The following is a 72089-nucleotide window of genomic DNA, read 5'->3' as shown; positions in this document are numbered from 1 at the left end:
TCATTCTGTCAACCTTTCAGTGATCCCACAGGAATTGGACAGGACTGGAGAAACCCTTTTCTTCCAAACTTTTCTAAAATCTTTAGTTTTGTTTGCTGTGTGAATTATACTCATTATGGAGATTACACATCGTTGTTCATACAACACACCGCATACTGCATTAGTTTGCTGAGAATTTGTGGTATCAATAGACGTTTAGGCTAGGAACATTTACAACACTTAGAACCTGTTTATGTATGATCTATTTGGACCAGGATGGGATTAAGGAAATTTGAATTTAATCAGTAAAGGTGAATTGCATGGCAATTAAGATACTGACCAAGTATTTCAGGTTATGTTTTCTATATCTGTGGCTTTACTGTAAAAACATTAAAAATAGGTGCAGGTGTAAGACATTTGACCCTACAAAATCTGCTCTGCCATTCAATAGAATCACGGCTGATTTTCTATCCCTACCACTTTTTTCCCAATCACCATGTTCCTTGATTCTCTAAAGTATCCAAAAAAATCTATCAGTGTTGCCTTGATTATATGTTTCAATGAGATCATCTTTTAATCACTTAAACAATAGGGAATATAGATCCAGGCTATTCTTTCTTTCTTCATAGGATAACCTCTCATCACAGGAATCAGTCTGATGAACCTTCATTACACCCACAACAAAACATTCTGGAGTTTGCACGTTCTCCCCGTGTCTGTGTGGGTTTCCTCCGGGTGCTCCGGTTTCCTCCCACAGTCCAAAGATGTGCAGGTCCATTAAGTGTATAAGTCCTGCTAAGATTTGCTTTCCCAAAATGCAGCACCTCGCATTTATCTGAATTAAACTCCATCTGCCACTTCTCAGCCCATTGGCCCATTTGGTCCAGATCCTGTTGTAATCTGAGGTAACCTCCTTCGCTGTCCACTACACCTCCAATTTTGGTGTCATCTGCAAACTTACTAACTGTACCTCTTATGCTCACATCCAAATCATTTGTATAAATAACAAAAAGTTGAGGACCCAGCACCGATCCTTGTGACACTCCACTGGTCACAGGCCTCTAGTTTTAAAAACAACCCTCCATCACCACCCTCTGTCTTCTACCTTTGAGCCAGTTCTGTATCCAGATGGCTAGTTCTCCCTGTATTCCATGAGATCTAACCTTGCTAACCAGTCTCCCATGGGGAACCTTGTTGAACGCCTTATTGAAGTCCATAGAGTTCATGTCTACCACTCTGCCCTCATCAATCCTCTTTGTCGCTTCTTGAAAAACTCAATCAACTTTGTGAGACATGATTTCTCATGCACAAAGCCATCTGACTAGCCTTAATCAGTCCTTGCCTTTCCAAATACATGTACATCCTGTCCTTCAGGATTCCCTCCAACAACTTGCCCACCACTGACGTCAGGCTCACCAGTCTATAGTTCCCTACCTTGTCCTAAATAGTGGCACTATGTTAGCCAAGCTCCAGTCTTCTGGTACCTCACCTGTGACTATCGATGATACAAATATCTCAGCAAGGGCCCCAGCAATCACTTCCCTAGCTTACCCCAGAGTTCTAGGGTATGCCTGATCAGGTCCAGGGGATTTATCCACTTGTATGCAATTCAAGACATCCAGCACTTCCTCCTCGGTAATAAGAACATTTTTCAAGATGTCACCATCTATTTCCCTACATTCGGTATCTTCCAAGTCCTTTTCCACAGTCAACACTGATGCAAAATACTCGTTTAGTATCTCTCCCATCTGCAGATCCATACAAAGGCTGCCTTGCTGATCTTTGAGGGGCCCTATTCTCTCCCTTGTTATCTTTTTGTCCTTAATGTATTTTGAAAAGCCCTTTGGATTCTCCTTAATTCTATTTGTCAAAGCTATCTCATGTCCCCGTTTTGTCCTCCTGATTTCCCTCTTAAGTATACACCTACTGCCTTTATACTCTTCTCAGGACATATGCTTCCTTCTTTTTCTTAACCAAACCCTCAATTTCTTTAGTCATCCAGCATTCCCTATATCTACCAGCCCTTCCTTCCACCCTAACAGGAATATGCTTTCTTTGGACTCTCATTATCTCATTTCTGAAGGCTTCCCATTTTCCAGCCGTCCCTTTACCTGCGAACATCTGCCCCCAGTCAGCTTTTGGAAGTTCTTGCCTAGTACCATCAAAATTGGCCTTTCTCCTATTTGGAATTTCAACTTTTAGATCTGGTCTATCCTTTTCCATCACCACTTAAAAACTAGTAGAATTATGGTCGCTGGCCCCAAAGTGCTCACCCATTTACACCTCAGTCACCTGCCCTGCCTTATTTCCCAAGAGTAGGTCGAGTTTTGCACCTTCTCTAGTAGGTACATCCACATGTACATGCTTAACAAATTCCTCTCCATCTAAACCCTTAACACTATGGCAGTCCCAGTCGACATTTGGAAAGTTAAAATCCACTACTATAAACATCCTATATTTCTTACAAATTTGTTTCTCAATTTCCCTTTGACTATTAGAGGGTCTATAATACAATCCCAATAAGGTGATCATCCCTTTCTTACTTCTCAGTTCCACCCAAATAACCTCCCTGGATGTATTTCTGGGAATTTTCTCCCTCAGTACAGCTGTAATGCTATCACTTACAAAAACGTCACTCCCCCGCCTCTCTTGCCTCCCTTTTTTGTCCTTTCTGTAGCATTTGTATTCTGGAACATTAAGCTGTCAGTCCTGTCCATCCCTGAGCTGATTCTATAATTGCTATGATATTCCATTCCCATGTTCCTAACTATGCCCTGAGTTCATCTGCCTTCCCTTTTAAGCCTTTTGCATTGAAATAAATGCAGTTTAATTTATTAGTTCTACCTTGTTCCTGCCTGCCCTGACTGTTCGACTCACTTTTTTTTTCTCAATTGTACTAGTCTCAGATTGATCTCTTTCCTCACCATCTCCCTGGGTCCCCCCCATCCCCCCACCTTACTAGTTTAAATCCTCCTGAGCAGTTCTAGCAAATCTTCCTGCCAGTATATTAGTCCCCTTCCAATTCAGGTGCAATCCATCCTGAAATGGGAGAAGAGATTCCAATGATCCAAAAATGTGAATCCTTCTCCCATACACCAACTGCTCAGCCATGCATTCATCTGCTCTATCCTCAAATTCCTACCCTCACTAGCTCATAGCACGGGGAGTAATTGAGATATTACTACTCAACCGTTTCCCTTCCTTATGTTGTTGGTTCCAATGTGTATAATGACCTCCTGCTGGTCCCTCTCCCCCTCGAGAATATTCTGCGACTTCTCTGAGATATCCTTGATCCTGCCACCAAGGAAGCAACACACCATTCTGATTTTTCGCTATAAGTCACAGGAACTTCTATCAGTGCCTCGGACTACAGTGTCCCCTAACACACTCGATCTCTGGGAACTTGATGTACCCCTTATTGCATTAGAACCAGTCTCAATACCAGAAACTTGGCTGTTCGTGCTACATTCCCCTGAGAATCCATCACCGCCTACATTTTCCAAAACAGCATACTTGTCTGAAATTGGAATAGCCACAGAAGACTTCTGCACATGCTGCCTACCTTTCTTACCTTTTCAGGAGTTAGCTTATCTATATGATTGTATCTGCAACTTTTCTCCCTTTCTATAACTGCCATCCATCACACCACCTTGCTCTTGTAAATTCCTCATTGCTTCTAACTGTCGCTCCAACCAATCCATTTGATCTGATAGGATTCGCAACCAATGTAATTTACTAGATATAATCCCCAGTAACACATAAACTCTCCCTAAACTCCCACATATGACAAGAAGAGCGTATCGCTCCACTAAGGGCCATTTTTGCTTCTTCCAATCTGCAGACCCAGAAAATATCCCTGTCTTATTCCTCTGCAAAATACTGGTCCAGGCTAACTTAATACTTATGGCTTATATTTTTAAGTTTAATCAAGAGATATATCTCAATAAAAACATATAATCAAGAAAGAACCCACTCTACTCGCTACTGCAGACTTACGGCAAAGCCCCAAGGCCCACTTAAAACTATTCACTTATCTGTCTCTGTGCGGTCACCTCTCCCAAACAGGTTCCTCCAAGATCAGTTGTAAATTTCACTGTTTGTTAATTTTTCCAGACGCGCTCCGACGCCCAGTGATACATGAATTCAACAGCAAAGGCAGTAACTGCACAGGTTCACTGCTGTGTCAGTTAGCAGTGTGGGTTTCATTCTCTCTCTCTCTCCTGCACTGACCCGACCATGTGCTCCCTTTGTCTGTCCCTTTCCCCTTTAAAAGTATTTTGACTATTTTTCTCCAAAGTTCCAATAGTATTTAAAACAATAATTGCTGCTCCTGGAATATGGGGAAATCACCTCCAACACCTAAAATACCTCAAAAAAAGAGCAGCCTGTTGCAGCCAGAAATTTCTCCCATCCTCCATCTTGGATTACCCAGAATCTTCTTTAACCAAAGAGTTTTGAAAATGTGGAACATACTACCACAGGGAGTTGTTATAGATATGTTTAAAATGAAACTTTACACATTTGAGATTATTTGTAGCTCTAATGAGAAAAGATGTGGGGAGGTGCAAGTGGAAAATAAACACCAGCATGCACTGATTGGACCAAATAATCTGCTTCTGTGCCATTTATCGTGTAACCATGTACAATCTTTCATCCGTTTGTAAAGAACATTATAATTATATAGAATTCCTGCAGATACAGATCATTCAGCCTATCAAGTCTTCACTACCCTCCAAAGACCATGCCCTCCTATCCCCACATTTACCACCTAGCTTGAACATTCCTGAACACCACAGGGCAATTTAGCATGGCCTAACATACATATCTTTGGACTGTGAGAGGAAACCAGAGCAATCAGCAGAAATTCACACAGACACAGGGCAAGCACTTGCAAGCTTCCAACAGGCAGTTATCCAAGGTTAGGATTGAATCTAGGTCACCAGCACTGTGTGAAAGTAGTGCTGACCACTTTGCCACCATTACATTACACTCAATTACTCAGGTGTTTGTCCACTCAGCCAGACTTTTGCAAATTTTTTGAGTCTTCCTTATCAATTTTTTTCCAGGTGTTGGGTGGCTAGGATTTGGTGGTGGAGGGGGAGTTCAAGTGACCGGCCACAGGGTGGTGGAGCTGTTTGGTGCATGTGTCCCAGCAAATCCTGGGCATCCCTCCCTTCCAAATCCTGGACACCTGACGCCTGGAGGAAGAATGCCTCATCTTCCAACTTGGGAATCTCCAACCACATGGCATCAACATTGACTCCATCAGTTTCCTCATCACCCCTTCCCCCACCTCATTCCAGATCCAAACCTTCAACTCAGCACTGCCCTGTTAAACTGTCCTATCTATCCATCTTCCTACCCACGTATCCGGTCCATGTTCCGCTTTGACCCATCATCATCACCCCCCACCTGCATCTACCTCTCGCCTTCCCAGCTATGTTCCCCACATGGCCACCCCTTTTATTTATCTCTCAGCCCCCTTTCTTCCACCACCCCTGCCCCCACATTCCTGATGAAGGGCTTATGCCCAAAACAATTCTCCTGCTCCTCGGATATTGCCTGACCTACTGTGCTTTTCGAGTGCAACATTTTGCAACTCTGATCTCTAGAATCTGCAGTCCTCAATTTCTCTTGGATTTGTTACAGTCAATCTCCTCATCCAAATCATTGACATGGGTTGTAAGTTACTGATGACTAAGATCTGATCATTACAGCCTGTGACATGAAAATGATTTGTTTATTTCTACTCTCTATGTGCTGTGCATTGAACAATCCTCAATCCATGCAAATATATTATTCTTGAATTCCAAGCACTCTGATGTTGTATAATAATGCTTGTGCAGCATATTATTAAAGGTAGTATGAAAATCCTATTAAACTAGTTCTCCCTCATCTACCCTTTGGTTTCATTGACAAAAAACTTAGAATTGTCAACCATGTTAGAGTTCATGTAGACTAAAATAGGTGGAAAACTTAAAGAAAAAGTTGTAACATCATTTGCTGCCAGAATTTCTGTTAGACTCATTCATCTGCCATGTCAAAGCATCACTAGTTTGCACTAATGATCTGTGCATTCAATCTACACCCATCACTTATTAAAAGCAATTAAAGGATTGTTAATGAATTCTCATTATAGCAAATACTGTTTTCTGTTGGGAAAATAAATATTCTATCAAATACTGTGCTCAGAAGTTAGCTAGGAGCTATGCTTTTATCAAAATTGTTTCAAAAGAGAACTGATAATAGCAATTAATGGCATATTCAGAGGGTGAGTGGGAAGATCATGTTTGACCACTGTCAATCTGGTGAAGCATCTAAAACAATCTGAAGAGTACCACTTACCACATGCAATTATCCTTGAAACACACATATTGACCCACAGAATATAACATCTACAGTGTATGAATGCAAACACTAAAAATGGTGTCCGATTGATGAGTGGGAATGTTATCCTAATCAATATTTATCCATAATGAAGATCATTAAAAATACAGAATATTTGGTCATTATCAGCTTATGTTTTGGGGAGTTTTTCTGTGCAATTTATTTGCTGAATTTCTTATGTTTCAGCAGTGTCTCCATTTCCAAAGCAATTATCTGTAAAGCACTTCAGGACATTCAGAAATGGTAGAAAATACAACATGCATATTTATTTTAGTTTGATAGAGTCCTGTTAGCTCTTTATGAAATTTGACTCTCCAATAAACATTAAAAGACATACTTGCACAATATAACAATTAACCTTTTGCAGTATAATTGATACATGATTTAATTTGTAAAATTGGTAATTTAATGCAAACAATACCCGCAGTGGAAAAATGTGGTGATGATCAATGAAACAATATGAATGCAAATACCACATGTTCACTGTGGAAGACCTGACATTGGAAAATTGTGGCTGAAAAAGTGGTAATGTTACAGTAATGCTCTAGAGACATGAGCTAAAATCCTGTGACAGCAATTGGTGGAATTTAATTTCATGAATTGAATCATCCGGAATAAAATACTGACTTCAGTAACTTTTACCATGGACTGTCTGGATTATTGTAAAGTAACCATTTGTCTTTTAGAGAAGGAAATTAGTTGTCCTTACCTAGTCTCTATATGACTCCACAGCAATGTAATTAATTCTTAAGTACACTTGGGAGAGGCCTGAAAAGCCAATCAATTGTAGCAAATCAGTACAGCAGGCACATGTCCATCTTGGGAGGTGATGGACTGTAGTCAGGTTGTATGTCACTTCTGGCTGTTGCCGTAGCAGTCTGTACAAACATCTCAAGGCTATTGAAAAAGAATAAGACTAGACAAATGATCTCACATTGGTCTCGGCATTGGGAATGACAACGTCCCATACTGCCCAAGTTCTAGAAAAATAAACCACTAACAACTGGGGATTTGAGTCAAAATTGAGAGCTCTGTTCCACAGCCTGACATAACCATACACTCTGCATCATTTCTTACTTCAGCAAGGTGAATCACTCAAGACTATATTACAACAAATTAAGTAGCTTACTCAAGCTATCCTACTGGAAGTACCACTCTTATTTAGTGTTCTTTGTTCTTTGAACACTTTGACCAATTTATGTATTAAAAATAATTTACCCAAGCACTCTTGTTGGTGAGGAAGACAAACAAACACAGAATTTGGTTTGCGGTTCAACTCAATTTTATTAACAAAATATTCCTTAATAAAGACGATGTGACCATTTCCCAAATTCCCACAATATTTACTCTCTATTTCACTCTATCCACCAGAGAAGGGATATTATCCACAATGATTCCCGTGTTTGAGCTGAGCCATTAGAATCTCCTTCCTCTCCAATCGGTCAGATAAAGCTGGCTCTCTTTCATGAAGGTGGATTTTGCAGGTCAGGGTGGATCTTCTTCTGGGTCTTCTTGGGTTGCCACACAGTCTTCCACCACAAGTCTTTCAGCAAGTCTTCACTGAGGAGGTGGCTTCCAGGTGTATGTTTTTACCTCCCTCTTCCAGACCTTCCTGAATGTTCTGTAGGTTTTGGCCCATAGGGTCATGAGCGGGGTTCAAAGCATCCACTGGGATCATGCCAATACCCTTCACTATTGCTCTGCTGGAAGTGAAAAGTGCACATCATTAGGCAATAGCTAGAAGTCAAGGTGCCAGAAAGTTTGATCAATACTCTGTCAATGCACATTCCTCAGGCAACCCTCAGGCTGGTTCCTTCTGACCTTTGTGACCTCCTTTACTTTGGTTTCCACCATTCTCTGAAGCTGCTGGCTGCTTTTTAATTAAGTTTGGCCAGTTTTCAATTGGGTCCCATTTCACTGGCTGTGGGTCAAGTTAGAATGTCCAATTTTAGCTTGTGGCTGCTTGACCATATTAATGACCTTAATGTGCTGTTAAACCTGATCCTGAAACTTGTAAGACTTTCATACTCCTCAAGGAGAAAGTGAGGTCTGCAGATGCTGGAGATCAAAGTTGAAACTTTATTGCTGGAACAGCACAGCAGGTCAGGCAGCATCCAGGGAACAGGAGATTCGACGTTTCGGGCACAGGCCCTTCTTCAGGATTCCTGAAGAAAGGCCTGTGCCCAAAACGTCAAATCTCTTGTTCTCTGGATGCTGCCTGACCTGCTGTGCTGTTCCAGCAATAAAGTTTCAACTTTCATACTCCTCAACATTACTTTGATTCTTACAACTCAATGACTCTGAATAACATTTTAACCAATCTAAGTAAATTCAACTAATATAGGTTATTGGATTAAAGCTTCTTATATCGAGTACAATTTATTCAGACTGATATCTGACAAAGTTGGAAATGCTCAACAGGTCAAGCAAAATCTGTGGAACAAGATAATGTTTTGTTTTGATGATATCTCACCAGAAATAAAGGAAAGATAGAAATGCAATAGTTTTGAAGCCAGTAAGAAGGAAAGGAGACCAGGGGAACTAAGCACAAGCTCTATGATTAAGATGGCGGCCAAGAGAGATGGGAAGCATCGGGTCCTACATTCCCTGTGACACTGTTGAATGTTGTATTTGCTGAAATGCTTGTTTCCATAGAATTCTTATTTTAAAAGCATGATCCAAAAGGAATGTCTTTTTTTGAGAACTGAATGTCAGTTAAGACTAGAAGTCCATCCTCATGCACATTTCAATGAACAAAGAACAAAGAACAAAGAACAAAGAAAATGTACAGCCCAGGAACAGGACCTTCAGCCCTCCAAGCCTGAGCCGATCCAAATGTACAGTTTAAACCTGTCAGTCAATTCCTAAGCATCCGTATCCCTCTGCTCCCCACCTACTCATGCATCTGTCCAGGCGCATTTTAAATGAATCTACCGTGCCTGCCTCTACTACCTCTGCTGACAACGCGTTCCAAATGCCCACCACCCTCTGTATCCCCCTTAAACTTTCCACCTCTAACCTTGAAAGCGTGACCTCTCATTATTGAATCCTTCACCCTGGGAAAAAGCTTGTCTCTATCCATCTTGTCTATACCCTTCATGATCTTGTAAACCTCAATCAGATCCCCCCTCAATCTCCTTTTTACTAATAAAAATAAACCTAACCTACTCAACCTCTCTCCAGAGCTAGCACCTTTCATACCAGGCAACATCCTCGTAAACCTTCTCTGCACCCTCTCCAATGCGTCCACATCCTTTTGGTGATGTGGCAATCAGAATTGTACACAGTACACTAAATGCGGCTGAACCAATGTCTTGTACAATTTTAACATGACTTGCCAGCTCTTATACTCAATACCCCGTCCAATGAAGGCAAGCATACTATATGCCTTCTTGACCACTCTATCCACCTGTGCAGCAACCTTCAGGGTACAATGGACCTGCACTTCCAGATCTCTCTGCCTATCAACTTTTCCCAAGGCTCTTCTGTTTATTGTATAATTCGCTCTAGAATTAGTCTTGCCTAAATGCATCACCTCACATTTGTCTGGATTGAAAACCATCTGCTACTTTTCCGCCCAACTCTCCAGCCTATCTATATCCTCCTGTATTCTCTGACAGTCCCTTATGCTTTCTGCTACTCCACCAATCTTCGTGTCATCTGCAAACTTGCTGATCATACCAACAGTGCCCTCTTCCAGATCATTTATGTATATTACAAACAACAGTGGCCCCAGCACTGACCCCTGTGGAACACCACTGGTCACCTTTCTCCATTTTGAGAAACTCCCTTCAACTACTACTCTCTGTCTCCTGTTGCTCAACCAGTTCTTTATCCACCTCACTCAGACACTCTGCACACCATGTGACTTCACTTTCTACATTAGTTTACCATGGGGAACCTTATCAAACACCTTACTAAAGTCCATGTATATGACATCAACAGCTCTTCCTTCATCTATCAACTTGGTCACTTCCTCGAAGAACTCTGTTAAGTTGGTAACGCTCAATCTCCCCCGCACAAAACCATGTTGTCTATCACTGGTAAGCCCATTCTTTTCTAAATATAAATAGATTGTATCCCTCAGTACCTTCTCCAGCAACTTTCCCACCACTGATGTCAGGCTCACTGGTCTGTAGGTACCCAGAATATCCCTACTAACCTTCTTGTACGGGGGACAACATGAGCAACCCTCCAGTCCTCCGGCACCTCACCTGTATTTAAGGATGACACAAAGATATTTGTCAGGACCCCAGTTATTTCGTCTCTCGCCTCCCTCAGCAACCTGGGATAGATCCCATCCATGCTGGAGATTTGTCCACCTTAATAACCTCTAGCCTACCCAACATCTTCCGTACTTATGTCAACGTGATCCAGACTAATCAAACTTCTATCACTAGTCTCAACATTCATAATGTTCCTCTCCTCAGTGAACACTGATGCAAAGTAATCATTCAGAATCTCACCCATTTGCTCAGGTTCGACACACAGCCTTCCCTCATTATCCTTTAGTGGACCAATCCTTTCTCTAGTTGCCCGCTTGCTTTTTATATGAGAATAAAATGCTTTGGGATTCGGGTTAATTCTGCTTGCTAAAGCTATTTCATGACATCTTTTAGCCCATTTGATTCCTCGTTTAAGACTTGTCCTGCTCTTCCAATAGTCCTCCAGGGCCCGTTCTGTTCTTAGCTGCCTAGACCTTAAGTACGCTTCCCTTTTCCTCTTGGCTAGTCGTAGAATTGCTCCTGTCATCCACAGTTCACGAATCTTGCCCTTCCTATCCTTTGCCTTCAACAGGACATGTCTATCCTGCACTATCTTTAACCTATCTTTGAAAACCTCCCAAATCTCAAATGTGGACTTCTCTTCAAATAGCTGTGTCCAATGCACATTTCCGAGCTCCTGCCTCTTTTTGATATAATTGGCCTTGGCCCAGTTTAGTACTCTTCCCTTAGGACCACTCTCTTCTTTACCTATGAGTATTCTAAAACTCACTGTTCCCAAAGAAATCCCCCACCGCAACTTCTGCCACCTGTCCCGGCTCGTTCCCCAGTACCAGATCCAATATGGCCCCTTCCCTCGTCGGACCAGTGACATACTGCTCTAGAAAGCTCTCCTGGACGCTTCTTACAAATTCTACCTTATCCAGACCTCTGACGCTAGGTGTATCCCAGTCAATGTTGGGAAAATTAAAATCTCCCATCACCACTACACTATTGCCTGTACATCTTTCCATAATCTGTTCACCTATTTGTTCTTCTACCTCACACTCACTGTTGGGAGTCCTGAAATTCTGCCCCAACAATATAACTGCACCCTTCTTATTTCTCAGCTCCACCCATAATGCCTCATTATACAAGCCCTCCATAGTGTGCTCCTTTAGCACAGCTATGATATCGTACCAACAATGCAACTCCACCCCCTCTTTTACTTCCCTCCCTGTCCTGTCTGAAGTGTCTATATCCTGGAACATTTAGTTGCCAATCATCATGACCTTCCTTCAACCAAGTCTCTGTGATTGCAATAACGTCATACTCCCAGGCACCAATCCAAGTCCTAAGTTCATCTGCCTTACACACTATACTCTTTGCATTAAAGTAGATGCATTTCAGGCTACCAGTTTTTTTGTGCTCATCTGCTCTCTGCCTACTCTCCTCTTTATTAATGCAATCTTCATAATTCTTACAGTCTCCAGTCTCCACCTCGCTGCCTACTTGTTCCCAGTCCCCTGTCACATTAGTTTAAAACTTCCCCAACAGCAGTAGCAAAAACTCACCCAAGGACATTGGTTCCAGTCTGGTTCAGATGTAGACTGTCCATTTTGTAATAGTCCCACCTTCCCCAGAACTGGTCCCAATGTCCAAGAAATCTGAACCCCTCCCTCCTACACCATCTCCCAAGCCACGTGTTCATCCTGCCTATTTTTTCATTTCTACCCTGGCGAGCACAGGGCACTGCTAGTAATCCCGAGATCACTACCTTTGAGGTCCTCCTCTTTAACTTCTCTCCTCGCTCCCTAAATTCTTCTTTCAGGACCTCATCTAGTTTTCTACTTATATCGTTGGTGCCTATATGCACCAAGACAACTGGCTGTTCACCCTCCCCTTTTAGAATGCTCTGCAGCCGATTGGTGACATCCCTGACCCGAGCATCTGGGAGGCAACATATCATCCGGGAATCCCGTTTTCGGCCACAAAATCGCCTATCTACTCCCCTCACAAAAGAATCCCCTATGATTATGGCCCTACGAGTCTTTTTCCCGCCCTTCTGTACAGCAGTGCCCGCCACGGTGTCATGATCCTGGCAACTGCTGCCCTCCCCTGGTGAGCCTTCTCCCCCAACAGTATCCAAAATGGTATACCTGTTTTGGAGGGTGATGGCCGCAGGGAACACCTGCACTGCCTTCCTACTCTTTTTCTGTCTTTTGGTCACCCCTTCACTGTCTCCCTCAGCAATTCTAATCGACCAGTTCACTAAACTCCACAGTGAGTCCATCCACAGCTCCAGAGCCGTCATGCGGTCAAACAAGAGCTGCAGCTGGACACAATTCTTGCAAGTGTAAGAGTCAGGAACGTCAGACACGTTCCTAAGCTCCCACATCAAGCAAGAGGCACATGCCAGGGGTCTGAAGTCGCCTGCCATTGTAAGTTTAGCTTTATATGAACTGACCAAAACCAAGCAATGCACTTAAATATATGAAAAAAAAATAAAGAGAAAAATAAAAGCCTGACCTTACAGAGTCTTTTTCGTCTGGTTAGAGGAGGGGGCAGGAAGGAGACACTACATGCGTAGTATCTCAGGTTTAGCCACTGCTCAAATATAAATTAAGCCCTTACCTTCCCGGTAATTAAGCCCTCGCTTCACTCAACCTTCTCTCCTCGCCGGGCTGTAAAAATGGAGGCCCGACTCCCAAGGTAAGTGCCTTTTTAAGTGGGAAAACTTACCCTTCCCGGCAGCCCTCGCTTCACTCAACCTTCTCTCCTTGCCACGCTGTAAAAATTGGTCAGCACGATGCTTAATGTAATCCAGACAATTAAATGTGAGCACTAAACAAGGCATTTCCAAATTAAATTCTTCTAATCACTCTGCTAAAATGTATAATAAATTCTTTTATGGAACAACCATCTGTCTTTTGAAATCCATCAAAGCTATAGTCAGGGTGGTCAGAGTAAGGATCCTCTCATCATAAGCGGTATGGAGCCAAATGGCGAACTCTTGACTCTTTGTGCCCTATTGTGCGTGTGTGTGTGTATGTAAAGAAAATGCTTGGATTTATGAAAATACTGCAGGTGGAACTTATTTTGTACAAATCTAGGATTTAATATGGCAGAATTTAAGCAGAAAACTTGAACATTTAATGTTTATTGTTTTCAGCCAATATAAAATGCAATACTTTTTACAAAGGCTTACTGGTACAGTAGCAGAGATTGAGTGAGTGTGAGGTAGCAAAAAGCAGATGTTGGCACTTACATTGGCAAAGTAGAAAAGGATATTGATCTCCTGTCTACATTGTCGGGCATTACCCTCCAGATCAGAGCGTACTTTAATCTGGATGGTAACCTCAGACCAGGCTGACATTTTTTGGTGTCTAAATCTCCACTGCTGATCCTCGGGGAAATGGAAGCACCGTATCAGCACCATCCTTTCCAGCAGACCTTCAGGATTCTGCCCACCATGCGGGGCTCCAGTACCCCTGGGGAAAACGTCAGGAGGTGTGGAGATCAGCTCTGGACTGACATGTATCATTGTATTTTTAAGGTTGTGTGATGTAAGGAATGCCTGTGAATGCTGAGATATTAAGTGAGTGATGAATTATTGTGGGATTGGCACATGTTAAGATGGGGCAGAGATTGGGTGTAAGAGAGAGAGGCATGGTTGGTAATAAATGAGATGTGTTTGATAAAATCAGGTGAGGAAATACTCTCGACGACGTGGCAGGAAGCCCTCCAAAAAAACCTAAATACAACTCTGACTTAACCAAAAAATGTAAGATTCAGCCTTCAGATTAAATGCTCTGTCTGGAACAATATGATATTTTCCAATCTTCACTTTTTGCACCTAATCTCTGTTGCCATGTTAAACAACTGACAGCCAGATGGTCAAATAGAACACCAATATTTTACAGAATACTAAAGCAATTTACAGAATGCAACATTACAAATATCCATCAGTGTCCTCATCAACACTAGGTGGTGCAGAAATAACTCTTCATTTGTTTTTGAGAAAATCAAACAAATAAAACAATTATTTAAAGAATCACTCCTTAACGGAGTACTGTAATGAAAGATGTAAACATTAAACTAATGCATCTCAGTTTGATGATAAGGGCTATCCACTCCACAGCAGACTGGTGACTCTCCTGGGCCACTGGATCATGAAAATCATACCCCATTTGGAACACAGTGGAACAAACCTGCTGTGTTCTGAAATAATGCTTTGTTGTCTGGAGGTTGTGGTGATTCTTGCAGAATTCACTGGAGCATTTGTCTAACTCTACAAGAACTGTTGCTTCTGCTGTAACCTGGCTTTTATGGGATGCAGCCCTTGCCACCAGGTTTTTAAAGGACACCTCAAGAAGTGAAAGAGGAAGAGGAAAAGGGAAAAAATCAAGGAGGAAGAGATGAGACATTGGCTCTCCACAATTCTGGACTTTATTGGAAGTTAATAATGGAATTAATATCAGAAACATTCAGAACAGTAATGATGTAGTCATGATATGAGATACATACAGAGTCAGAGAGTCAGACAACAGGGAAACAGATCCTTCAGTCCAACTCGTTCACGCTGACCAATTTTTCCAAACTAAACTAGTCTTACATGCCTGCATTGGCCCATACCCCTCTAAACCTTGATAAGTATGAAAAGGTGAGATGGAGCAGAAGTTCTAACCTTGATGAAAGTTAACTTTTGTATTATCCAAGCTGCAACTAAAGTATGATTACAAAAGTTCCATTAATGCTAGCGGTAACTTTGGGAAACTAAGGAGTGTATGACCCAATAACACAACAAAATAGCTGAGCAATCCATAATAGGACGCTTAGACTCAGATTCCCCTGAAGTCTCATCCTAACATTACCAATGGCCCATAACTCTTTACGTTTCCATGCCTTGACCATGGGCCATCATAGTGTTCTCTTCAACAAAATCCTGAAATAAAAGATATTACAAAAAGGGAAAATGTTTAAGAACAAATTTTTCAAAGAGCATTTCCAATCATACCTTCCACTGCAGCACTGATATATTGGGTTGCATTTGCTTATATTTCAATGTAAATTGTGACATCAGGCATCAATTGCTGAATGATGGAGTTTTCAACCATTTTGCAGTGAGAAGAATGGATTCCAGGCTTTTCATGAAGACATTTGGATAGGTACACGATATGAAAGGTTTAGAGGGATATGGGCCAAATGCAGGCAAATGGGACTAGTTCAGTTTAGGGGGCCTGGTCAATGTGGACAAGTTGGGCCGAATGACCTTTTTCCATGTTGTATGACTCTGTGACTCTATGTGCCAAGTTGGAGATTAGATAGAGGTTCCCAAAATCATGAATTGCAGCAGACCTTTGTCCAGAAGATCAAAAGAGTAATAGGGCTATCATTTACTATTGTTGAGAACATCCAGGGTGACAATATGTTCCTGCCTTATGCACCTGGATCGAGTGGATTGAGAGAAGCTGTTCCCACTCATAAGAGGAACGAGAATGAGAATGAGAGGGCATACAGTTGAAGTGATGTGCGAAAGAAGCGAGGGTGATTTGAGAAAAAAGCGATGAGTAGTTAGTTGTGGAGTGCACTGCCTGGAAATGGAGGATGCAGGTTCAATTGAGGCATTCAAGAAGACATTGGCTGATTATTTGGATAAAAATAATGTGCAAGGGTATGGAGAGAAAGCAAGGGCTTGACACTAGGTAATGATGCTTATTTGATGAGCAGGTATGGGCATGATAGGCTGAATGTCTCCTTCTGCACAATAACAATTCTGTGATTCCATGGAGTTGGACTCCTCCATGCTCCTTGATAGTGTAACAGGCTTTGTAATAGCCTTTGCCAATGCACCAAACATTTTGTATGCAACACTCTCCCTTATGCTGCCTTATTGTTATCATCATCTGAGTTCTCTGTAGCAGAAACTGTCTTCAGGCTTCCCCTCTTGTGAGGCTGGCACACATGAATTCCTGTCCCCTTGCCCAGTCATGTCTGTTAACTCATTACCCTCTGAAATGTGCATAGTTCCAGATCTCAGCTGGTGGCTGCCACAGTTAAGCCATGTGACAATGTTTCTTCAACTGATTCTGGTCTTGCTTGAGTCCTTCATAGTGAGGCTGCTGTGGTTGACCAGATGAAAGTTCTTTAAAATTTGAAGACGAAAATGAAGAGTGTAAGAGTTGGGTAGAGAGACAGATTCACTAAAATGGAAAGCAAATGATCCATAGTTACACCATGGGCTAGATTCCATGTTTCTCAGGTTGAATAGAGCATTGCAGTGGAAACTGAGTAGATCTGCTCAATCCCACCCCGTGTTGTCTCAGTGTGTTTGTTCAAGTGTTGAATGGCCATTGAGAAAGGGGCTGATTAGAAGACAAAGGAGATCTCCACACCCAGTTAGCACTTTAGGCCGGATCGTCATACATCAGAGAGATAATGCCGCAAACAGAAGGTCCATTACTGCTAGAATACTAAAAGCCCCTGCTCTCCGAATCAGTCTTTATTTTTTATTAAAGGTTCAAAATAGACTCTAAAAAGACCAAAAAAGAAGTTGCTGCCACATTCTTCATCATCCTGGCAGCAAGCCTTCTCTCTTGCCTTTGCATCACCTTGTCATGGCTGCTATAAAATACTCCAAAATATTTTTATATTCATTGCCTGAAAAATACAGTGTGATGAAAAATTGAAAATCACTGGGTTGTTAACCAGCTTAATAGTTTGTTAATTAGTGACTTCAAAATGCCGCTGATATATGTGCCCGCTTGGCATCCATAATTTGGTTGACTAACATGACAACATTGTATTGCCGGCATGTTATCGTCATGTTTGATTTTATATTCATATGAGGGTCAGCCTGCCTTAATTACATACATAACAGTTGGCTGCACCTGCAGTAAGCACTTGATGTCAGAAAGCAGAAAAAGGATGAAGTAGAGTTTTAGAAGGTACATAAGGAAGGAATATACAAACAATCTGGATGTTCTCAGCAATACTGGATGGTGGCCCTATAACTCTTTTGATCTCCTCTACCAATGCCTGCTGCATTTCATCAGAGAACCTTGGAGCATTCTCTCTGGCCTGTTGCTCCATAGGTCATCTTCTTCCCTCCCTCGACAACTTTCACTAACAGCTCCACCAGCCACTACATCTTGAATACACTTTCACTTTAAGAGAGACATGTTTCCTTATGAAGTGCAAGCCACTTGAAATTCATGCTAGCTGCACTTGATCTATGTACTATCGTTCACATCAGACTGCATTTTGCAATTATGGCTTGCATGGTATACTGCTAGCATCCCCACCTTTGTGCCAGGACTCCCAGGTTCAAGTCTCATTTGCTCGAGCAATGTGTAATAAGAGCTATGAACATGTTGATTTTTTTTTAAAGATCCAGACTGCTGAAATTATGCAAATTAACAAGGATGAACTTTCCATGGTGTCTCACTTTAACTGGGTGTGAGTAAGCAAGCTTTATGGATCCCTATGCCAAATCATGGGTTGAATTTAGTTTTTTAGTTCAAATTTTTTTCTAAAGCATTTTAATAAGCTTTTATTCATCTACACACTTGTCTCCAACAGCAGAAAATGTGCTTACAATTTTTAATTTTGGTGAACATTATGTTGTTTTAATAAATATGTTTCTGCCTTAAACACTAGTTTTAAATTAATAAGCTTGCTTTGGTATTGAGCATGGTGGTAGGTTATGGAACCTGCAAAAAAAAATTGGAATATAAATGTAAATAAAACAGTATGTTGATATGGAGCATGGGGAAAATGATGTAAGGGAGAAAAAGGATGGCAAGAGAAGAAATACAGTAAAAGAACACGAGATATTTAAATATAAATTGAGAGGAAATCCTATGTAAACTGCGATAAAATATCTGTGAAGCAATGCACACTTTGTCTGTAATAAAACAGGGGAGTTGAAGGTAATCACATATTGAGAAGAACCAGGCACAGAGGAGATTACTGAGACATGGATACAAAAAGATTCAGGAGGGTATAGCATATTTAGTAAAGATAGAGGGGTAAAATATGAAGGTGAAGTAACTGCACTTAATAGGGATGACATAATGCCAGGAGCTAAAAAAGCAGACACCACTATCAGCAAAACAAAAATAGAAAACATAAGAATTGAGATGAACGATAACAGAGAGTCAATCATACTAAAAGATGCAGCTTACAGACCAACAAATAGTAGAAGGGTGATAGATAAAGAAATGTACAGAACTGAGTACAGAACACCGAATGATCATCATGCAGGATGCTAACTACACCAATATGAACTGGGGAGGTCTTGTGGTGCAGACAGCTTCTCTACTTCTGCACCATAAGTTTTAGAATCAAATCCCATGCCAGGAACAGTTAGTCATGGAAGCTGCACTGGTAAGATGGCCAAATGAGTTAATTATCAACCTTTGCAATCTTTTATTCCTGATGAAGGGCTTTTGCCTGAAACGTCGATTTCGCTGCTCCTTGGATGCTGCCTGAACTGCTGTGCTCTTCCAGCACCACTAATCCAGAAGCCAGGTAAAGGTTTTCTAAATACTATCCTGTCATACTATGACAACATACAAGCATACTATGCTGTCCAGAATGGGGCTTGGCTAGGAAATCCACAATTGTATCCAATGGATTTAGACAGGCATCTGGAATGCTTTCTCAATCAATGGAAGGAAATTGTAAAGCTTTCCAATAAAATTTAGAGTTAGTTGGGCTGCGTCCTCTCCCCTGTCCTGCTTGAGAGATGGAAGAGACCTTCTGTGAAATACTTAGGAAGGTTGCTGGCAGAAGAGGGGTAACAATTACAGGTAGCTGAGGCACTCAGGTCAAAGCTTCATTTCACAAGGATGATGTCATTTCTGCTGAAGATCATTCCAATCAGCTTCATGATGAAGATCTCCTTGTTCTAATTACTATTACCCGGGAGACGATGAGATAATCATCAACTGCAATTGCAGGTCCATCAACTTGCTAAAGGATGGTGGTCATCAAGGGTTGTCCATGACTGACTGCTGTAGACTGACACATTTCAAGGTCCAGGACCACTAAAGCTTGGAACAGCTACCACAAATGTGAAATATAGAAAGACTGTTGATTGCCCATCAGTCATAGTATGGAGTGGCATGGTGGCTCGTGGTTAGGCACTGCAGCCTCACAGCACTAGGGACCTGGGTTCGATTCCAGCCTCGGGTGACTGTCTGTGTGGAGATGGCACATTCGCTCTGTGTCTGTGCGGGTTTGCTCTGGTTTCCTCCCGCAGTCAAAAGATGTGCAGGTCAGGTGGATTTGCCATGCTAAATTGACCGTAGTATTAGGTGCATTAGTCAGAGGGAAATGTGTCTGGGTGGGTTAGTCTTCGGTGGGTTGGTGTGGATTTGTTGGGCCGAAGGGCCTGTTTCCACACTGTTGGGGATCTAATTTAAACCAAGGGGCTGCAAACTGAAAAACTGGATTGCATACTTGACATGTAATGACAATGTAATACTATCCACAATTATGAATGTAGTGAGTAATGCATTCTATTGGAAGAAAGTGATTTGTTTTTACTTTATGTAACATCACTGAATAGTCATGTAATGCACTTAATTTTATGAATAAAGTACATTTTCAGAAAAGTATTTGATAGATTTGGTTTATTTCCTTTTGTACAGGTAAAGTAGATAGGTGATCTAATTAAACTACAGTATTTAAAATTCTGAAATGTTTTGACAGAATAGATACAGAATATATTTCCTCTTGTGGGATTAGCAAAACCAGATGCCATCAGTACAGAATGATACAGTACATGTGTTTTCTCCCAAAGACCGGTACTTAGCTCAATGTTTGCTGATGCTTCATCCTGAACTTTTTTTGTGTGTAATGGTTTGCATTGATCTTCAATTCTAAGGGGTATGGTGAGAAGACAGGTCCCAACTCTATCTCAGACAGAACAGGAGTTAACCCACACTGTTTGGTGTTATTCTGAACCATACAATAGTTATCGAACCCTCACTCAGCATCCCACCACCACACATGCTCGCACGTCCGCTCCCATAAATATATAGTAAGAATCAAGAAATTCTGGAAAAATCTGAAGGAAAGTTGTTTTCCAAAGAGTGATGAAAATGTAAAACTTGCCATTATGGGGAGTGGTTGATGTGAATAGCATAAATGCATTTAAGGGGACATTGGAGAAGAGCAGGAGGGAAGACAGAATATGGAGCACAATGATAGATTTAGGTAAGAATAGAAGGGAAGAGACTCAAGTGGAGCATAAACATTAGATGTGATTCGTTGGGCATAATGCCCTGTTTCTGTGCCATACATCCCATGAAATCTCATATATTTTGCATTTTAAAGAGACAGCTACCAAGCCAAAGCAGAACAACAAAAATCTGAACTTTTATGAGTTGAGGAGAAGGCTGGAATCACTGCATCAGGTTCTAGGTATAGGTTTAAATACAGTGGACTAGTGAGGTATCATGATGTATAGCTGCCCTGAGCACATTGCATACTGTAAATGTGAAGTTTCGTCTGTCAGATTTCAGAAGTGGCAACATATTACCTAATCTGAAGTAGTCTTACCAACACTTCCAACATATTTCAAGATGCACAACATTGTGGTATTTGTGGTATCACTGATGAGGTTTGAGACATAAATAATTTGAATTTAATTATAGCACCATATATTTTTTTCAGCAGCCAGAAGTTATTTACTTGCCTCCAAAATTATTTTTGTGTCGTTTTTGCTATTTTGCTCTTATTTATTATCCATTAAATTTTAGATGTGAATAAGTTTATCTTTAAAACCATCTTGTATCAACCAGGGTGCGTGCATTGTAGATGCATCAGTTGTAATAGTGTGTGAGTAACAAAACTTCTTTGTATTTGTTAATAGAATGTGGGAATTGCCTACAAATACAACATTTATTGACGTCCCCAATTATTGCAGAGCCATCTTGTGAAACTATTGCTATTCAGGTCGTGTACGTATACTCGTAATGCTTTTAGGGAGGGAGTATTTCAGCCCAAAGATAATAAAAAGGTAATGATAGATTTCCAAGTCAGGATGGTATGTGATGCAGAGAGGAACTTGGAGGTGTTTGTGAATGTCTGCTTATCTTGTTCTTCTTGGTAGTAGAGATAGCATGTTTGCTTGGCAAGTTGCTAAAGTGCATCTCTACATGGTACGCACTGAAGCCACTGTGGATTGATGGTGGAAGGTGTGAGTGTGCTTAAGCCAGTAGATGGGATGCCAGTGACATGGACTGCTTTGTCTTGACTTACGTCAAGCATTTTGTGGGTTGGAGCTATGCTCATCTAGGGAAGTAAAGACACTAATGCATGCCCCCCACCCCCAACATAACACTATTAACTTGTGCCTTGAAGGTGATGTATTATTGATGTAGTTTGAATCATACATTCCTTAATGTAACTTACTAGAAGCTGTAATATTACAGCTTGTGTGAGTAGTGTGGCTCATTTTACACTCAGTTGACCAATTTCTCCAAATGCCACTCCTCAGCTATCAATATTAGAGAAAAGGCACATATAAACTGTGATTTTTCTGGCATGTGGTGAGTTCCATTATTTTGATTTGATTTGATTTATTTATTGTCATTTTTATTTAGTGACAAAATACAGGGAAAAATGTTGCATAATGTTTGAACTATATGATGATCCAAAGACAGTGAGCCGGACTTTGTAAGCAATCTTCAGGCTGCAGCCAATAAAGAGACTGCTGCTGCTCCTGCCATCCCATTTAGAACAGTTGGCTAGCTCTCCATTGCCAGACCGCTTCTACTACCAGACCATGGGGTTTCCAAACTCTGACATATTCCTGAAGATTTCATCCTTGTCTCTGCTGTTCAAGATCAATCAAGCAAACCTTTGTTTTAGAAAATTTCCAATGGTTTTGTCATAAATAAGCAAAAGTGTGGGACTTGATTTAGCTCAGTTATTTCGATAGTTATTTTGCAAACACTATAATGCCAACAGCATGAGTTCAATCCTCACGCTGGCTGAGGCTACCTTTAAGGTCTCTCCTTCTCAACCTCTCCCCTTGTCTGAGGTGTGATGGCTGTCAGGTTAAATCACCACCAGTTGTCTCTCTAATTACAGAGCAGTGCTATGGTTTGGTAAGACTTTGGTGATTTAACTTTAAATAAAAGTGTTTTAAAAATTTTCATTAACAATTGCATTTTATTTTACCCAAGTTATATCTAGAAGATTGACCTTTAATTTTTGTAGACTCCTGAACATTCCTGGGGCATAGGCATGGTAAGAGAACCAGAAACTCAGCATTTGTCAGCATCACTGAGAAAAACTTTTGCTGCTGGGTGTGCAAAGCGAATGAAAGCAGCTTAATGAACATGTGAACATATGTACATGAGAATTAGGAGCAGATTACTTGGCTCATTGAGGCTGGTCTGCATTTAATAAGATCAGAGTTGATCTGATCACTGTAAAACCCAATCCACTTATGAGCTTTCATCCCCTTCCTTCCAAGAGTCTATCTACATCTGCCTTAAAAATATTTAAATATTCTGCTTCCACTGCCTTTTAAGGAAGAGAGTTCCAAAGAATCATGACTCACTGTGAGCAAACATTTGTCCTCATCTCAGTCAACTGGATGTTCCCTTTTTTTTAAAGTGGTCACAAATTCGAGATTCTCCTAGAAGAAGGAATATCTTTTATACGTACATCCTGTGAAAATCCCTCAAAATCTTATACATTTCAATCAAGTTGCCTTTTATTCTTCTGAATGGATATAGGTCTAGCATGTTCAATAAGATGATAAGATCATAAGATACAGAAGCAAAAGTAGGCCAACCTGCCCATCCAGTCTGCATCACCATTCAATGAGATCGTGGTTGATCTCATAATCCTCAACTCTACTTACATTCTTCATTTGGCACCCCACCTATTCCTAAAGTATTAGTCTAGTAAACGGAACTCATTTCATAGTATTTACATCTTTCCTTAAATAATGAGACCAATATTGCACGCAACACTCTGGATGTGGTCCCTGCAATGAACTGTACAACTGATGCATAACCTCCCTACTTTGAAAATTAAATAGCTTTCACCATAAAAGGTAACTTCTTTGCTGTCCACTACACAGGAAGAAAGAAAAATTGGCACAACTTTAACTCTATTGGAACACCTAATAAACTAATATATTATTTATCTGCTCCTCATCACTGTTTCAATATAGCAGCATCCCCTAAAGACCTCCTTGACAAAGGCAAATTTAGCAAAACATTAGTCCCTCACTTGGGCAGAACAAACACCAATGGAATGAATCCAGCCGCAAAAGAGAACTCAACCTTTTTGCAGCAGCAGAGCGAGTGCTGTATGTCGCAGCTTCACCTGCAAAACCCCCAGCTGCAACAACTGAAATCAAAAACTAAAACCCTGGGTCTGTCTGAGCCTGACTCCACCCACTTCTGCTTCATTTGTCTAACTTAAAAAAAAAGCTCAGCAAAAGTGAGGACTGCAGATGCTGGAAACCAGAGTTTAGATCAGAATGGTGCTGGAAAAGCACAGCAGGTCAGGCAGCATCCGACGAGCAGGAAAATCGATGTCTCGGGCAAAAGCCCTTCATCAGAAATAGCTCTATTCCTGATGAAGGGCTTTTGCCCGAAACATCAATTTTCCTGCCACTTAAAAAAAAACTATCTACTCTGCTTCCTATGAGGCAGACACCTTGGCATCAGATTGAAAACACTCTTCTTCAAGAGAAACAAGACAGAACAAATCCGTCTTAAAGCCACATCTCATCACACTAACCATTAAAGAATGCCTGACAGTTAACTCTCAATTAGTGTCAAGTCTAACGATCACTGGTTTCTCTACTCCTGCACCAGGAGGCCCGGGTTCAAGTCCCATCTGCACCAGAGGTGTTTTTTTAACATCTCTGAACAGGTTCATTAGAAAAATTGGTTAATAACAAATAATTTTATAAAATCAATCAGACCTCATCTACCAACCAGATAGTCGTCTCCTCTCATGCAGCATAAATATTGGCCTTTCTCTTGATTGGTCTCCTGACAAATTGTTCTGATGAGTACAAGGTGAAAAACCTCAATCAAATGTGTCTTCATTTGGAAACATTCTCACAAAATATTTTTTAACTTCATCATCTTTCAGGTCTAGCCAAATGGCTTATACATTCTGGTTAACTAGGCTTAGGTCATCTCTCTCTTTCTCTCTACTATGTTAATATGATAATTAATTAACAGAGAAACTCCTTCAACCTTTCCTAACTTCCTGCCCTTCCTAGATATCATGCACTGTTTTGTGGAGGTGGATTTGGGCTAAAAGATTTTGTGTTGGAACCAGGTACGCTAGGCCTACCAATGGGAGAAAACCCATTCAAGAGGTGATTTTAAGACCTGGTCTGACCATTGGCACAGTGAAGCCACTTCTATGCTGTTGGTGGCCTCAACACATAGCAAGGGATGTTCCATTACCTAGAAGAATTGTTATTTTTTGGCTATTTAGGTATATAGAAAGGGTGGATTGCAGATGTTGGCAATCAAGAGTTGAAAAATGTGGTGCTGGAAAAGCAAACCAGGTCAGGCAGCATTCGGGGAGCAGGAGAACCGACATTTCAGGCATAAGCCCTTCACCAGGAATGCGGGGTGTGGTGGAAGGGGGCTGAGAGCTAAATAGGAGGGTGGTGGTTGGGATGTGAGGAAGACAATAGGTAGATCCAGGTGGGGGATGATGGTGATAGGTCAGAGGGGAGGGTGGAGCGGATAGGTTGGAAGGAAGATGGACATGTAGGACAGTTCAAGACGGTGTTGCTAAGTTGGAGGGTTGGATCTGCAATGACATAGGGGGAGGGTAGTTGAGAAAGCTGTTGAATTTGACGTTGATGCCATGTGGTTGGAGAGTCCCAAGGCAGAAGGTGAGGTGTTCTTCCTCCAGGCATTGGGTGGCATAGATTTGGCAGTGGAGGAGGCCCTTGACTTGTATGTCCTTGGCAGAGCGGGAGGGGGAGTTGAAGTGGATGGCCACAGGCCGGTGGGGTTGTTTGGTGTGTGTCCTCCAGAAATGTTCCCTGAAACCTTCTGTGAGTTGGCGTCCTGTTTCCCCAGTATAAAGGAGACCACATTGAGAGCAATGGACACAGTAGCTATGGTGTTGAATGTGCAGGAAAATCTCTGCCAATTGTGGAAGGATCCTTAGGGGCCCTGAATGGAGATGAGTGGGGAGGTGTGGCCACAGGTTTTATACCCCTTGCCACCGCAAGAAGGTGCCAGAGTGGAGGGTGGGTTGGTAGGTGGTGTAGACCTAATGAGGGAGTCACAGAGGGAATGGTCTCTACAGAATATTGGGGTGGTGAAGGAAATATATCTCTGTTGCTGGGGTCTGATTGTAGTTGGGGAAATGGCAGAGGATAAAGCGCTGAATCCGGAGATTAGTGGGGAGGAAGGTGAGGACTGGGGGATTTCTATCCTTGTTGCAGTTGGAGGGATTTAAGGATGGAGGTGCAGGAAGTGAAGGAGATGCTGTGGAGGGCATTGTTGATCACATGGGTGAGGAAATTGCAGCCCTTGTATTAGGAGGCCATCTGCAATGTCCTGGAGTGGAATTGCTCCTCCTGGGAGCAGGTACGGAAGAGGTGGAGGAATTGGGAGTAAGGGATAACGTTTTTACAGGAGGCGGGGTGGGAGGAGGTGTAGTCCAGGTAGCTGTGGAAGTCAGTGTGTTTGAAGTAGATGTCCGTGTTGAGTTGGTCTCCGGAGATGGAGACAGCAAGGTCCAGAAAGTGGAGGCATGTGTCCAAAATGGTCCAGGTGAACTTGAGGTCAGTGTGTCAGGGTGGAAGCTGTTTGTGAAGTTGATAAACTGTTCAACCTGTTCAACCAAATTATATAACCTGGGTATATAATTTAAGTACTTAGGTATGTAATTTGGCCATTTATCGACAGAAACTGGCAGCCAAGCCATTGTCATCTCTGCAGCTGGAGGAATGGTCCAGCAGTTGTTCTGTGTCCATGAAGCCCTCTCAACATGGCTATGGCATTTTATGACCCCTACCTCATCCTTGCCCCTTCCCCACCTAAATTCTGATCAAATCTCTCCCATTTTAAAAGATGGAGGAAGGACAGAGAAGGGAGGAATGAAATTATTAAAGATAATAGTGGCACCATTATGAACATAAGATAAATGTTCTTTTATAATCTTTAATCAAAGTGAATTTCATTATTTTCACACTTGCATTCATGGGGTTTGCATTTGTTCGCAAAGGACGTTGTGCAAATATTGTTCATAAAATATGGCATGTTCATTATAAATCAACATTAAATATGATTGAATATACCTTAAATGATTAACATCATGTGGCAAAACATTTGGAAAAGCTTCATAGAAACCCTTAAAAAATTGTGAAAGTTATTTCTTCCAATCCTTATTTAAGGCCCAAAGGAAGGTATGGTGCAGCTTCAAGTACAAAGGTATTCTGTCAACTAATGACATTATTTGTTTTGAAATTCTGACAGAGCAGTAGCTTAACTGATATGACCACCAAACTTGCATGAAATGATGAATAGATGTGTCACAGCAGATAATGTAACGTATATTAATAAAGTCTCAAATGAAAGCACATTTTATGAGCGCACTTCAAGAAGATATTATGGACTTCAGAAGAAGAAAATAAATTGGAAGTTTTATTTCAACAGCAATCTTTTTCAGATTCTGGTTATTAAATGTTAGTATTTTATGCTTTTCAACTTTCTACAAAACATCAACTATTCATGCTTTTATACTTAGCTCACATATAGCAAACTGCCTAACTGAAAATTAATCTCCCACTTCGAGTGACTTAGAAAGCTGAGCAATAGGCTTTAGATTTTCTGTATTCAAAATGATTTGAGATTGTACTTTGGAATAGACGTTACTTTATTTCATTTACAATTTCAAAATATCATTTTAGTTTTTCTAAACATACCTTCTCTATGGACCATAAGACAAAAATCTAATTGAGGTGTCATACCTTAGAGCAAAATTCAAGTGCTTGATCTGTAAATGAAATGAAATGAAGATCTTGATTTTAATTAAGTACAAATATTATTGTGTATTATATTTAGCTTAAATATCTTTTAAATTATTTTTCCACCATTTTGATTGCACACTTTTATTTCCTTTTCTTGTCACCAGACAATGCAGGGATATAATTTTGAAGGAATACACTGGGAGAAATCCATCAGTTGTGCCAATTCGTTTTCTGCTATAAGTATTTGGGGAAACTTATTTCTGGGTACAATCTCATTATTTGACTTCTCCAGGAAAGGCATTGATGCTTAAACAGCAATTGCTGGCTTCCAATATCCAGGATGTCTGTTTGAAACAAGAATTAGACCATTTCAACGTGCTAATCAGGTTCACTAATGCCTGTTTGGGGACCCCTTGCTAAAGTTGGTGTATGTAAGCTGACCATGCATTGCACATGCTCATCTTATTTATTGTTGGTGTACATCAGCTTGATGGATGGCCCTTAAAGATAGGTTAGCTTTATTTTAGCCACATCTAAGCAGAGCCAAGACCAACCTTCTGATTCTACCCTACTGCTGTGGATGGTTCATGCCTTCCTCCATTTCCCTCAACCTCCTATTTTCTGAACTACTCGTAGGATCAATCTACAGGTCAGCTTGACATTGTAGCTAGACAATTTTATTCAGATACAAACATCTGCTGAATGCCTTCAGCTCAATGGGTTTTATGTAGATAATGCCTCATGCTTAATTTCCACTGTGCTTTGAGGAGATATCTTGGGATGAGGATTCTATTTATGTTGCCAAAGTATTGACAACTTTCTGTGGTCCAGTCCATGACTATTAACTTCACGTGAAATAGGATTTAAAGTAATATTGGAGTGGCCATAAGTTATTGGTCATGGCTTATTGTATTACCAAATTAGATTGCATCCAACACATGTTCTGAAGAAGAATCAAGGATTTACAAGCTCTAGCCAAAGGAAAGCAATTACTATCTACTTGCCTGTTTACAATTATATCTCGTTGACCTCAAAATGAGAAGTCTGTTCGACATGCTTCTATTTTACTGATTTTAAATATATAAAATATACCTTTCATTTTGTCAACAAAAGCTTAAGTACTGACTTACTAAACACGTTCTACATAATATCCACTAATGTATATCATAAAATGTTGAGTTATAAAAATAAAATTGCCATAACACTTTACTGAAACCACTAAAATTAAATAAATGGCAATTACTGCATAGCCAGTTAAAATAATCTAACATAAAATGTGCTGATACTTAAAGCAAGTTTCATCAAATAAAATAATCTGTCATATAGATTCTGATGAAATGGAAAAGAATACGGAAAGACAATTATTCTTGAAGAATATCTTGGAGTTTATGTCTTATTTTATTACTTTTGCTCTAAGAAAGAAAGCATCATATGGTTATCTGCCGCGTGTTTTCAAAGTTCAATATAATACACAAATAACAGGTGAAAGTACATCCGGTATAATCATCTAAGCAAAGTAATTTGGACACAGCTAAATATAGACATTGGAAGCTTAAACTCTCAATGAAGCTCTGGAAGAGATTACTCTCTTAGAAGAAGTAAAAACTCACTACCTTCAGTAATAAGAAACAATGCTAATGACCAAAGGGTTGCAACTAGACAGGCAGCAATAATGATTATGATTATTAGCTAATCCATAAAACTAAACTATTTTTCTGTCAGCTTCATGAATTCGAAAGGGATAGAAAGTGATAGACATTGGAGTAGCCAAGGTAAGAAATGGATAGCTGGAAATGTCCCAGGTGTACTCCTTATTAGTAGGGAACTCAGAATCCAAGATGTTTGTGTTAGAACAAGGTGAGACACGTTCATTCAAAATGCTGGAAATTGTAAGGGAAACCCATGCAACTTGTACAACTTCAAGCTTGTACATATGAGCTTGAAAAGGATAATCAGAAGGAAAATTGCAGCATTAATTATTGCTAAATTACAGCTAGCTACAGTTTTAACTAAAACTAAACATTGAGTGAGTGCATAAGAAATACATAGGGTTGATGAGAGATATGAAGCATTTTGAACTGAAGAAAAGATAACCCCTTTTTCTTCAAAGGAAGAAACATAGAAACAATGAAAATAGGAGCAGGAGTATACCATTTGGCCCTCCATGTCTGCTCCACTAGTCAGTATAATTATAGCTGACCATTCAAATCACATCCTCGTTCCTGCTTTCTTCCAATACCCTTTTATCCTTTAAGGCATAAGAATCAAAGCTTTATTCTAAGGGATACAGAGATTACTCAAGCTATCTTGCTGTGAAAGGCTTTAGTTTTCCCTGCAGAGGGTTCATTTAAAGACAAAGTGCTCATAAATAGGATAGGTGGTGAGTATGTCCCTGCTCCATTATACAAAGTCCAATTGGAGTGTGAATTTTCAGGACCAGTAATAGTCAGGTTAATTAAGAAATTACCTGTGGATTGAGTTGATTTACTCATGAAGAATGATTTGGCAGGAATGAAAATTATAACTTTGCCTTGGAAATCCAGTTGAGGCTAAAGAGATGGAACAATTGAACGAATAGGTTCTAGGTATTTTTCCAATATGTGTAGTGACCAGAGCAATGACTAATCAAAGGTCATCATCTGAGGTCTCAGGAATACTGCAAGCATCTGTTAGGCTACCTGAAACTCTGATTATGCAATAGGACAGATCAAAAGAAATGTCTTCATTAATTGAGGCTCAGGAAACAAATCCAGTGTTATTACAGAGAGTTCAGCTAGAAGCTGAAGCTGAAGATGTTGCAGAATGGTATTTAATTTAAAACTCAGTTCTGATGAGGAAGCAGAGACATCCTCAAAGATCCTCAAAGATCTACAGATGAAGAATAGTTGGTTGTTCATCAAATAATAGTACTGCCTCAATCTTGTAAAGAGATACTTTGAGTAGCACATGAATTTTCTATGGAAGGGTATAAGAGTATGGAAAATATTGACTTCATTAACCATGTATTTTATATGATCATGGCTTCATAGAAATGTAAAACATGCCATTGATGTCAGGTGATAGAGAGACCTCAACATGTAATCAAACCCAATACTTTGATACCAATTACAGAACCATTCAGCCTAATGTCAGTACATTGAGTAGGACTATTACTAAAAATGAAAGCAAGTCATTGGAAGTATAAGATTAGGGTTAGAATTAGATATGCCTTGATGTACAACATTGAAGAGGTATGATGTAGATGTAGGAGAGTCTGAGAAGATAAAGCAACATCCTTATCAGTTGAGCCCAGATAAACAAGCTCAAGTGGAAGGAAGGATTCAGAACTTCCCAGAAAACCACTTGGATGAGCCTAGTCCAAGTAGCTGGAGTTCACCTGTAGTTAATTGAATGGATCAACTGGACTCTGTATAAAATTATAGAAAGATAAATGCGATCACAAAAACAGAATTGTATCTAATTCCACAGTTGGAGGACTCCAGTGATAGAATTGCAGAGTCTCATTCCTTTCTGAGATTGATCTATTGAAAGGATACTGACAAGTACCATTATTATCAAGGGCTAAAGAAATGTCTGATTTTGTTATATCCAAAAGGGTTATACCAATGATGACTGATACCATTTGGGTTAAAGAATGCTTCAGCTAGATTCCAGAGTCTTAAGAGTCAAGTCTGTTCTTTCAGATCAATTAAGTGGTATAGTTAGACAATGCTGTGGTATATAATAACATATGGAAAGAGCATGTGACCTGATTAAGCCATTACAACTGATTGGCTTAGTAATAAATGTGGCTTAGTAATAAATGTATCAAAAAGTGAATTTGAAAAAGCAGGAGTAACATTTACTTTGACATATTGAAGGACATAGACAAGTGTTGCTTAAAGCAGCAAAAATTAAGGCTCTAATAGAATTTCCTGTTCCTAAATCTAAATGAGAACATTGAACATAGAACATTACAGCACAGTACATGCTCTTCAGCCTTCAATGTCATGCCGCCCTCTGAAACCAATCTGAAGCCCACCTGACCTACACGATTCCATTCTGGTCCATATGCCTATGCAGTGACCATTTAAACGCCCATAAAGCTACCAAGTCTGCAACTGATGCAGGCAGTGCGTTCCATGCCCCTACTACTCTCTGAGTAAAGAAACTACCTCTGACATCTATCCTATATCTATCACCCCTCAATTTGAAGCTATGGCCCTTCATGCTATCCATCACCATCGGAGGAAAAAGGCTCTCACCTTACATTCTAACCTTCTGAGTATCTGAATATCTTATATGTCTCATGTAAGTCACCTCTCAACCTTCTCTCTAACAAAAACAGCCTCAAGTCTCTCAGCCTTTCCTCATAAGACTTTCCCTCCATACCAGGCAATATCCCAGTAAATCTCCTCTGAACCCTTTCCAAAGCTTCCACATCCTTCCTATAATGCAGTGACCAGAATTGCATGAAATACACCAACTGCAGCCACACCAGAGGTTTATACAGCTGCAGCATGACCTCATGGTTCCGAAACTCAATCCCTCTACTAATAAAAGGTAACACACCGTATGCCTTCTTACCAACCTTATCAACCTGGGTGGCAACTTTGAGGGATCTATGTACATGGACACCCAGATCTCGTTGCTCATTTACACTACCAAGAATCTTACCAGTCACCCAGTACTCTGCATTCCTGTTACTCCTTCCAAAGTGAATCACCTCACACTTTACTGCATTAAACTCCATTTGCCACCTCTCAGCCCAGCTCTGCAGCTTATCTATGTCTCTCAGTAACCTACAACAACCTTCAGCACTATCCACAACTGTACCAACATTAGTGTCGTCCATAAATGTACTAACCCATCCTCCTACGCCCTCAACCAGGTCATTTATAACAATGACAAACAGCAGTGGATCAAAACAGATCTTTGCGGTACACCACTAGTAACTGAACTCCAGGCTGGAAATTTCCCATCAACCACCACCCTCAATCAAGAGATTTCTGTAAATATTTGAGTTTTACTGGAAATTTGTGCATAATTTCAGCCTGTTGGCTGTATCTTTAATAAATTTGTTGAAGAAACAAGCAAAATGGTATGTGCTGCATAATAGTAGAAAGTGAGGACTGCAGACACTAGAGATCAGAGTCGACAATGTGGTGCTGGAAAAGCACAGCAGGTCAGGCAGCATCCAGAGCTGGAGAATTGACATTTCATGCATAAGCCCTTCATCAAGAATGAGGCTTGTTGGCCAGGAGAAATGGGAGGATTGTGGGGCTGGGGTGAAGGTCGCTGGGAATGTGATAAGTAGATGAAGTAAGGGTGAAATTGATAGTTTGGAGAGGGGGGTGGAGCAGATAGGAGGAAGGAAGATGGACAGATCAAGAGGACGGTGCTGAGTTGGAAGATTCAGACTGGGATAAGGTGGGGGAGGGGAAATTAGGAAACTGGTGGAATCCACATTGATCCCATGTGTTTGCAGGGTCCCAAGGTGGAAAATGAGGCATCCTTCCTCCAGGCATCAGGTAGTTAAGTTTGGTGATGTAGGAGGCCCAGGACCTGCATGTCTTTGGTGGATTGGGAGGGGGAATTAAAGTATTCAGCCACAGGGCGATGGGGTTGGTGGGTGTGGGTATCCCAACGATGTTCTCTGAAGCAGTCGCATGTTGGCATCCTGTCTCCCCGACGCAGAAAGGACCACATTGGGTGCAACGAATACAGCAGATGATGTGTACATTTCTGTCGGATGTGGAAGAATCCTTTGGGGCTTTGGATGGAGGTGGGAGGGCGGTATGTGAGCAGGTTTTGCACTTCTTGAAGTGGCTGGGGAAGGTGCCGGGTGTGGGCTGGTGGGGGGCCTGGATCTGACAAAGGAGTCGCGGAGGGAATAGTCTCTCCAAAACACAGATAGGAGTGGGGAGGAAATATATCCTTAATGGTGGGGTCCTGCATAATGCCAAACAGCCAGAATTTTCCTGCTAGTGGGTCATTTCAAGGAGCAATGAGGGACCCATGTAGTGTCTCCCAATTGTTGAGCTATCAATGCACTCAGGATTTTACTGATGCCATTTACCCCATGTCACAGTTGTTAAATTCCTTTCTCAATTGTGTTCATTGAGCATGAGAAATCAGAGAAAAACTAATTGAAAGTCATTTCCAGGAAGAATGAGTTAAGTATGGAGAAAGTGAGGACTGCAGATGCGGGGGATCAGAGTCAAGAGTGTAGTGCTGGAAAAGTACAGCAAGGTCAGGCAGCATCCAAGGAACAGAAGAATCGGTGTTTCAGTCAAAAGTCCTCATCAGGAATGAGGCTTGTGAGCCGAAGGGATGGAGAGATAAATGGGAGGGGTGTAGAGCTGGGGGGAAGTTAGCTGAGAATGCAATAGGTAGGTGGAGGTGGGGGTGATGGCGATAGATCAGAGAGGAGGGTGGAGTGGATAGGTGGAAAGGAAAATGGACAGGTAGGACAGGTCATGAGGGTGGTGCCGAGTGGAAGGTTGGAACTGGGATAAAGTGTGGGGAGGGGAAATGAGGAAACTAGTGAAATCCACATTGGTGCTATGTGGTTGGAGGGTCCCAAGGCAGAAGATGAGGCATTCTTCCTCCAGCGTCAGGTGGTTAGTATGTGGTGATGGAGGAGGCCCTTACAATTCTGTTTTCTTAAACTGATAAGCAGCTCTCACTTAGTGTGAAGGAGATTTGGATATTGTTATTTTTACAGTCCTTGACCATTTGTGTTGCTGAATGTATGTCTCATTTTAATTTTGATTGCAGCTTGATATTTTCAGGTGCTCCCACTTTAAAGTATTACACGTTATAGGTCCTATTGATTGTTAAAGGAAAAGAAATAGTGTGAGAGATGGCGAACTAATATTGCTTGGTTCTAAGGATAGATAGTTTCAGATAGCATATTGTATCTGAGTGCTGTGTAGTGAAGTCTGTCATGACAAACAACAGGTTGAGATGAATCCTAAGGGAACACATTTTGACCTTCCTTCATCAATATCCCTTCAATACTCAGAGTGCACAGAGGGTGAAAGGTTGCCCAGAAATACTTGAGTATCCCATAGGACAAGATTGAGTGTGTGACAGTCAAAGTTTTGGGCACATTTTATTGACTAATCTCTGCATTATGAGCAAATAGACATATGAGGCGCCCATTGTTCATCTCCCAGCCTTGAATGGCAATCTTGTAAAACTGATAGATACAATGAACCTTTCCCTCCAGATGCATGTGGAATTATCACTCACAGAGTACTCTGACTCACAAGATGCTGGCTTAGCAGATAATACCCATATCCCGTCAACTTTGCACTGGACTGGAGGGAGCATGCACCATAGTTGGCTTTGGAGGACTTGGACATTTGTCTGCAGAAACTTTGGGGCTAGAGGACCAAGGCCCACTGAGATCGGCCTGTCCATTTACTATCCTCATCTGGACTTCCATAGGTTCATGGGGATAGAAGGGACTTGACATCTCTGGAGAGTTTTGGGAAAGGGTTTTGGAGATCCCTGCGAGGAAAGAGACACCTAATATGTGGTTGAGGTCTCATACCTCCTCTCACACTACCATTATTGCTGAACACCTATGGCTAGTGTGATAGAGTGAAGGCCCTTGTGCATATCTGGAAGACACTATGTTGGCCTGGGTCTCCATAGGAGTCAAGCTCGTCATGAAGGCAGTCAGCTGCATACATGTTGAATCCAGCCTAGATGTGATAACATTGTTGGATTCCTCCATCCTTTGATCCAGCTAACTGACTGCTTCTGACAAACCTGCCTGCTTCATCTGTGTCTATCTCAGCATTTGATGAAAGCCTTATTGTCCAAGACTCTAGTATCATCTTCTGCCTGGAGCTAAGCAGTTGCCTGGTTTCTGTCAGTCCTCTAAGCATCAAAGACTCTGCAGTATTTCTTCCTCAACCAACTACAAAAACATGTTAGTAATAGGTAAACCAGATGATGATCCTGAGTCTAACTTGGCTTGAATAACCACTAAGGTGAAAGTGTCTGGGCTAGTGGAATGTGCAGGTAAGACTTTTAATGGTGCTTGCTTTGAGAGTTCATTGACTTCCTCCTCAGAGGTGGAAGAGGGTTTCTTACATTGCTCTTTTGAGGTAGAGATTTGCTGAATGTTGCTAGTGCCTGCAACAAAAAAAGGAGAGAGGGAATTATTTGTGTAAGAAGAAAAAAAACCTTGTGTAGATTAAGAGTGAGCACTGGCATTGATGGGTGACCACCGCAGCACTGCATAATGAAGCTTACTTGGTTGCTCTGCCAATGAGTTCCCTCTGTCCCCACATCAACGGTTCTGCTCTTTTGTCAAATGGAGTATTTTCTTCTCAAATGGAGTGAGGGGCTTTATGTTCTCCACTTCCTCCCCTCTACTCATCTTGACCATCTCACCTCAGTTGTTGGTCAACCTTTCCTGCAATGGGACAAAGGGAGGGATTGAATATGATGGAAGTGGATAGAAGAGCAGTTTTAATTGTGACACAGGAGCAGGGGAGATGGTGAAGTATCCCCACGAGTAAGTAGAAAATGTAAAGGGCAAGAAGAGTTAGCAGCTTGGGTGGCTGAGATGGTTGAGAACATTTGAGTGGACATGATGCATGCAATATTGAAAGTTTTAGACTTTGAGCCATGGTGCAATGGCAGAGTTACAGTGATGGTCCTGTGAATAAGAGATAGTGCAAAAGAGGTGGTGGCAATTACTCTTGTGCATTGCAGAAGATCATTGACCTTGCTGCACTTCTATGCATGCTGTTTAAGCTGAGACACAGCACTATCTGTGTCCAGGTTGGCTGTGTCAAATAAAGCTTTGGTAGTCTGCAGGAATAAAGCAGCCTTCCTTTCTACCACCCAAATGCTATAGTCCAGAAAGCAGAAAACTAAATTGCCATTTTTAGGCCTCTTCCTAAATGATGATCACCACACAGTGTGAGGGCAGTTCCTTGCTTGCAGCATCTGAAGTGACATATAATTGGGCTTTAAATATTGCACCAACTGCGTGAGTGCCGGAAGGTCCCAGCAGTGGTGAGTATGTCTACTGCTGCTGTCATGTACTCTACTGGAAAAGCCTAAAGAGACTGGTTGAATAAGATAAAGGGCAAAAGATTGCATGAGAAAAGTTGCTCCAAGCGCCTGGCAAGTTGATCCTCACTGTAACTGTAAATGGGAGAATTCTGTCCATTGTTTATAGCTTGAACAAAATAATCAAGGGCAGAAAAGGAATTTAGAAAATGTGGCATTCCCACTTAAACAACAAAAGTCTTTAAAAATATTTTCCTTTAGTTTCGTAATTTTTGAAACTTAGGCAGAATACAAAGTTTTCCATTTGCGTTTCGAGAGAGGTAGTAGTGGAGCTTATTATTGGTTTAATCCTTATATCTTAATGATAGTAGAATATTGTTGTATTAAATTTTCTGAATGGATACCATTGATGCTAACAGTACAGGACTTGGTGCTTTCTCTGGATATCATTTACTGATTTCATTGCTGAAACTCCTCTGTGATTTGCACTTTTTTGGTAATGGTATTAACTGGAGCTCCAACCATGTTAATATTTGTTTATCACATTGGTCAAGATGTGATCCTGGATCTCTTTGAATGAAATGATTGGATAATCAGATCCTCATAACTTGGTCAGATGAAAACTTTAGAAGCTTTCTTGACATTGAGACAAATTTAAAATCTCAGGAAAATCACAGCAATTCCACACCAAAAAGTTTTGTGCCCTGTTTACTAATAAAGCAGTACCTTAAATATTTCTCCAAATAAACTTTAATTGCATTGAAATAAAGTAGCATCACTCTAGACTTAATCCCATGGCAAGTAAATAACAGAAGCCTAAGATGTAAGAATCACTTAAAGTAGAATAGTAAAATTTTCTTAGTGAGGGAAAGAATGGTGAAGTTCTTTGGGCTAAGTTTGGTCCTTGTAAATTAGCATATAAATGTTAAATTGACTGATAATAAACTATTTTGAAAGAGCCTCTTACTAAAAAGCAAGAAAATTGAACATCCTTAAATTGATATATGATGAGCAGAAATTATTGATGCATTAAATGATTTGAGTCATATTATCTCATTGTTAGTCTCATTAAATGATCTATGACAGTAAAATACCTGTCATTATGTTTTCTCGTCAGTTCAATAGATAAAGGCATCAACTACTGTTATACTAAGCCATACAAACTGGCTATTAACAGGCATGATCTTCAGTCTATGCTGTGTTAATGTATGTTGCTTTGCATAACTTGAGCTGCAATACAAATGGCCTAGTGCCATTATCTTGGAGAGGTGAAATATCAGCTGGATGACCTGTTTTATCTTTCTATCCACTGGACCATTTTGGAAGAAGCATGCCTCTGCCTGTCATGCAACTGCAGGACCTTGCTTTGGTCTGATGGGCCTGACTTTAACTCTTTGGAAGTACATTGGCTTTGACTGAATTAAAATCTTTCCCAAAGTCTGCCCACCCAGGGCTCACATGTGTTGAGGTAGTGGAGGAATGCTTCATGTAGAACTGTAAGATATTGAGTTTGAACTTGAAGGTTGCCACAGTAAGATATTTTCTGATCACGAATTCATTTATTATCTTTTATCTAGACAGTTATAACTTTCAAATGCAATTTAAATTAAGAAGTAAAAGCATGCCATCTGTGCATGTGTAACCTCTTTGAATGCTTTTTCAGTCAGTAGTTCCTATCTGTTTTCTCAAACGTTCCATACAATTGATAGCCAAGTAAAAGCCTGTCACTTGATGGTCATGCACTCAACGTGGTTACATAAACAGTAACAAAAGAAAGGAACAAATTTTTGGATCATTTGTCCATATGTAACAAATGCATAATTTTATAGCTATGACTGCATTTGTAGAATTCAGACTATATTGTATTTTTAAGATTATTAGATGTGCTGACTGAAATGATGGCCAATTGTGTGGAAAAACATAAAGATAATGAATAATATTGAGTCCTTAACCTATCTACCGTTTCTACAAAGGAATGAAATGCAGTGATGAACATGAAACACAAGGGTAAATATACTGATATGCATGCTGACAAGTCATCACTGAAGTATAGCCTGGGGAATTAATCTATGAATATATCCAAGTGATTATACTTTGAACAATTTATCTAGTCTTCAGCACGATATTTACTATCAATTGGGAAATTTGCAAATGAAGATGGGACTAAACTTAAATTAAACTTACACGATGGACTTTTCTCTAATGAGGGAGTTAACGAATTAAGCAGTTCATTATGACGAACCATTTTTATGGTTGTTAGGAAGCATGTAGTATTTGTCATCGTAGACCTGTCATACGAACTCTAATTATGATTAATATCTCATCTTTGATTCAGTCTTCATTCACATCTCAGGAGCAAATGCAAGTTCTATTATATGTTCAGGGTTCAGTGGTACATTGTGATCTGTTCATGGCCTCATATTTTATTCATGATCACATTCATATTTAACAGGTTTTTATGAAAATAAAAACGTCTTTGTCATTACATTGTTTTAACATTTTCTGACTGTGATTCCAGCAAAAACATGGGCAGGACATTTTAAACATACAGTATTTTGCAATAGTGATCAATCACCCCGAGTTCCTGTCAGCGAAGTAAACAAAGTTTATCTACGATCTTCAATACTTTCTATATTATGACCATTTCAATTTTATCATAGTTCCCTCTGTTAATACATTTTAAAGATCTCTAATTTATATTTGATTAATAAAATTATTTTAAAATATTTTAAATGATTTATTTCAGTCATGTAAAATCTTTTTTTTTATTTTACAAGACAAATTTCTGGAAATAATGCTTGAGAATACTTTTTCCTTTGTACTTGGTAACTTATGGAGCAATTACTTGCAATTGATTAATTTCCCTCAAAAAGGGTATAGTTATACAATAACAAAGCAAAACCTTGATGAACTAAGAATAACCTGTATCGAAAATACTTTACAACAGATGTCCAAAAAATATCTATGAAGGAAATATTCAGTACTTTTAATAATAAATGATAAGTTTTCTGTCTTATGTATATTACATAAAACCTCATAATTTGTATTTTAAAACAATATGTTTTGTTATATAGCAACAAGGAATGACTTTTCAAGGCATTTACAGCATTAAATCAATGAAAAGTACCTTAATGAGTTAATCATATTTACTTCAGATCATGTTGACTCTGTGCAATTGTGCAAAATAGGTGACAGCGTGTCAACAGCTCATTCATGTCTCTGCCAATTTTTATTTTCATTCATTTCAATAGATATAAAAATTGGGAAAGTTGTAAGACAGGAGCCAAATTTGCCTTTGCTCATTGTAGACCATGGTACAAAGTTAAAATTACTTCCACTTTGTCTGATGTTATATTTCATTTTGAAGTGCTCATAGAATTGATAAAAACAACACAAATAATGTAAAAATAGATCCGTTGCTAATAAAATGTCAAATTATGATCAGAAAAGTTGTGTTGAGGTGAAAGGTTGATGAAATATGGCTTTTGAAAACTGGAGTAATGACCCAATATTATCTGCTTCAGACCCCTGATGCTTCTAACAGAACCTTTAATCTCACCTCTGCTATTATAAAAATAAAGACAATCTGTATTTTCAAAATGCATAGTCAGACAGGCGGTAAACAGATCATTTATCACATCCCAGTACTTTCTTCTTTAGACGAGAGAATCTTGAGGGGATACTTCCTTTGGAAGGTAAAGCTTGTAAGTCCCTGGTGTCAGAAACTATTTATGAATTCATAGAGTTGATGATGAACACTCCAACAAGAAGAACATCAGGAACTTCCAGTAAGTGGCCGAGCACATGCCAAGTGTATGCTAATCTGGGAAAGAACCTTCTCCTGAGACTGAACAAATCACTCATTTATCAATGTAATTAGCTAGTTGCCCATTCCCCACCTAGTAAAAGATATTAAACTCCATTTATTTCATCTCCAACCAGACATACTTTAAAACTGAATAATATTTTCCATGGCTTTCAGTTTATAATCTGTATTATTGAGGGCATGTTCGCAAAATAAACAAAAATAGCTTCAGCAGTTTCAACACAATCAGAACAATATGTTCCTTTATTTTGCTTTTTCTTGGTGAGATAGAATGTACACTGTACTTGGAACCTAAATTGTGTTATATTTAATTTTTAACCTAAAGAAAACAATAAATTATGTCAACAATCAGCACTTATTATAAATTCTACTGTTATTTGAAATGGCAAATGTTTATATTGGGTTCTGTTCAAGCAGTAGTGCTAATACAAAGTATATTGAAGACGTATGTGTTAATAGAGTTTTTAAGTAGACGTAATTGTGTACCATCATTATACCTAGCCAGACCCACAGTGACAGCTTCATCTATCATGGCTGACAGCTAAGAGGACTGAAAAAAAAGCTGAAGCTTTTCAAAAAAAATTAAAGTAAAATTTAACATAATGCTTCATCTAATGCAGGAACATTGTGAGGATCAGGTGAAATTTTGCAATTCAATTGCTATTGTCCATTTCTGTTTGTGGACCAGAAAGAAAAAAAATCACAATATTAACAAATTTATTGTACAATCAAGATGGTTTACTTCAAAGCATGATACATGCAGCTTCATCCAATGGATGGTGCTGTGGATCACTGAGATTCATGTAAATCATGATGATATCACTAAAGCTATAACTCTGACATCAATAAGAGAGAGGACCCTAGGCAAGAATGAGTATGTGAAAAAAGGGGACTTGGACACTATACTAGAGAGCTGCATTGCAAATATATTATGTATTGATGTAACTAAATGAATATTACAATACATAAGGAGTTGCATGACTTAGAGATAAGGAAGAAGTCATCTCAGAAACAAGGAGTGGAATCTTATATCTGTGTTATGGCATGAACATCGCAAAATCACAGAAGTCCAGTGTGACCTATCTAGAGGTCTAGAATAACTTGCTGCATCTTTTAACTAACTTCTGGGTGTCAAGCCTTGATTTCTGTGAGGCAATGGTGAGTTGCTTATTATGAAGAGGGATTATTACTTGTTAATGACCTTATTAATACTGTATACATCTTTCTATCATACTACCCATTGTAAGCAAACAAGGCAGTGAGAATTCTTGTCATGGACTGGATGCTTAGAATTCTCGAATTGGAAGTCAAAATTGGTACGTGGTGACTTCAACTCACCACTGCTATGGAGAGCTTCCATGCAAGTCACTACAGGGGAGTTGATGGCCAAGTGGTAATATCACATGACTACTCATCCAGAGACCTAAATAATCTTCTGGTGCCCTGGGTTCAAATCCTGCCATAGCAGCTGGCAGAATTTGAATTCAATTTTTAAAAACCTAGAATTAAGAGTCTAATGATGACTATGAAGCCATTGTCATGAAAAACGTATCTGTTTCCCAGCAGGGCTGCCTCAAATACGTGACTTGTCTGTTTCCATGGATAGCATGGCTGTTGCCATGGAGAGCCAGGTCCAGCACACTTGAGTTTGCTGGGGAGGTGCATACACATGCAATCCATTGTGTCAGCAGTGGGTTCTCATCACTGAGTGCATAGCAACAAAGAAATAGGGAACTTTGAACTCACTCCATGTCCCTTCCATACAGAGACAGGCGAGTGCCAAGGAGCATTCAGCCAGAATAGGAGCTATATCTAAGCCCCTCAGAAGGTTCATCTCAGTTTTCTCCAGAGTTGGCTGGGCCATCCATCTCGACCCTGCCTGGCCCTTCAAACCTGCGAAACGTCAAGCCAAGGAGCATCCAGGCACAAGCCTGCCCAGACAAATGTCCAAGGCCAACAGGCTCCCTCCTACCTTGTTGCAGAACATGGAAATATACTGAGACATCTTGGGAAGGAACGAGGGCACATTGGTGGTACAAATGACATTGCACTGTACTACAATGCTCCTGTTACCATAAATATTAATAGCTTTGCACTGCATCTGACTAGCCCTGAATGTATCTGTGTCTAACATCATGTCCATGCAGGATTACCTACATATTGATGTCTATGTTGAGAGCCTGCTGCAGCATGTGAAAGCAAGATGAACAAGGGCACTATGACCCATTGTGCTCACACATCCCTATCCTTTCTCTGGCCTCTGTGTGCACAAGCGTCAGCCCTGACTGAAATTATCAGCATTGTCTGGAGCACACAGGGAGCAAATGCATTAGGGCTATCAGGGAATAGTATCATAGTATCATAGCAATAGAAGTAGGAATAGACCATTTGGCCCATCGAGCCTGTCACACCATTCATTAAGATCATAGCTGATTTATCCATTATCTCAGCTCTTCCTATTTGCAATATCCCCATAACCCTTAATTTCCCTACCATGCAAAAACCCATCCAACTGTGTCTTAAATATATTTAATGAAGCTGCATCTGTTGCTTCCTTGGGCAGAAAATTCTGTAGAATCACCACTCTCTGGGAAAAGCAGTTCCTCCTCATCTCTGTCCTAAATCTACTCCCCCTAATCTTGACGCCAGTTGGTCTAGGCCTAGTCTCACGCATCAGCAGAAACAACTTGCCTGCGTCTATCTTATCTGTCCCTTTCATAATTGTATATGTTTCTAGAAGATACCCTCTCATTCTTCTAAATTCTAGTGAGTACGGTCCCAGGCGGCTCAACCTCTCATCAGATTAACCTCCTCATCTCCAGAATCAACCTGGTGAACCTCCTGGTACAATTGCAGCTGAACCTCCTAGATCTTAAATTCAATCCCTCTAGCAATGAAAGCCAATATTCCATTTGTCTTCCAGATTACCTGTTTCTTCTGCAAATCAACTTAGTGGTGATTCATGTACGAGCGCTCCTAAGTCCCTCTGCACAACAGCATGCTGCAGGACATGGAGTTTTGTTTCCTGTCCAGCGCAGGGGGCTGTGTTAAATGCTCTTTCCCCCTCTAAAGGGGGGTCTTGCAGCCCCCTCCCTTACAGGTAAGGATATTTATTCCTAATACTGCAGCTATTTTCTTTCCCACTGCACAATGAATGGCCACAAGAAGTGTTCTTCGTGCAGCAGTTTCCAGCCTCCGCCTCCACATTTTGGTGAGGGTCCAAACGTCCAACTCCCCTTCCTAAAAGCCCTTCTGAGGCCTAGTAACCTTCTCCCGCAAACCCCACCCCTCAACACCCACCCACACAGTCACGCAGTTGCTCTGAAGCAATAACTTAATGCACAAGGAAGTCACTGCTGTGCATGGATCTTGGAAATGACACAGCGGAAAAAAAGTTAGTGGGAACATTGCAGGTGTGATCATATGCTGACCATCCCCTCCCACACTTTGCTTGATGCTATGGTGCTCCTGACCATAGATGGACCCCCTTCCTACATGACCCCATTCCCATCCATGATTTACCGCATGCCCCCCTTATAAATATAGTCACATTCCCCAACCTCCCCCACCCCACCAACACCCCCCCCCCACCCCACTCCCCGTTCTTCACAATGTCTGCCCATTCGCTCCAGCTTGCATTTCCTAATCCCTGTGCTAACGGCTCCCCCATCCCAGCCATTCCCCACTCTGGACAGATCTGGTGAACTGACTATGACCCCTTGAATGACCGAACCAGACAACTTCAGTCAAGAAGCGCTCGGGCTGCAGAGGCAGAGAACCCCTGACTGAAAAAACTTCTACCGAATGCCCAACTGCTGTCAACATCATGGACTGCTATTGGACGCTGCCCTTGATATATTGTGCTGGGATCCCTTACTTGATGACTGCCTCCGTGGACTTCAGAGGGTGTCCTTTCTAATACGTTAAAACATGGCTGCTTGCTTACTGCACATTCAGCGTGTTTGTCACATAAGATGTTGGCACATAATGCAGGTGTGAAGTTGATGTAGCATATAGCAACACATCTGTCTCCTTGTCTGAGACCTACCGACCTTAAGGCTAAATGCCTGTTTGTGAGACTGTGCTAATAATCAAGGCAAAATAGGAATACTATGAGCATCCAGGTACTCAAAAATTAGGTTAGCTAAGAAAGCAAATTTAAGTGAGCAGATTTGACATGCAGCCTGATCCAATCCGTGGGCTGGGTTCCTGTCCCTGCTTACAAAGTATCCTTGCAGCAGTCTTTCAATGTTATTTACTGGTGCAGCCTGCAACGTGGGCATTGCTTTCCTAAGGTTCCTCCAAGTAGATTGGAGAGATACCATGAAATATGTGAAGAGTTGACATAATTGGATTCCAATGTCCATGGATGAGAGGTGTGCACAGCTGGTGCCATGGTGTATATCGTGAGATACTTTTGCATGATTTTATTTTTATTCATTCACAGGATGAGGGCATCACTGGCTAGGCCAGAATTTATTGCAAAGTTAGAAGTTAAGAGTCAACCACATTGTTGTGGGTCTGGAGTCACATGTAGGCCTGATCAGGACATTTTCCTTCAGGGAAGGGCCCAGCCATCTCTGGAGAGAATGGAAACTAACCTTCTGAAGGCTCTGTCCTCTGGATCACTCTATCCACCAGTACCTCCAGGTCCCTTTCAAAGAATTGCAGCACTATTTTCCTCTTCTCTGACAACTTCAGAAAGACTGTCCTTCAACAAGCAGGACTGCCATGGAATGCCAATACTCACCTGGGTACACATTGGCCTTTTAAAAGTGCCATGGATGACAGAATGCCAGTGTTTTGGAGGATATCCAATGAGTGCCAAATTGAGAATGGTGCATGATACAATTGGGCAAGACAGGGACAGGGTAGTTATTCAGACTACCATCTGCAACCATATCTGACAGCTCAGTAATGCAACCCCCTGACAGATGATGACTGTAGATGCAGTGTGGCCCAGGCTTCTACAAAAGATAATGGAGCAGCTGATAGGCTTTCTCAAAATGAAGTTCTGTTGTTTAGATCTGTTGAAGTGTGTTGGGTAGGGATGGCCTTGCCATACTGTGGGGACAGGTGTGTGGTATAATCCTTGCATGCTGCACTCTGCAGAACTGGAACAAGCAGAGAAGTGATGCGATGGGAACTGAAAAGGTAGGAGAATGGCAGCAATCTTCCAAGAAAGAAAAAGTGAATATTGAGCAGGAGGTACATCACCTTCACCATAATTCAGCACTGCAACACAATATGCCAGACTGGACCTAATCGCCACCTATTTCTAATCAAACTGAATTAGGTGAAGTGGTCACTCATTTGTTGCTGGTCTAAAGGCAAGCTAGTTCTTTTGATTCCCAGAAGCAAATGCAACTATTCTTGTTTGTGTTTTCTTTATTTTTCCTTTTTCAATAAGCAAGAATGTTTTTCACACTTTATGACTTTCCAACTTGTAATGCTCCCACATTGAACAAGATGTTATGCCAAGCTGGTGTCTAAGGAAAAAAGTGGTACTTCCTTAGACAGCATTGGATAGTGCTCAGAATGGGTAGCTGAGTAGTTTCATTCTTGTAGCTGCAGTTACAATGGCAGGCTGGTGATAATGTTAAGTTGCAATACATTTACAATTGTGAGCTTCTATTTCCAATAAGGTGTCACTTGTGCCATCTATGTGCCTTCAGAAGCTTTTTATTTTGTTTCCCTCCCACGACATGTATTATGAATGGTCATTCTCAGCTATCTGCAATTGACCTGGTACACACCAGCAGCAGAAATCCTGGAAGGTCCTGGCTATGGCAAGTACTTCTGCCACTGGTGAGTACAAAGTGCCAATGATGCAGTGCCATAGAACCATGGTCCACACATAATGAGATGAGCAGTGGAACACAACTGATTAGACTTCATGGACAGGAATCCTCTGTGAAACTCCCCAAAATTGACACTTAACCAAGTTTTAGTATATTCAACCCTATGTGATGAAAACTTTTTGTTTCAGTTTCTGAAATTCCTTTAAACTGTCACTGATTTTTCTTTCATAAGATTATCTGTTATCAAATTGAAAAAGTATATTTCATGATTGAAATATCTTAACATATCTATGTTCACTCACCTCAAACAATGCCATTCTTGTTCTCATTCTTGTTTTCAAATATTTCAGTAGACTCATCTTGAGACATCGCTGTAATATCCTCCAGCTTCACAGTCCTTTGAGATATCTACACTCATCTGATTCTAATTTCCCATAATCTCCAGTTTTCATTGATCCATGATTGGTGGTTGTGTCTTCAGCTACCTTTGACCTACAGTCTGAAATTCCCTTCCTAAACTTCTTTGACTGTTTAGCTCTTTCCCATAAGAGACTCCTTAATGTTTAGAACTTTTGACCATGCTTTTGCCAGGTGTCCTAACATAGCCTTATAGGGCTCATTGTCTAATTGTACTTTGTAACACTCCTGTAAAGTATATTGGTATGCTTCATTACGTTAAAGTACAGTATAACTGAAAATTGTTGTTTATCTTTTAAGCAAATGTATACACAGAAATTCATTTTCAGTTCTGAAGAGTCACTGGACTCAAAAGGTTAACTTTTTTTCTCTCAACAGATGCTGTCAAACCCGCTGTATTTTTGCTTCTGTTTTTGTTTCTTTTTACAGAGTTTATGCTTGTGCCCTTGATAAAATCCTACGAGATCACATCTGTTACCTTTGATTCAGGATCATACCCCATGACAGTATTGAGGTGCTTGCAGACCCCAAATGATCACACGATCAATCGACACAACAGGAACACATTCAAAATAGCACCTCTAAAGGAATTGGTAAGGCATTGTGTTTTGCTTTCAGCTGCAGTAAAACAGTATTCACAGTGTACCATTAATATCCTGATACTTCCAATCTGAAAAAGAATTTATATGAGAACCTGAAAGGGACAAAAGTATTTTTAAAGAAAGAAAAATATTCAAGCAGGAATCCAAAACTTACCACTGGGAATATGCAGGAAACTAGTGCAACAAAAAACCTGCATTTTCTATTGATAACATTTTTAGCAAAACTGACAATCTTAGTGGCAAATAGATGCTTGTTGGTTATTGCAGAAACTGGCCTGTGGTTTACGCAGCACCAAAAGCCTACAGCAATATTACAGAAGTGTTTAATTTAGTCATAAATCTAATTACAATTCCAGTCACTTGCTCCTCCAAGGACAAAAAAGTGTCAACCTTGTATTCTCACACCATAGGGAAATAAACAGGCACGTAGTCCTGGTGATCAAAAATGCCAAGAACTCAGATTCAATTCAAATCGGCTTGACCTGAGCTAAATCTAATTTCGTTAAATAGGCTAAACACAATAATGATAAAATATGAGTTAAAGAAGCAACAGAAAATGCATCTACACAATATAACAAATGGCAGTTTAACTTTGTCCAAATAAGTTGTTTCCTAAATTGCATTGCTATTATCCTAGAATCTTGAGCTATCTCTGAGGCTTTTTAAAAATATAACTTAAGCAGAATGCCACATCAGCAGCTTATTGAAAATTTCAAGCTGGCCAAGGATCATGGACGACCAAATGTCAAAAGTGTATTAAAAATGGAACATAAATACTTGACAGCGATTTGTTGCTATATTATTCTGTTCTTATATTGTTCACAACAATGCAAAGTGCTTAATATGTAAACAAAACTTTGTTCTATTCTCCTGCTTTTCCTCAGTAGCTGTGTACATTGTTTCTATTGAAATAATCGTCTCATGCTATCCTGAATGCTTCATTGATTTATTCACTGTATTAAAAGAAATATTTTTCTCAGATCACATTTGTTTCTTTTGCAGACTATTTTAAATTGATGCCCTCTCATTCTCAACCTGTTTATGGATGGGAACTGTCCAGCCCATTCAAGATTTTGAAAATTTCAATAAATCTCCCTTTGCTTTCTCAGCTCCAGGGAAAGCAGTCCCAACTCTCCAATCTATCCTTGTAACTAAAGATTCTCATCCCTGGACCATTCTTGCAAATGACTTCCACATTCTTTCCAATACGTTCACATCCTTCCTAAAGTGTTGCTAACAGAACTGTACACAATCTCAATATCTTTCTAATCTTGAATTCAAGTTCAGTATCACCTCCTCCTCTTGTACTCTTTGTTCCTACTAATAAAGTCTGAGATACTGGGTGCTTTATTAACTGCTTTCTCCATTACTCCCAATACTTTTAATGACTTAAGTATATATAGACCCAGGTGTTTCTATTCCTGCACACCTTTCAGTACAGTCCCCTTTATTTGACACTGTCTCTCCTTGAGAATAAGAGAGTCTTACAATAGAATAAAGATGGCCTAAGGATACTAAAGATTAAGAACAGTGGTAACCTTGTGAAGGGAGCAGCCTCCAAGATCGTATATGTAAAAACCCACAGAGGTACTAAGGAGAAGAATTTTAAAATGCTAGCACATAGTACATAGCACATGTAAATGCACATACATGTAAAATTAATATAAGTTACTTGATTGTACAAATGTGTAACTTGTTATAAAGCATTTATTACATCATGATCTCTTGAAGTGTCTTCTGCAAATCAATTCTAAATCAAAATTGGTCAGGATTACCCTTGAGATTTGTAAATCTACGCAACTATAAGGCATTTGTGTAAGTCAGAGTTTCAGATATATAACACAGCAATAAAAATGCTTCTAATATCATGATTACATGGGGAAACAAGTGAAAAGGGCATTCAGTACAGTACATAGCACAGCCACACTATGTCACCTCAGAGTTATTAGTATTGTTCTACTCTTCCTTGAGACTTGTCTCTGCCTGGTTGATGCTTTGTAGCTGCAAAGCTGAAAAAAGGAAATCTCACTGTGGAGGCTTCAACCAATTGATACCTAACAACTGCCCTGAAATCTCTATTGCATTTTGACAGCTGTGACAAGTTGCACCACACAATGAGACAATCTGTAATAATCCTAAGACAATTTCCAATATTCTAAAAAAAAACACAATCCGCCCTGTACCCCCAAAGTGAACAGATCCCTTAAAAATCTCTGGATCTAAGTTTGCATCTTTATGATAAAGTAACCATCAAATAATTTCCATTAGAACAACTTTCAGTGGAAGAAGTAGAAACCAAAACATCATCTCGTTTATGATTACACTTCAAAATGCTCACACATCTCTCACAGACACTCATAGCTGCGCTCACCGACCCCCCCCCCCCCCACCCCACACACACACACACACACGTTTATGGGTGAATTTGTACTTGCAGAGTTACATTTTAATTTGCTCAAAAACTGCATGAATCCATGTAAGATTCTGTAAATCCCTTTTTCAGAAATAGAATCAGTTTGAATATTGGGGCACAGACAGTTTCTCACCTTCAATGCATTATCTGGGCCAACATGGCACCTATTCTTACAGTTCACTTGAGAATGTAACTTAAAAAAAAGATCTGGGATTTACATATGAAAAAACTGAAACCAACATGGTCATTCTAAAAGATGAGAGACTTAACAAACAATCCAGGTCTTTTTCAATATATAATTTCAGTTACACACTGTAAACTTTTGCTGTAAATTATGTGTCTTACGATCTTACACTCCACAACCACCTGATGAAGGAGCAGCACTCCGAAAGCTAGTGCTTCTAAATAAACCTGTTGGACTATAACCTGGTATACAGATTATACACCAGGCACCTCCAAATCATAATTTGCCACATGCACTATTAAGGTTCAAATATAAAACATGTGCTATATCTGCCTTCAGAGATAGCCTTGGCAGGAGCAGAGTTGCAACTTAATTTAAAAGTGATGAAGTACTCATTATATGATAGTTAATTGAGGGACATTCTTATAATGCACATTATGACAAGCAGCTCAAAACACACACTTCAAGAGACAAATAAGTATAAGTATGATTGCAGGCTATTGTACAAATGGTTCTGTAATGGTGCAGTGAAGATGGTATAGCCTGGTAAACTTAAAACTGAACGAGGTTCAATTTATACATAGCATTCTCCAGCAAATGTTAGTCTACTGAGAGATTACATCACAATGATCATGAGGAGTACAAATGAAAGAACCCCCTTGCCAAATCTGGCTCATCTGTCATCCCTCATCTTCCTTCCAAAGAGCATCAAATTCCCAGTAGTACAGCAGCTACCTGCCTTTGGAATGATCTTAAAGTTTTCTCTGCACAGAAGATGTTTCCAAGTATTAATCACTCTTTGCATGAAAAAGTATTTCTGTTCTGAACCTTCAGTTTTTAACTTACTAATTTGACCTTTTTTCGCTAGTTATGATTTAAGTTGAAAAAGGTATGGATTAACTTTTGTCTTTCGTCTTTGAGTAGGACATAAGACCTTAAAGCAATTTTCAATAGTGTGCCCAGTACTAAAGTTGACCAGGATGTGGTTTTGAGCTGACAGCTGTTTCACACGAGATAACACGAGGCTGTTAAAGGAATGAAACTTTGCGTAGAGTGACTGCATGGAGGTTTGCTAAGGATCTGAATGTCACTTGTGATGCCTGTCAGCATTCATCAGAAAGTAGTGCTACATTTTAATAACTAATATTTCAATTAATTCTCTCACCCAACATTGATGCTGGTTTAGGAGTAAGTAAAGCAGAAATGTGGATTTCATGCACTCCTTTAAAAGTACTCACTATTTCAAGTTCATTGTTGATGGAGCTGTGAACTCCAAATACATCATAAATCTTTCAGGCACATTATATCAAATCTTCACCAACAATTAAACAAGATTTATTCTGAAACTTTTCTAAGGACATCCCTTAAAAAATTAAATTCTGGGTTAGTCTACCTTACTGGTTCACTTTACTCTGAGTCTGAGTGTGGCTGTTAAACTCTGAGCTTGCTTTTGTTTTTGTCACAACTCATTAGGATATTGCATTGGAAATCAAGTCCTGCTATTCTTGGTGACATCAGAAAAATGAACGTTTTTAAAAGAATTTGGTAAAATTCCCAAACTGAATGACCCACATTGATAGAAAGCAAGGACCAGGTTTCTGTACTTCACTAGGAATATTATTTATTACAGGTACATTTGTAGCTACATTTAAACTCAATGAAGGAAACTCTGCAAATTAAAACTCAAAACTTAGACAGACAGACACACACACAAACACACAGACAAAAACACAGAGACAAACATAAACAGGAGAAAAACACACGGGGCAGATGGGAAACTGGGAAAACTGTTCTACAGTGTTTGGTCACTTGATCTGATGGATTGTTCTTACTAACCTGAAAGTTTCTCCTTGAACTTCCTTTTTCTGAATACTCCCACTGCTTTGTGGGGAGCACAGGATGACTTTTCAGTTTTGAACAGTTTGTGACTTATCAAATTCAAAGAGAGAATTAGCAGCATCAGTTGAAGGAAATATAAACTTTTTCCTTCCACAACCAAAACAGAAAATGCTGGTGAAACTCAGCCATTTAGCATCTGTGGGAAGAAAGCAGAGTTAGCATTTTGAGTCCACTGACTCTTAATTGGAACTCAGTAACTACTGTTTTTGTTTCAGGACTCTGAAATCTTGAGTTCTTTGTTTTATTTTAGTGTTTTTCTTTTGGTTCAAAGTGGCTCATTACAGAAGACTGAGAGTGAGAGTTTTTCAGTTGCTCCAAACTATTAATTCCTCTTCTGGTCTGACAAAGCTTCTTCTTGTCTAGTATACAGCCCATGTTGTTTAGTCACCTGACTACCATGTTGTTAGTAGGCAAACAACCTCTGCCATTGATAACTAGGCCTAATCCACAAACCAATCAGCTTCACTTGTAAATAATTCTTTGACTCCAGTTCATCTGCACATTGTTGGAATGCACAGCTACACATACAGGGCTCATAAAAGGTATCAAAACCATACTTTCATAACATACAGATAACTTTGTAAATTCCTGGATTTCAAAACAGCTCTTTCTCATTTCACTTCATAATTTAAAAAGGACATAATTTTTTTCACTACACAATGGATGATTTTGGCATCCAGTATTGTGTTATGGGAGAGAATAAAAATAACAAGACTCTGTGCAGAAGGGGGGCATGTGATGTTGATAGTGACTTCAGGATTTTGGAGTACATGACTAGTAAGTCATTAGATCATAATGAGTCTCTTAAGATCTCTGTCTTCTTCCGGCTTATTACAGACAAAAGTGTTCTGAGGCTAGGGCAAAATGTACTGAAGGGGCATGCTAAAACTATGTTAAATCTACTTTATCAAAAATCAGTTTTATTATCAGATGTACCCAAGTACAAAAGTACAACGTACTGTGAAAAGTGTACAGAGTTGCCACTCTCTGGTGCCATCTTAGAATACAATACTTAGAATTAAAAACAAGATCCAAAATTAAAGAAACAGAAACAGAACCAAAAGGAAAAGATTATGTCTGACTCACCCTCACTGCCACCACGACCATGAATCTTGAGACAGGCTCACCAATGCTGCCTGCACTGGACCCACTAATGCTGCAATGCTGCCATTGCTGCAACCACCACTTTCCAGCATTGGGGGGCCCTTGAATGTTAAGATATTCCAAGTGCTTAGTCACGTACTTTTTAAATGTTGTGAGGTTAACTGCCTCTACTACCGTCCCAGGCAGTGCATTCCAGACCCCTAACACAATTTTGGTGAAAAGGTGTGTCTTCAGCTCCCTTTTATACTTAGAGTCATAGAATCATAGAGATGTACAGCATGGAAACAGACCCTTCGGTCCAACTCGTCCATGCCAACCAGATATCCCAACCCAATCTAGTCCCACCTGCCAGCACCCGGCCTATATCCCTCCAAACCCTTCCTATTCATATACCCAAGCAGATGCCTCTTAAATGGTGCAATCGTACCAGCCTCCATCACTTCCACTGGCAGCTCATTCCATACGTGTACCATCCTCTGTGTGAAAAAGTTGCCCCGTAGGTCCCTTTTATATCTTTCCCCTCTCACCCTAAACCTATGCCCTTTAATTCTGTACTCCCCAAACCCAGGGAAAAGACTTTGTCTATTTATCATATCCATGCCCCTCATGATTTTATAAATCTTTATAAGGTCATCCATGAGCCTCTGACGCTCCAAAGAAAACAGCCCCAGTCTATTCCACCACTCCCTATGGCTCAAATCCTCCAACCCCGGCGACATTCTTGTAAATCTTTTCTGAACCCTTTCAAGTTTCACAACATCTTTCCAATAGGAAGGAGACCAAGTTTGCACGCAATGTTCGAAAAGTGGCCAAACCAATGTCCTGTACAGCCGCAACATGACCTCCCAATTCCTGTACTCAATACTCTAACCAATAAAGGAAAGCATACCAAATACCTTCTTCACTATCCTATCTACCTGCGACTCCACTTTCAAGGAGCTATGAACCTGCACTCCAAGGTCTCTTTGTTCAGCGACAGCCCCTAGGACCTTACCATTAAGTGTATAAATCCTGCTAAGATTTGCTTTCCTAAAATGCAGCACCTCACATTTATCTAAATTAAACTGCATCTGCCACTTCTCAGCCCATTGGCTCACCTGATCAAGATCCCATTGTAATCTGAGGTAGCCTTCTTTGCTGTCCACTACACCTCCAATTTTGGTGTCATCTGCAAACTTACTAACTGTACCTCCTATGCTCGCATCCAAATTATTTATATAAATGACAAAAAGTAGAGGGTCCAGCACCGATCCTTGTGGCACTCCACTGGTCACAGGCCTCCAGTCTGAGAAACAACCCTCCACCACCCATTCTGTCTTCTACTTTGAGTCAGTTCTGTATCCAAATGCCTAGTTCTCCCTGTATTCCATGAGATCTAACCTGGCTCACCAGTCTCCCATGGAGAACCTTGTCAAATGCCTTCCTGAAGTCCATATAGATCATGCGCACCACTCTGCCCTCATCTATCCTCTTCATTGGTTCTTGAAAAAACTCAATCAAGTTTGTGAGACATGATTTCCTATGCACAAAGCCATGTTGACTATCTCTAATCAGTCCTTGCCTTTCCAAATACATGTACATCCTGTCCCTCAGGATTCCCTACAACAACTTGCCCACCATCAACATCAGGCTCACTGGTCTACAGTTCCCTGGCTTGTCCTTACCACCCTTCTGAAACAGTGGCGTCACGTTAGCCAACCTCCAGTCTTCCGGCACCTCACTTGTGACTATCGATCACACAAATATCTCAGCAAGGGGCCCAGCAATCATTTCCCTAGCTTCCCACAAAGTTCTAGGGTACACTTGATCAGGTCCTGGGGATTTATCCACTTTTATGCATTTCAAGACATCCAGCACTTCTTCCTCTGTAATCTGGACATTTTGCAAGATGTCACCATCTATGACCTTACATTCGATATCTTCCATGTCCTATTCCACACTAAACACTGATGCAAAATAGTTTTTTTTATCTCCCCATCCCCTGCAGTTCCACACAAAGGCTGCCCTGCTGATCTTTGAGGGATCCTATTCTCTCCCTATTTACCCTTTTGTCTTCTTCTTTCCTATCATCTTAAAAATGTGGATCCTCATTATTGACCCTTAACTCAGGGGTAAAGCTACTTTTTGTGCATCCTGTCCATGTCCCTTATAATTGAATATATCTCTATCAGGTCCCCCCTCAATCATTTCTGCTCCAAAGAAAACAATATCTCTTCATAGGTAAAGTGCTTCAACCCAGACACCATCCTGCTGAATCTCCTCTGCATCCCTACAGTACAACCACATCCCTCCTATAGTGTAGTACACAGAACTGCAGTTATGGTTTAACCAAAATCCACACAACTCCAACATAACCTCTCTGCATTTATAATCTATGCCATGACAGATAAAGCAAGTATCCTATATGCCTTCTTAACTACCCTATTAATGTGTCGTGCCACCTTCAAGGATTAGTGGACAAGCACTCCAAGATCCCTGTGTTCTTCTGAGCTTCCTAGTGTCCTACCATTTGTTGAGCCCTCACTTGTCTTGTTACTTTATCTAAAGTGCAACATAACTGTAATATCAACAGTCATGCAATGGTACTCCACCAAATGTTTGGAACATGTTGAGCATAGAACATGCTGATCTGAAACCTTATCATAATCTGTAAATAAACATTGCTTAAAAGTAATTCAGAAGTCTGTCCTCAGCTTATATGAAAATATGAAGAACCCATACAAGAATATGGTAGCAGTGAAGGAGATGGCTCTTATGATGCAGTGGTACAGTCCTTCTGTATTAACATCTCTGAACAGGTGGTTAGAAATTGTCTGGCAAGGAAGGAGACATCAGTTTAAGATAGACAAGGTTTTTTTTTGAGGACTCATGATGTTAGGTTAAGGAACAATGAGGAAATGAAAACTTCCTAAGCACAGTGACATTGATGGCATTTCAATCCTTGCTGTATGGCAGATTTTGTTGCTTCCAGCAGTTACTCTATGTCAGATCACCTTTTCGAAATAAATTAGATTTATCATCTTCACACGGAAGGATAATTTAGCAAACTGAACCAGAAGAGGAAGAAGAAGATGTGGAAATTGTATTGCTTCTTGGCCAAGTAAATATTCTTGGTTCTACAGCGGTGATAATATTCTGGTCTATTATTATTAGTCAATGAATTTAAACAACAGAAATCTGACTTGCAATTTTTTTCAATGGTCAACTATTACTGTCCTGCCTGATACTTTCAAATGACTTCATACTGTTTGCTTTGCACTATCAAAAGTCAAGATCAAGTGTCTAGACTCAAAATAAATAACAGATACAGGGCATGAGAGTTACCACTTCTGAAGCCGGGGGTGGGGGGAGAATACAGGTAAAGGACTAACAGAAGGAATATTTAATTGTTGAAAAAGATCATAATCTAAATCACACATGGTTGAGACAGACCACAATATCAAAAGGTAAAACTGTAATACAATGATATCATTTCACAGAGACTCATAAGAAACTTGTATTTACCAGTCACAAGAAGAAGGAAGCTCTGTAACTACCCAGCAAAAGAACACTTACACTGATAGATGAGAAAGTACGAACAGCCCCATTGACCACAAACGAAGGTCAGAACCAGATCGGGGAGATTGGTCAAGCAAGTCTAGCTCTATGAAGTCTGAGACCTTAGAGGAGTGATGCAGAGAATGTAAATGTGATAGGATCAAAGACTTGGACAAGGGCAAGGGGGAGATGTAAATTAATGGGTTAACATCACAAGTATAAATTATGATGATGAAATAATAATGTCAGCATCACATCAGTAAGTTGAAAAATCTGAATAGGAGCGGATGCTTGTATGAAGAGAACGTATGTGCAGATGTCATTGTAAGTAAAGAGCTCTGGTACAAATAGACCATGGAATTAAACATTATACTTTTGTGAGATTATACAGTCCTAAACCCAGATTATAAAAGAAAATATTATGAAACACTTCTCATTGTTTCCAACTGGGCAGTAAGATGTTACTGCCAATTGAGTTCTTAACATAGGTTGTTAATTGGTCATTTAAAAATGACAGGGAGCTACCAATTTCTGTACCCACTCACCATCTGTGGTTAGCTCAGCTGCCTCAACCATAGCAATGGGAGTCTTCTAACATCCTAAAATAGTAAAAGGCGTATCAACACATGCCCCCCACATTAAAAGATAAATTAATTAGCAATTACCAACAAACCCCAAAAAGGAATGGATCTGACATTCCCACAAAGCTGCAGTTCCAGAATTATTGTCTAGTGATGTATAGGAGCAAATTTGAGTAAATCCTGCATCTTGATTTAGTAATTATGTTTTGCAGATTTCAAAGAAGGAACAGGTTAAAAACAGCTGGAAGACCATTCTGAAGACCAAACCTGAAGTTAGGAAAACTGAAGACACTGCTCCACACCCTAACCTTCAGACTAGTGAATCTTGTATCTTATCCTGCACAAGTTCTCAGAAATATTATAAGCTAAGATTGAGAAATCTGAAACAACCTATTAGGGGAGCTTAAAGAAATGCAACCTCTGAGGATATGTAAGATTGGCTAACTTAGCAAAGAAAACATTCACCAAAATGAACGAGTTTTGAAGCTCACTCGAAAGCTATTGCCAAGGAGTTGCTACCAAGTCATCTCTGGTTCTGTTGAGTGCGCTTTTACCTTTTCAGAACAATGACTGCCTACACCGACAAGAGCAGCCTGGAATCTGACTAATAATGACATTCTGCTAGTGCTGTGGCCACATTTTTGTGCATTATATGGTAAGGGGGAGAAAAGAACTCCTGTTCATTCCCTTCCCTAGAGAAATCCCTGTCGTCGTTTCTTCAGTGTGGAAATCTATCAGCACAATATCCAGTCTCACTTTCTGCCCTCTTTTGCTCCTTTTACATCAGCAGTCTGCTCTAGGTCTGAGGAAATTTAGGATTGTATGACTTCACTAATGGCTGAGCTGTTACATTTGGTACCTAATAATAGGTTCATATATTTCCGTAGCTATGTGAAATTGCATTGGTGTGATATATTTTGTTAGAATTTGGCCCATTGTATGAACTCTATCCCTAGTATATATGAATGTTTAATCTCATTTGACAGGTTTTTCAACATTCTGGAGTAAATATGTTCTAAGTAGGCTTCTAGATACTGTGTGTAGATTTAGTCTCCTTATTTGAAAAAGGACAGAAATATGTTGGATGTTAGAGAAGGTTTACTAGATTGCTATGTGGAATAAGTGGGGTGTCTTATGGTGAATGATTGAACAGATTAGACTTGCTTTCATGAAAGTTTAGAAGAGTAAGGGTGTTTTGGTTGAAGTTGATGGGATGGAAAGGGTGTTACTCTCGTGCTGTTGTGGTGAGTCCAGAACTAGCTGACACTGTTTTAAAATTAGGGATCTTCATTTAGGACACAAAGGAGAGGAAACTGTTTCTCTCATGGCTCTGGAACTCACTGCCCTAAAGGCAGTGGGAAGAGGGTCATTAATGGTTTTTAAGGTGGAAGTAGATAGAATCATGTGAGGGAAAGGAGTCAAAGGTTATTGGGGTCAATAGTGATGTGCAATTTGGTGTATATTCAAATCAACCACGATCTTATTGAATGGCAGAGCAGTCTCAAAGGACGGAATGGTCTACATCAGTTCCTAATTTGCATGCTTGTATATTGAAACATTTTATGACATGTCAAATACTTTGTTAATTTCACTAACAGCCAACGTATTGTATATATAAGTTATAAAGTTCACTATCTATTAGGAATAGGAACAGGATTGTTCCATTTAGCCTTTTGAGCCTGCTCCACCATTCAATATGATCATGACTGATCATTCAACTCAGTATCCAATTCTCATTCTCTCCTCAAATCCTTTGATCCCTTCAGCCTTATGAGCTATATCTAGCTCCTTTTTGAAAACATTCATTTGGCTCAACTACTTTCTTTGTCAGAGAATTCCATAGGCTTGCCACTCTCTGGGTGAAAAATATTCTCTTTCTCTTAGTTCTAAATGGCCTATCCCAAATCCTTAAAATGCGACCACTTGCACTGGGCTTCCCGGTCATTGGGAACATCCTTCCTGCATTTACCCTGTCTAGTTAGAAGTTTAGAGGTTTCTTAGTTACAAAGCAAAAAAATAAGGAAACCAAATTTAAAAATGTAAACATTATAGTCTTTCTCACTAAAGAGTAGAAAAACAAAGAAACACAGTTAACAGTTCAACACCACAGTCCGTAAGTGCCGGGCCAAGCTCAGCTCGCAGTCCTCACAAGTGCTCGACCTCCGTCACTCCAGCCTCAACGTCGCCCCCATCGCTGCCGCTCCCTTGGGCTGTTTGCTCTCACCACCTTGTAGCCTACTCCCACTCTTGCCACTGGCCACCTCGGGCTGCCTGCTTCCGCTCTCACCCGCCGTTGAGATAATTAAAGAATTTAATAAATAATACAATATGATGGCATTAATTACAACTAAAAGTTATACTAAAACCACTCCACTTATAGCTATTTGTTGAAGATTTTCCAGAAGATTAAATCCTTATTTTCTACTAACCTTTTCCAGAGAGACTAACAATGCAGAGTCTGCAGCTACATTATCCTTTACAGATGTGTCTGGTATAAAAAGAATTCAACTGAGCTGTATAAGGATGTTTATTTGCTCGGTAGGAGTTTTGTGTAAGATAATGCCTGTGAATGCGTGCCTTGTACCCATGCAGTTTACCTGATTAGCTGCTCTGAAATAAATGCAAAATAAATACTCCCATAGCAGGTCAACAGGGAAGATCACCAACTATTGATAATGCAATTAGGAATATGTATGACCTCGCACCTCCATTCCTGACATTGTTTAACCAAACCCCGCAACTTGTGCATTTCAATTATTTGCTCAGGCGGCCATTGATAATTGCCTGATGTAAGCCAGCCTTTGCAATGCAAAGCAGAAGACAATAAAAATGCTACATTGGCGAATTAGAACAGCAACACTTAAACGTATAAATTAACTGGGCCCCTTTCACAGCTTTCCCTTTCTTTTCAGAGAGGCTTCAGTTTGGTGACATCAAAGGCAGGATTATCTGAAAAGAAAAAAAACTTGATCTAATGTCCCTTGTTTGAAGTCATGAAATTCTCCCTCTCTCCCAAGCAGAATAGCCCTCCTTACGTTACAAAGGCTAAACTCCAGGTGCAGGATTGGGGGTGGAATGGGATGGAATTGTGACGAGGGATAGAAAGATTTTGCCTGGTAGTACATGAAAACAAAATCCTCCGGGCAGTCTACTTTTTTGAAAGCTAATGAATAGGGTGCAAATTTTTTGTAAATTGATGAGATAATACATTTTCGTAAGATAACACATTCTGTAGCTGAAATGGCTTTTGCTGTCTGTTTGCATGTTATAATTAAACATTTAATCTAAAGTATCATCCATATTAATGGCTTGTGCCTTGTTCCTCATGCAAGGGAAGATGCTAGTCATCATTGGAGAGGAACAAGGACTGAAGCTGAGATGGCCGAGAATTCAACCTAGGTTAGGTTTGCGCCACTCTATCCATCAATCCCCCCACCCCCCTGAACCCCAGGTACCTTACCCTGCAACCAGAAAAAATGCAAGACCTGCCTGTACACCACCAACTCCTTCCCCAGCCTCTCACCCTCCCTTCCACTCCTCTCTGCCACCAATTGGACTCATTCCTCCCATTGACCAACCAAATCGTACCCTCTACCTGTCTTCACTTATCCCCACTTTACCACCCTGTCCCGCCACCCCCTTTATCTGCAGCTCCCCTTACACCCATCCCCAGTCCTGAAGAAGGATTACACCTGAAACATCGACTTCTGCACCTCCTGATGCTGCCTGGCTTGCTGTGTTTTTGCAGCCTCCTTCTTGTCTACTTTAGATTTCAACCTAATCTATCTTCATACTTCCTACTTTCTCTTGATCGGACAATTTCTTCTGATTTATGAGCATGGATGGTTTAAGCATTCCCTACATCTATCACTGGAACACTACCCTTGTCGCTCTCTCCTGCTCAATATTAAAAAACTGCTAGCTGGTTACATAATGCTTCTAGACACTGAGCCCAAGAGAAAGGAGACACCAGTAATGATCAAGACTGTCACTCAAATTTACATTTGCTACCATCAGCTCAGATAGAGCCCATTAAGTACTGAGGACAGTATGGAACTGGATCTACATGTCACAGAGTCATAGAGAGGTACAGAATGGAAATAGACCCTTTGGTCCAACTCGTCCATGCCAAACAGATATCCCATGAACATATTCCCACTTGCCAGCACTTGGCCCATATCTGCCTAAGGCGCAAGTGTGTACTGCAGATGCTGGAGATTAGAGTCAAGATTAGAGTTGTGCTGGAAAAGCACAGCAGGTCAGGCAGCATCCAAGGAGCAGGAAAATCGACGTTTCGGGCAAAAGCCAAACTATTCCCCTTGTCTATTTATCCTATCCATTCCTCTCATGATTTTATAAACCACTATAAGGTCACCCCTCAGCCTATTCAGCCTCTCCCTTCAACTCAAATCCTCCAATCCTGGCACCATCATTGTAGATCTTTTCTGAACCCTGTCAAGTTTCACAACATCCTTCTGACAGGAAGAAAACCAGAGTGTAACGTATCACTAGGCACAACTGGGCTGCAGTAAAGGTAGGAGGAAAGGTTACTGCAGGTGCCAGCTTCACAGAGGACAAGTTTGCACATGTGTTGTGTCGAAAAGGACACAAATAAGTATTGTGTGGCATGATGGTTCAGTGGTTAGCACTGCTGCCTCACAGCGCCGGAAACCTGGGCTCTATTCCATACTTGGGGCAAAAGTCTGCGTGGAGTTTGCACATTCTCCTCGCATCTGCATGGGTTTCCTTCAGGTGCTCCGGTTAACCCCCACAGTTCAAAGATGTGCAGGTTAGGTGGATTGGCCATGCTAAATTGCCCATAGTGTCCAGGAATGTGCAGGCTAAAGGATTAGTCATGGGAAATGCTGGAATAGGGTAGAGGGGTGGTTTGGAGGGTTGGTGTAGTCTTGATGGAATGCTGTTTGGAGGGTTGGTGTGGACTCGATGGACCAAATGGCCTGCTTCCACACTATGAAATATGATGAGGGTGGTGAATAGAAATTTGCTGATGGAAATGCTGGGTGCATTGGCAGACCTGTCAGAAGGCCTGCTTTCACAGCTGAGGAACAAGGAGGAGCCTGGTATCAATTTCTGGACTGAAAAGCTAGTCTAATGGCGACTGTATAAACATTATTGGTTAGCGTTAAAAATACCATCTGCTCCACTAATGCTGTTTAGGGAAGGGAATCTGTCATCCTTACCTGCATGTGTCTATAGTATATAGACTCTTGACCCATAGCAATGTGATTAACTCTTAGCTTCTCTCTGAGCAACTGGGGATGGACAATAAATACCAGGAGAAAGTGAGGTCTGCAGATGCTGGAGATCAAAGTTGAAACTTCATTGCTGGAACAGCACAGCAGGTCAGGAATTCCTGAAGAAGGGCCTGTGCCCGAAGCGTCGAATCTCCTGTTCCCTGGATGCTGCCTGACCTGCTGTGCTGTTCCAGCAATAAAGTTTCAATAAATACCAGCCCAGACAACCACACCTGGATCCCTGAATAAATGAAAAGATCTTGGTATGGGGTTTCTTGTGGAACTTACTGCCCAGTCTTTCCCATGTGAGAATGGTCACCAATTCTACAGAAATACTGGCAAACCCAATGATCATGTCTGATGGCCAGTATCTCAGATTCCATTGTGGCACAGCCAGAAGTCACCCAACAACTGAGTGCTACAGGAGGAGCTCAGACTGTTTGAATCTATGGCATTCTCTATATGTATTTGTTAGACTAAGATCCAGGTCTTCAGTTGATAGCACTTGTTTCCCTTCTATACACTCTATTTTGAAACAGTGACTCAAATTTTGAAGATCCTTGGTGCAGAAAAAAGGCAACATGATTGCAGTCAGGATTGTAGATAATTTCAACATTTAAGCATTTTGCCTGCCGAGGCAACTGGATAGATTAGCGCCCATTCCAATCCAATTTACCAGCATCTAGCTGGTAGACCTACAGGTTACAGCTCTTCAGGTACAGATCCAGGTTCCTTTTAAATGAGTCAAAGGTTTCTGTCTCAACCGCTAAGTTAGGTAGTGAATTCTAGACACCCTCCATTCTCGAGTGAAATTCTTTTGCCTCATGTCACTTCTACCCCCTCCTACCAATGGCGTTAAGCTTGTGCCCCCTAGTAATCTTCTACAACAGGAGAGACGGTTCTTCACTGTCCACTCCATCTAAGCCCTCATTATTTTGTATATCTTAATTAAGACACCTCTCAACCTCTTCTGTTCCAAGAAAAATGACCCTAGCCAATCCAACCTTTCCTCATACCTGCAATTCTCAAGCTCCGGCAAGATTTTTATAATCTCTCCAGAAAATTAGTAAGGGTGTAGATAGGGTTAATGGTAGATATCTTTTTGCTAGGATGGGGGAGTTCAAGACCGGGGGCACATTTTTAAGGTGAGAGGAGGGAGACTTTAAAAAGACAAGAGAGGCGCCTTTTTTTACAGAAAGTGGATCAAGTGAGGAATGAACTTCATGACAAAGTGGTGGATGTGGGCACGGTTACAACATTTAAAAGACACCAAATAGGAAAGGTTTAGAGGGATGTAGGTCAGGAGCAGGCAGGTGGAGCTAGTTTAGTTTGGGATTACGTTCAGCATGGACTAGTTAGACTGAAGGGTCTGTTTCCATGTTGTATGACTCTATGACTCTATAACAATTATATTAGAGGTACTGTCCATTCCAATCTGGAAGGAGCTAGACATAAAGATGTTCATTGTTACAATCAGGCTCAAAGCTACTGACAATTCTGTCCTCACCATGCTCTGCAACTGCAAGGCAATTTACAAGAGTTGGCACATTTTAGTGATCCCTCATTTAGAAGATGGAGAAAATATATACACCGTTCTGCATTGAGTAAAAGTAATTGAAATCAGCCAGGGAGACTTCGATATTGAAGGCATCCTGCTGAAAGCCTTACTCCCCATCTTCTGCCGTCCACAAGCAAATTGCCATCTTTTGTTTTGCCTTTTCTCAGTTTCCTTTTCAAGATACAGGCCAAGAAAGATGATAACTGCTGTAAATATGATTTTCAGCAGGTGGTCTGATCAGAATTCTTGAAGCCAGAACGAGAGCCTCCAACTCATAGAACTTTCCTGTTGTTAGTACCAACCCTAATTTGGAGAACTCAAGACATTTCTACAACTGCAACTATAAAAATAAAACCAATCAGATATTGATTGGTAAGTCATTCACAATTTCTTTAAATATCATTCATGGGATGGAGTTCTTTATTTTTAATTGTGTTCGCTAAGGTGATCATTGGTGTATGCTGTACCTTGTTTTACAAAATTTCACCTTCAAGGACTCTGTGGTGCATATGAGCTATAGAGAGAGGTTTAACAGGCTAGGGCTGTTTTCCCTGGAGCATCGGAGGCTGAGGGATGACCTTATAGAGGTTTACAAAATTATGAGGGGCATGAATAGAGTAAATAGGCAAAGTCTTTTCCCTGGGGTAGGGGAGTCCTGAACTAGAGGGCATAGGTTTAGGGTGAGAGGGGAAGGATATAAAAGAGACCTATGGGGCAACTTATTCACACAGAGAGTGGTATATGTATGGAATGAGCTGCCAGAGGAAGTGGTGGAGGCTAGTACAATTGCAACATTTAAGAGGCATTTGGATGGGTATATGAATAGGAAGGGTTTGGAGGAATATGGGTCGGGTGCTGGCAGGTGGGACTAGATTGGGTTGGGATAGCTGGTTGGCATGTACGGGTTGGACCGAAGGGTCTGTTTCCATGTTGTACATCTCTATGTCTCTATGACTCTATGTACAATGTTGCATTTTTTTGTGACAAGTGATCAGTAAACGTTTGCAAGCTACACACAGAATCGAAAAGCGTAAACCCAAAACGTTGACTCTCCTGCTCCTTGGATGCTGCCTGACCTGCTGTGCTTTTCCAGCACCACACTCTCGACTCTGACTCTCCAGCATCTGCAGTCCTCACTTTAGCCAAGCTACACACACAGAAACCAGTCAGTTTTGTGACTTTGTGACTTGATGCATTTCACTGTTCTAAATAAACAAACACATTCTCAAATAATTCCTGATAAGCAAATGATTATTAGACCATTATCATCAACACTGAGCTCATGAACCAGGAGCAGAGATGAAACATTCAGCTGCTTGAACCTGCTCCCCCATTCAATAAGGTCATGCCTAATCTGTTTGAGTTTTGAATTTCACATTCTTATCAACTGCTGTTAACCATTGCTTCCCTTGCCTAACAAGAATCTTTTTACCTTTACTGCCTTTTGGAAGTTCCAAAGTCATACAACCTTGTGAGAGAAAAAAAAACTTTGCTTCATCAATGTTTTAATAGGGTAATCCATACATTTTAAATGGGCCACCTAATTCTGGACTCATCTTCAATTACATTACAAGGAAATACTCTTTCCCTGTTTCCCTTGTAAAAACTGTTCGAGATCTTCTACACGTCAATCAAGACATCACTTATTCTTCTAAACTCGAATGGAAACAGTCTGTTTAACTTTCTTTCACAAGACAATCCGTTCATTCCAGATATCAATGTTGGAAACCTTCACTGAATTGTCTCCAAAGCATTCACACCCTTCCTTAGATAATGAGACCAAGCCCGCAGTCAATAATGAGACCTGTTCATGAACAGATGCAGAGAAAAGCAGCTCACTATGTGATTTACCAGATGGGGAGCTGGCAAACAGAATTGGTGAGTTGGTGATTGCATCCAGCCCTTTGGATGGTTTCCAGAAAGATTTGGACACGCTAATGAGTTATAGTGCCAAGGAGATTTGGAAAGATTGACATGAGAATGAAGGAATCGTTACTGCTAAACATAGTTTACAGGTCTGCAGAACAAGGTTGACAGTTGATGCAATCACAAGAATACCCAAATATAGCAAAACATGTGTGAGGTGTGACTTTCTGCAGGAAACAATGAAATCCCCATCTTTCAATCAACTTTGCAAATCATGCAGCAGAAAAGGCCATTGGCAGAGGCAGTACAGTAGAGTAAAAACTGATGTAGTTATGATGACAAGGAGTCATCATAGACTTAAACAGACGGTTCACAAGGAATATTTTCAAGCTGCAATAACAAGCATCTGGGATCCCACCAGAGCCATCCACAGACCTGATCAACAAACCTGGATCTGATAGTGTTCATGACCAAAGAGTGGTGAAAGTCACCTTTCACACTATCAGTGTCACCGCACAGTCTAAAGTGTTTGCAAAGATTCAAATCACCTGCCCTCAGAAAACTGTTATTTGTTCATTATTGGCTAAAATTGATTCAGGGTATGTACCAATAAACAACCCTTCTCATTCTAAAAAGACATGTACCCATAGATAGAGAAGTCATGACAAAACCTACGAATGCAAAACTTTCAGCGCACAAAGGTTGACTAATTCATATGCAGGATTAATAGTGCTAGGGTGCTTTGCTGGGGATGCAGCCAGTCCTGGAACACATGTCGGCACTTCACATGTTCTTCCTGTTGTTAAATGCACTCCAACTACACACGTTTAAAACAGTGTGTTAACTGGACCAGTGGTGTTGTAAACAGCAGTCCTGCAGACACATCAGTCTCATCATGCTCAGATTCACATACTCCGCTGTACACTCCTAACAATTATGCTGATTCTCTCACCAAAATCTGATAAGAGCTCTGAGAACACAATGTGAGCATCATAGTGGCACCAAAAGAGTATCTATAGTGCCGAAACTGTGGGTAGTACAGGATCGAATTTTGTCACCCTTCATACCAACTTAAAAAAAGCTTCAGTATCTAATTTACATTTGCATAATGGTATTTTAGGAATTTTTTTAGATGAGAATGTAAATTATCCTTAATGTATTGCTAATGAAATCCTCTTTTAGTTTACCAAGAAAAATAAATAGTATGTGAACAAAAGAGTTTTAACTTAATACACAGATGTAAAATCAACCCCTTTTTCCTTTTTATAGGAAGTGAATATTACATGGTCTTCTTACAGTGTCATCTTCCTTCAAGGAGCACAGTACTGGCTGCAGTATGTTTTGACATCTAGTTAAATGAATGAAGAGATACAAAAATCTTTTACAGTAAGTATAGCACTAGAACAAGCACCAACACCAAGCGAAAGCCCAAGTGTAAATAGTTAAGTTTTGTATTTAGTATTGGAGATGCTGTTGGATTAGGATGTTATGGGTTGGTGCTTTTCTGTTATATTTCATAATTTTGACCAATAAGACGTTATGATGGTCTCAGGCAGAAGTTTGAATATGACATATTGTGAATCTGATGAATTGCTCATGGACAGCCCATCCAATGTGCTTGCTGAATCCTGGTTGCAGGGGTTACTTCTGAGGTAGAGATTTTATTGAAACTCATACTAATCTTACAGGGCATGAAAAGATGGATGAAGATGTATCCCCTGGCTGGTGAGTCTAGAACCAGGGAAATCATCTCAGGATAAGAGGTAGGCCTTTTAAAATTGAAATAAGGAGGAATTTCTTCACTCAGATATAAATCTTTGGAGTTTTATACCTTAAAGAGTCATGCAGCCTCAATCATTGAACAGGTTCAAGACAGAAATCGATAGGTTTGGGAGACTACTGACATTAAGGGAAACAGAAATAGTGCAGGAAAATTGCATGAAGCGATGATCTAGAATGGCGGGGGAGGGTTGATTGGCTGAATGACCAAATCCTGTTCCTATGTTCTTATGTTAAACACTTACACCCTTCTCTGCCAACACATGGTGGTAGCAATGTGTACCATCTTCAAGATGTAGCAATGTTGACAGCACTGTTTAAACTCATGACCTCTGCCATCCAGCAAGATAAGAAAAAAAAATACATAGGAGTACCACCATCTGCAGGTTCCCCTCAAAGCACACACCATTATGACTTAGAACAATATTGTTTGTTCTTCACAGTCACTGGGCAGAAATCCTAAATAAGGAATCCCGAATAATCCCTCGAATAAGGATGAGAACAGTTCAAGAAGAAGCCTCACTAACAGTTTTTCACACGCAATTAAGTATTGGGAATAAATACTGGGCAAGCTACCAATAACCACACCCTATGAGTAATTTTTTGAAAATCATCTCATCCTGATCTAGTGAACCTTTGTTGCCCTGTATCCAAGGCAAGTATATCCTACCTAAGATCGAAGAATCCCTACCCGTGTGGAAGCAGGCCATTCAGCCCATCAAGTCCACACTGACCCTCCAAAGAGCATCGCACCCTATCCCTGTACTCCTGCACTTGCCATGACCAATCCACCTAGCCTGGACATCCTTGGATGCTATGGGCAATTTGGCAAGGTCAATCCATCTAACCAGCACATCTTTGGACTGTAAAAGGAAACCAGAGCTTCCAGATGAAATTCATACAGACATGGAGAGAATGTGTAAAGTCCACACAGACACTCGCCCAAGGCTGGAATCAAAACCCAGGTCCCTGGTGCTGTAAGGCAGCAGTGCTAACTGCTGAGCTACCCATTGGAGGTCAGAAGACTAAAATTGTGCTCAGTATTTCAGGAATGGTCGCATCAAAGACCCAAATAAATATAGTAAGACTGCAATCATCTTGTATTCCAGCCCCCTTATATTAAAACTAACAAACTATTTACCTTCCTAATTACTTTATGTGCCTGCATACTCAGTTTCTGTATGCTTTAAATAAAGACAACATGGCATCATGATCTTCAACATTTAAAGTTGCCCTTTAAAGAATTGTCTGCTTTTTTTTCTACAAAGTGATGTCCTGAAATAAGATCAGAAATGCTACAAATACTCAAGCTGATTTAGCAGTTTTTCTGAAGAGGGGATCGGTGTTAAAATTTCAGGTTGTGCCCCTTTATCTGTATTTTTGCTTGTGAGTAACCTGATAGTGTACAGAATAAGAGAAATCCAGGTTAGATAGTCAATGAGAATATGCAGACACTAATCCTATTCAACCTTACCCTGTACTAGCTACCTGTGAAGATAAGGAAATGAGGAAGGAGACTGCCATAAAATCAACAGTTTAATAATAATGAGCCGGACTATATCCTAAATGGTAGGGTTTGAATAAGGTTGGGGTGAAGAACAGGTCAAGCAGTTGATGGTCAGAGGGTTGAAGGTGTAGCGCAAGGGAATATAGTTGAGGAGGAGGAAGAGGGAAAGTGTAATGTGGCAGTTCTAGGGATTTCAATAGTTTGGAGATGGACACTTTTGTGTGTAAATAGGCTAATGGTTTAACATGGAGAAAGTGAGGTCTGCAGATGCTGGAGATCAAAGTTGAAACTTTATTGCTGGAACAGCACAGCAGGTCAGGCAGCATCCAGGGAACAGGAGATTCGACGTTTCGGGCACAGGCCCTTCTTCATGTCAAGGTCAATGTGACGTGATTACTTTACAAATAGAATTCAGAATGGAATTATATGCCATAGTTGCAAGAGCTTTCCTTCCCAAAAAGACACACAGACTTAGAGGATTAAAAGGTAAAAGTAAAATGAAACTAAAAGAAAAAAACATTCAAAAATACAAATAAGCCTGCAGTTACTCAAGAGTGAGAACAACATTAAAAAAACTGAAAGCTGATGGAACAAACAGTAAAAGTTACAGTAAGTAATTATAAAAAGAAACTTGAAAGACATCAAAATCAAACCAAATTTTAACCAGTATAATAGCAAATTAGACGGTCAGGTGTAATGTGGGTCACTTGCAAACTGCTCATTGTGATACGATCAGTGAAAATAAAGAAATGTCAGACATGTTGAATAATTATTTTTCATCAGTATTTACATCTGAATAAATCAATAAACATAATATTCCAAAGGAACTGATATTGAATCTTGGAGAGGGAATATCCAAAGTGAGTATAAGCAAAATAACAAAACCGAGGAAAATAGAAAGTAGAATCATGCAGTACAGAAGAGGGCCTTCAGCCCATCAAATCTGTACAACCAAATATACACTACCACTGATACTAGTCCCACTTTCCCACATTAGGCCCATAGCTTTGAATGTTATGAGAATTTACATGCTCATCCAAGTATTTTTTAAAAGTTGTGAGGTTTCCTACCTCAACTGCTGTCGAGGTTAGTGCATTTCATATCTCCATCACTCTCTGGGTGAGAATGTTGGGATGTCATTAAAGTGATCTCTAGCAGACTAGATACTTCCCATCACAATGTTTTAAAGGAACAAGATGAGAATATAACAGGTGACACAAGAACAGAAGAAATAGGAGCAGGAGTTGACCGTACAGTCTGGTGACCCTGGCCCATTATTCAATATGATCATGGCTAATTGTGCACTACAACTTCTCTTTCACCACTCATTCCCCATATCCTTGATTTCCTGAGGGATCAAAAAGCCATCTATTCCAGTCTTTAATGCATTCAACAATGCAGCTTCCACAACACTCTGGGGTAGAAAATTCCAAAGATTCACAATTGTTCAAGCGAAGAAATTTTCATCTCAGCATAAATGATCATCTCCTTCTGCGGAAACAATACCCTATGTTTTAGATTCCCCAGCAAGTGCTAACAACCTCTCATTATCTATGCTGTCAAGTCACTTGAAATTTTATATGTTTCAAATTATATCACCTCTCAGTCTTTTACACTCTAGAGAATATCAAATCAAATTATCCATCTTTTCAGAAAGTGTTCACTTTCAGTAACTAATCTAGCAGACTTTCACAGTACTACCTCCAAAATAAGCATATCCTTCCTAAATATAGAATCCAAAAGTGCATACAGTATTGTACGTGTGATCCCACTAAAATCCTGCATAAGAGAAGCAAGACTTAGATCTTAAGACATAGTGTTAGCAGTTGGCTATTTTGCCTATTGAGCCATTCAGTGAGATCATGGCTGATCCAATTGTCCTCAATTCTACTTTCCTGCTTTTCCCACATATTCCTTGATTGCTTCACTGATTTAAAATCTTTCTGTCCCAGCCTTGAGTAGACTTAATGACCTGACATTTTCCAGTCCTTCTGCAGTAAAGATTTCCACAGATTCACTACTCTCTGAGAGAAGAAATTCTTCCCCATCTCTGTCTTAATTGGGCGACCCCCATACTCTGAGATTGTGTCACTAGCCCTAGATTCTTCCACAAGGGGAACAACCTCTCAGCATTGACTCTGTCAAGCCTATTAAGAATCTTATAAGTTCCAATAATATCACCTTTCATTCTTCTAAACCTCTAAAAAAAGCAGTACAAGGCCCAACCTACTCAACCTCTGCACATAAACAATACCCTCCATAACTGAATTCAATCTAGTGAACCTTCTTTGGATTGCCTTCAATGCCAATATATCTTTCCTTCCACAAGGGGACCAAAACTGTAGACAGTATTCCAAGTGCTGTCTAAGTAGAGATATTTGGAGATATGAAGGGCAAGAGTGGTGGGAGTTGGGAACGCACACCTGAGGTGATGATGGAGGCAGATACAATAGGGCATTTTAGAGACTTTTAGATAAGCACATGAATATGCAAGAAATGGAGGGATACGGACAAAGGGCATGTAGCAGGGATTAGTTTAATTTGGCATCATGTTTGGCACAACATTGTAGGCTGAAGGGCCGGTTCCTTTGTTGTATAGTTCTTTGTTCTATGTTATAAGTATGACTTGTAGAGTTTTAGAAAGAAGTCCCAAATTTTATACTCCATTCTTTTTGAAATAGAGATCAACATTCCATTTTCATTCCCTCTTACCTGCTGTACTTGGAAGCTAGCCTTTGTGATTTATGAATGATGGCCCACAAATTCCTCCTGTGTTGATGCTTTCTGCAATCTTTCTTCATTTAAATGACAATAAGATCATATATTCTTCCTGACGAAGTGCATAAGCTAACACCTTTTTTTCTTATTGTCCAATCCTCTTCTAATTAAAGCAAAAATGATGTTTAACTTCTAAATGGTTTGCGGTACCTGTACATTAACTTACAGTGTTTCATTTTCTTCCTGCAAAGTCCTGTGTTATGACTCAGTGATCCACCGTATTTATTAATGACTCTCATAATGAATTGAAATGCCAGGTGCATAAACTGTATGCTCCAGTGATGGGTTAATTGCATCAAAATCATATTTCTTCAGAAGGTTATTCATAACAGGAAGAGTACAGACCATATTCAATCAGCCTGCACTTGCAAAACATAAAACAAAATTTCTACTATTAACTGTAATT

Source organism: Chiloscyllium plagiosum, chromosome 2, assembly GCF_004010195.1.
Source record: "Chiloscyllium plagiosum isolate BGI_BamShark_2017 chromosome 2, ASM401019v2, whole genome shotgun sequence".
In the NCBI taxonomy this organism is placed as follows: Eukaryota; Metazoa; Chordata; class Chondrichthyes; order Orectolobiformes; family Hemiscylliidae; genus Chiloscyllium; species Chiloscyllium plagiosum.
The sequence above is the reverse complement of the archived record's forward strand: the minus strand, read 5'-3'. Positions refer to the sequence as shown.